Genomic DNA, 72,089 nt, shown 5'->3' with positions numbered 1-72,089 from the left:
AGTTTTGGCACCAGTCTCTGCCCAAGCGGAGACCTCACCTCCGAATACACCTCCCAAAGCTACCGAGTCTACAACTGCTCAGCTAAGTTCCATCTTAAGCTTTGAGAATTCTGAGAACAGCCAGGCAAGACAACTAGACATCAAAGACCTTCTTAATCTGATTCTTGACGAAATTCGCGAAATGAAGAGGGCCCAGAAAATTGAAACTGCCTCGCTGCACCAACGCTTGGGGAAAATCGAAGAGGCGATGCAGGGCTTCCCCATTAGACTTCAGGAAGCAGAAGCCAGAGTCTCTCTTCTCGAGGATCAGATCACCTCGGTGTCCAAAGAGATGAAAGCAGCCACGATCAACGAGAGACGTCTCGAAAACAAGCTTGAGGAGCTCGAAAACCACTCACGGAGGTCAAATTTGCGGATAGTTGGAGTTCCAGAGGGAATTGAACAGTCGCAGCCAATGCAATGGGTGGAATCTTTTATCAAACAAACTGTTCTCCCAGAATTTGAAGGAGACCTCACTATCGCAAGGGCCCACCGAGTTCCAGCACAACCTTTTCCGAACTCTCCAATTCCACGAACAATTCTGGTGAACTTTATGGACTTCCGAATAAAAGAGTGAATCTTAACAAGAGCAATTCAGCAGAGGCAGTTCTCCCTAAATGCTACAACCAAGTGTCGAATCTTTTCTGATATGAGTGCCTCTGCTGCTCGTAAAAGAAAAGAATTTGTTAAGCTATTACAACTCTTCAAAACATATGGTGCTCAAGCCTCTATCGCACAACAGTCCAAACTTAAAGTCCTTGTCAAGGGCAAGTTCTTTTTGTTCTCAGATTTGGACGAGGCCCAGGCATTACTAAAAGAACTTTCAAAGGGAGTTTAAAGCTATTTGTAAAACCTGTTATTATTTATGATCTACAGGCAGGGTTGGGATGGGCATGGGGACGTAGGACACTAAGGGTGTAAGGTGAAGACACCCCAGGGTTTTTGCAGGGTGGGAGAAATGTGGCTAGCGGGGTCCGTAGGGGTTATCCACATTGCAGGGTGGGGGGTTTTTCTTTTCTTCGGGGTGGGTGGGATAGTGGGCGTTTCATATTTATTTTGTGCAAAGAGGGAAAAACAGAGCAAGAGGTTTTTTTGAGTAAGGTCACAATTAGGGTTTTTATAGCAAGACAAGGTAGCGATTTGGTCTTAAGCAGTCGCATAGATGGTTAGGGAGTCCAATGAATGTAAGATTCTCTCGGCTAATGTTAATGGCATATTGAATAAAAAAAAATATGGCGCCTTAATCAGATGGCTAGCTTCACTGCGACCCCAAATCCTCTTTCTTCAAGAAACCCATTTAAAATCCAACTCCCCAAACTTTTTATACCTAGAACCTTTTCAAAAGTTTTCTTTGCGTCCTCAGGTTTTGCTGCGAGGGGTGTAGCAATTTATCTTTCTAATAAACTTCCCTGGGAGGTCATAGAAGTCCAAAGAGATCCAAAGGGGAGATGGATTTGGGTCGCAGTAAAGTTGTTTGGGAAGAGACTCAATCTGGTCAACTACTATGGCCCTATAGTTGATGATGAGGGACCACTGATTCAAGTCTATAATCTATTATCTGGTGCTCCGGGACAGATAATACTCGGAGGAGATTTTAATTTTCTATTAGATCCAAGTAAAGACACGACAAATAAACAGAGGGGTCAATTGAAACCGAACACTAAAAAAGCTTTGGAGACTATTATTGAAAGCTTCCAATTGATGGATAGCTGGAGGGATAGGAACTCAGAGAAAGAATATTTTACTTTCTATTCTCATCGCTTCCATACGGCATCTAGAATTGACTTTTTCCTTAATTCCAGATCTCTTCAGATCCTGGAAACAGGCATTGGATGCAACCCCTTCTCTGACCATGCCTATATCAATTTGGAAATTAAGATCTATGAAGCAAATAGGGAGAGACCCAGGTGGCAACTGGATCGCCTTCTTCTGCAGAATGAGGAATGGGTAAGAGGCTTTAGGATTTGGATAAAAGAATACTTTCGGATAAATTAGAACACTGCTTCTCCTTTTTCTGTCTGGGGCGGATTTAAATCGACAGCCCGGGGTATGATAATTGCATATACAACTGCCCAATCTAAAGACCGAAGGAACAAGATAACTCAATTACAGTCAGATCTCGAGTGGGAATAAGCCCTTCAACTACAGTCTCTTCCCAACGAATATCTCCAAGCCAAAACAGCATTAAAAGATTTTTTTGTTGTCGAAGAGGTTTGTAACTCCCAACTTTTCCAACAGAGGGTCTATGAGGAGAGCCAGTTGATCGGCAGACTCCTGGCAAATTCTACAAGAAAAAAACATGAATCAGCCTTAATAACAAAAATATTAGATCCCTCTACTGGTCTGGAAATAGTCGATAGCTCTAGAATTGCCCAACTTTTCCAGGATCATTATACCCGACTTTATTCCACTGAATATAAAATACGGGACAATTCAATCGAAGAGTATTTCTCAACTCTGGCTCTCCCCCAGATATCCTCGGAACGGGCTCTCGAGTTAGAAAGTCAAGTGGAGGGAGTCAAAATTTTGGCAGCCATTAAATCAACCCCAGGATCAAAAGCTTGTGGCCAAGATGGCTTTCCAATCGAGTTCTTCAAAGTGTTTGCAGAAGAATTACTTCTTCCCCTGAAAAACTTGTTTAGTTTTATAAAAGAAGGAGGCCAGGTTCCGTGTGAATTCAAAGAAGCGATTATAATTTCATTTGTTAAAAAAGATAAAAACCCTAATGACATGAATTCATACCGGCCTATAAGTCTTTTAAATTCCGATTATAAACTTTTTATGAAGGTTTGGGCGGTTCGTTTATTACCAGCCGCTCAGGAGGTCATTCATAGAGATCAAACGGGCTTTATTGCGGGTAGATCGATGGCTTCCAATACCCAATTTTTGATACAAGCATTAGAGTATATCAACACAAACCATATCCCCGCAAGTATCATAATGGTTGATGCGGAAAAGGCTTTCGAACTTGTAAATTGGAAGACTTTATTTTTTACTCTAGGCCAATTTGGGTTCCCCTCTAAGGTGGTAGGAATGCTAAACAATATTTATCAGGATGCTACAGCCAAACTCGTAATAAATGCTACCTGTGCAGGAATGATACGAATTAAGCGGGGAACGAGACAAGGCTGCCCACTTTCCCCTCTACTTTTTACTTTTTTTATAGAACCCCTTGTATTAAATATTCGTAATAATGCTGCTATTTATCCCCCAATTCCAGATATGTCTAAACTTAAGTTGTTTGCTGATGATATTATTTTATATTTGGCCCCCAATAGGTCTAATTTTGAGGAGGTCTTGGGTGAATTCTCTCAATTTGAAAAGATAGGGGGCTATAAAATCAATGCAAATAAAACTGAAGTTCTTGCATTGAATACGGATATTGATCCTTTCCCCGACTCTTTAAAATTACAGGCAGCCAGGACTAACCCTATAAGATATCTTGGGATCTATGTCTCCTCACAGTCTTCCCAACTTTATGATTTAAATTACCTAAGAATGAAGAAAAAAATAACGAAATTATTGGATCAATGGTCACTTCTTCCATTATCGATAGTTGGGCGTGTATCTTTGATTAAAATGTCAATACTTCCCCTTTTGATCTTTTTATTCTCTAATGTCCCTATTAAAATCAATCAGGTATTTTTTAGGGAAATAGATACGCTTTTTAGGCAATTTATATGGGAGAAGAAAGCCCCCCGAGTTAAATTGAATATCCTTCAACTACCCGTAGATAAGGGGGGACTCGCACTCCCACATATTAAATCCTATTATGAAGCCGCCCTCCTTGACCTTGTATCAAGACTGTTAGGATCCAGCTCTTGTAGAGATACTTTTTTTTTTGATAAAATGCTGACAGAGATCGGTTCATCCATTCCAGTGTTTTTAAAGACTGCTAAACTTCCAAAGAAAAGCCGATATAAAATTTTAAAGGACTTCCTATGTCGACTACAGGCAATTTTTAGGGACATGAATTTGACGGGCTTTCTATATCTTAAACTAAAAGAATGTGCCGGCCTTGGTCTCCAGCTACAAGCCGGTCATAATATCATATGGGAAAACTCCGGCTTAACCCAATTGAGACACTTTTTAATACAGAATAGACCAATCTCTTGGCAGGAAATATTGGCCAGGGTGGGGGCTCGTCGGAAACCGGTCTATTTTGAATATCTGCGCTTAGTCTCCTGGTTGAGAAGCTACGGAGGCTTAAATGAATCTCCCAACCAGCTGTCAACTGCACTTTATGGAGCTAAACTTCGAGGGATTGGTAATTGGTATAAGCTGATCCATAAACAATTGCATCCCCCTATAATTCAGAAACATCGGGAAAAAATACTTCGGGAGACTGATTGCAGTCTATCCGAAAAGGAGTGGGAGTGGATCAGCCTCTCTGGGGGCCGTGCACTTCGTGCTGCAAATTACAAGAGGATGGCTTTTCTTTCTAGGTGGCTGGCCTATTTGACACCCTCCATTTTGAGTAAAAGGTTTCTCGATGTAGAAGACAGGTGTTTTCGTTGCGCCAAACCTGGGGAAGGCGGATGGCACCATACCTTCTTCGTATGTCCAGGCTGAGGTCTTTTTGGGAAGCAATTTTTTCGGACATCGAGCGTGCAATTGGGAATCCCATTCCTATTGCAGCTGAGACTGTCTTATTCGGCAGTTGCAAGGGAGACCTACAATTGTCTAATTCAGAAAGAATTTTTATTTTTATTGCCTGTGCGGTAGCTCGCTCTCTAATACTACAAAATTGGAGATCAAATGCAGCCCCCTCCCATTTGAAATGGATAAATAAAATGAAAAGGGTTAAAAAATTTGAGGAGGCTTACGCTAGGAGGGTTGGAGCTGTAAGAAAATTTAAGCGAAATTGGAAGTTTTTGGAAAAATTGGAGACGACTTAATTTCATTCCCCCTCAAGAATGCATTTGCACTCTGTTTGGCAACTGTTTTATAACACTGGAAGTGGGGAATCGCTTAAAACCAGCTTTTTTTAATTTATTTATTTATTTATTTTTTTTACTATTATGATTATCATGATGTTGAATCCTTCTTTGACTACAATCTTTTGTAGTCTGCCTTGTCTTGCACTTGCACTTTAAATGGCTTAAAGTACTGTATTTTTGCTATTTGCACTTGGTGTATTGCACTTTTGTATATTGCCTTGTTTCGCATTTGCACCTTAAATGATTCAAAGTACTGTATTTCTGCTATTTGCACTTGGTATATTGCACTTTTATCCTGAAGTGATTAACGATTACATTGATCATTAGCTATCAAAATTCTGATTGCTGCTACACACTAAGCATATTGAATTTCCTATTAGTGTTTTCTTCATTGTACCTTTTTTCATCTTTTCGCCATACTATCTATGTAATGGATGCTCATTGTACTCTGTAATGTCTTTTTTTAACTACCTCTTGCTCTGCTCAATAAAAAAAAAAAAAAAAAAGAATGAGTGGTCCCCCATATTGACCTGTCCCTGTAATCTTGCATCTTCTCAGACTACTATCCAGATAATGCTCCTCTGTAAATTATATACTAATCACAGGAAGCACTACATTTTGCTTATGTTAAGGTCATTTATTTTTTACAATGCCGCCCAGCATATTTGTTTTTACAAACCTGGTCCACCATCGAGATTTGTTGCAGTATGTCAAGCTTTCGCTGGGCTGTGTATAGTGTCAAAAAGACTCTTAATTATCTGCGATGGTGTCTGAAGGGCTTGGGCTGTATAATGCTAAAAAGACTTTTCAACAACTGTTATAGTGTACAATGGGTGGGGTGGGGTCTGGTCACAAAAAGGCTATTTAATCTTGTATACTTGTTTTAGCATATCCACTGAGCATATTATTTGTTTTATGTATAAAGTTTTTAATGAATTCAACAGTACTTTATATGTGTTTTATGATTTTAAAAGAAATCGAATAAAGCTTTATTGACATTGAACTATCTGTCAAAGTGATGACTGGTATGTATTATGTACAGCCTGCAAAGTTCCATGTTTTTGACGGTAAAGTCTCCACTGGCTTTGCTGGTGGAAACCTCTGACCAACAGTCTGTCCGTCACTAAACCATCAGTCAATAAACATCAGATCACCTGCTCTTTTTAGGGCCAATATGATCTCGAGGGAAACTCCCGGATCCCAAGCAGGAAACAAAATAAATGACCCCAAAGAGCAAATACAAAGTTCCAAGCATGTCAGGGACCTTTCTTTTTGTTTTTCAAAAACCAACCCCTACTTTTGGAGTTTGCTATAGAAAAGAAATTGCTGAATGGATGTATTAACACGGCACCCACACAGCAACGCTCCAGTGCATTCAGTGGAGAGGACGGGCAGTGACTGGGCAAAGGCATGGCTGGTGAGTATCTCTAAGTATGGTCACAGTGGTCACAGCCTTGGTACTGTCAAGGCTGGACTACTGTAACAGCTTCTATCTGAATATCCAACAAAAAAACATGAACAAACTCCAGCTACTGCAAATGCAGCGGCAAGACTTCTGACGGGCACTTCCAAATTCTCCCCCATCTCTAATGAAATAAAGAAACTGCACTGGCTCCCTGTAAAGAGTCGAGTGCGTTTCAAATCGCTTTGTATGGTCTTCAAAACCCTTCACGGCACAGGCCCAGATTTTTTAAATCGGCCATTCCAGTGGTACACACCAACAAGAACACTACGTTCACTGGGGGCCAAGCTGACCACAGTTCCGTACACGAAAAAAGCTGCATGGGCGGCGAAGGCCTGGAATGACCTTCCTTTTTAACTTAGAAATGCCCCTGATCTCCTTAACTTTAGGAAGGGATCGAAGACCTGGCTTTTCACGGAATAATTCCTTTCCTTCCTGCTCTCAACCTTCAGGATAAATAATCCAGCGCCAGGAGACCCTTGGGTAATTGATGCGCTTTATAAAAGTTATTAACATAACATATGATGGGCAGTGTTACGTCTTGTTGGCAGAGTACACCCTGCTACTGCCCTGGCAGATTGGGGGATTCTCTGCATACTCGAAATGAAGCTCCAAGTTTTCAGTGTACACCAATTTCCAAACGGGTCTTCTATGTAACCAATTTCCAAACATAATAAAGTTAAAAACCCTTTTAAAAACACACAAAATTCAAAGCAAAAATGTATGGACTATGCATTAAGTAAATATTTGTATGCTTCTGCGATACTTCAACACCTCTCGTTTAAAGAGTATGGCTTTAAGTGTTTCATTTACAAGAAGAAGAATACAGGTCTATTTCATTTGTTTAGCAAATGTAGCAAGAGTTTTGATTGATACAGTGCTTTCAGCTCTAAAAAATGAACGGATTAACAGAGTGGTCATCCTGCAAGTCCATCATGGATCTGCGCCTTCTGGACCTAAATTGGACATCTATGCTCTAGATCAAAGGGCTGTGGTTAGTGTTACATTGCAGGCATCATCTACCCCTAGAGATCCTGTCACTTCTCTCAGAACCTTGATGCATTCAGACTTTAGATATGGAGCAAGTGCTAAATGTATAAGACACTCAGGGGCAGATTTACTAGATTCTCACAGGAGCGCAGTGCAGCAGCTGCAAATAGTGCGCTACGTGAGAAGGAGAGAGCAGAAAAGCACCATATTTACAGAAATATGGCACTCTACTCTCCCTAGCGCCAGCGCAGAAATATGCTGCATTGTAGTGCAATGGTGTCTCCGTGAGTCTAGCATGGGTTTTGTACAGGAGTTTTGCACTGTTAGGGACCCCAAAATATCATGCTTGGACTAACTTGAAACCTTTTCCCACTTTGTATGTGTGCTGTATAGTGCAGTACACACAAAAAGTCAGAAACGTATGGATAAATGAAAGCATTTCTCCTTCATTGAACCTATTAGAAAAGGGCACTATTTTCTCATGCAAAATCCCGCCTCTTGTCACCATAGACGGACAGGACAGAAGGGACAAGGAACACTACGGAGTCCCTATATTCTTCCAGAACCTTCCCACCCCCCAGGTTGCCGCCAGAACTTGGCGCCTTTTTGGTCACCTGACTAAAGAGTATAAAAGAAAGGGAGGGAACCCAATATCACTGTTACACTACTGGACCTGGGGACTCTCCGCTGGAGTGAAGGATGCTGAGCTAGGGGGATAGCTCCACTACTGAGGCTGACTGATCCTAGGAACTGCTGCCCCAAGTTAGCTGAGTGACCCTGCCTGCCTGCTGATCTTGCCCTGCGGGGGAGGAACCAGAGATAACACCTCCAGTGTGTCTCCACAATAACTTTTTCTCCTGTGACTGGCCCCCGCTTATTGAACTGTAAAGATTCCTAAGGACTACCACCATCTAGTCTTCTGTAACCTGACCTGTCTAGCGCTGTGTGGAAAAAGCGATGTGAGCCTGAAAGCACCGCTGCTGCCTGGGGACCCCTAAGGTACCCTAAAGCGCTGTGTGGAAGAAGCGCTGTGTGCCTGCGACCAGCGTGCTGCTGTAGTACACACAAAAAAGTCAGAAAAGTATGGATAAATGAAAGCATTTCTCCTTCATTGAACCTATTAGAAAAGGGGACTATTTTCTCATGCTAAACCCTGTCTACTTTTATAAGCAAATAGGGTTTGATTTCAGAAAACTTGGGTGGTTGCATGGGAATGCCAATGCACCACCCATGGTACGCCTCCCCGGCACTAAGTAATGCAAAGCAGCGCTATGCACTCCTTTCCATTACTTTCAAGTGTTTTCCAGCACTAAACAACTTTAGTACTGGTAAGTAAATTAGTAAAAAAAGATTTAGAGGGCTGATTGCGATGTCAGGCAGACTTGCATCCACCTGACACCATCTGATAAACGGACTGACCGACCTCCGGTCGGCGGTCATGACCACCTGATTGGGACATTTCCCTATTGGAGCATGTGTAACGGCCATAAACCAGCCATAGTACATGCTCCCATAGGAAAATGGGAGGTGGTGTTAATCCCTGCACTCGATGGCAGGCACCTCAATGTTCCTGACATGGGGTGCGGGGATTAACAGGGCCCCTCTGCTCTCAACCAGAGGCCGCGCACACAAGAGGGCCCTGCTAGGGGCCCCCAAACACGCTTTCCGACAGGGTTTCCATGTCGGAAAGGCTGGCATGGAAACCCTGCCGAAAACAGTGCATCGCAATCCCATGGGTGGAAAGGTCGCCCTTTGGGATTATGGCTCAGCCTCCGACTGGCCGACGGGCTCCTTGAGCCCGTCCGAAGCCAGCCTGAAGGACTAGTAGGTTTTAATTCCAACCGGCTGATTCATAATCAGCCGATCGGAATATAAACCAACGATGGCAGTCAGAAAGCCTTTCGACCGATGGTCTGGGGCTTTCCGACTGCCATCGCAATAAGCCCCTTAGCGTCGTTTTGCGCCACTTGTTTGATGGAAGCACAGCATTAAATCTTAGTAAACAGACCCCTCAATAGTCTTGTTTGCTGAAATATGAAGCGTTCATGGATAAATGGAAAGATACCTTCCACTGTCCTGGATGCACAGGAGTTCTGAGTTATAACCTTTTAAATGAGTTAGACTATCATAAGGAACTGCAGAAACATCTGTCATTGGTAATAACCACTCAATGAAGCATTGTATTATTACAGATGGAAGGCAGGCACTCTCCTTCAAAGGACACATGTAAAGACTAATCAACAAACATCTACAAACACATAAGGGTGTGTTTTCATTGGAGCTCCTTAACCCCTTCAGTGCCCATGACGAGCTGGACTCGTCATGGGCCGCGGTGGCGCTGTGCCCATGACGAGTCCAGCTCGTCATAGACCCCGCCCGCTAATGCAACGGCCGGCACTGGGCGGGGAAAGGGGCGGGCACTGAAGGGGTTAATCCCTGAGACTTTCAGCATTAAATAATATCTTGCAGTTGCTCATAAACCTCATTTGACTATCCAAGCATTACCTCTGGAAAATAAATCTAGCTGAAAGATATAGAACAATAAATTCACAGCGCAGAGGCATGCAGATCTCTATAAATATTTGCAACATAAGTGCAAAAATAAAATGACTCATACTTTAATCAGGATTTGCACTTCAACATTGTTTGTTTTGTTTTTGTGGGTTTAATTTCCAAAGACAAAGGGGCTTATTTACAAGCCCCTTACGCCGCCGGTGCGTCACTTTTTGCGATGCATAGCTGGTGCATTTTGCTGCCCCATAATTACAAGGACAAGAAAAGCCACACTGTGTGGCTTTTCCTGTTCTTATAAATACGGCCCCTTTAACACGCAGCACTTTGCGTGAAAAGGGGCTTTCCATGGGTGTGGCTGTGGGTGTTCCCACGCAACACCCATGGAACCTGACACATTTCCAGATTTACAAGAAATTGTAAACCTGGAAATGCATCAGGATGCTACGCCTCTCCAGGGGAGGCATGGGGGGTGTTAGACCTGTCAGCCCTAAGGTGGTCTTTCCCTACATTTTTTTCCCTTTCTGCCTCGTATCTGACCGCCATTTCTGTTGGACATAGGACTCTGGGCGCCTTACCGCTGCTAAACAGTGCTGAGGTGCAGGTGATCTCTCCTAAAAACATGGTTGCCACAGGCCCCTGCTACTGCGGTGAGCTCACCATTCTGTCTGCGCACTAGTACTTGGAATAAGGTTGGGACTGAATGTTACTGTAACCCTGACAGCCCCGCCTCTTGTCACCATAGACGGACAGGACAGAAGGGACAAGGAACTCTACGGAGTCCCTATATTTTTCCAGAACCTTCCCACCCCCAGGTTGCCGCCAGAACTTGCCGCCTTTTTGGTCACCTGACTAAAGAGTAGAAAAGAAAGGGAGGGAACCCAATATCACTGTTACACTACTGCACCTGGGGACTCCCCGCTGGAGTGAAGGCTGCTGAGCTAGGGGGATAGCTACACTACTGAGGCTGACTGATCCTAGGAACTGCTGCCCAAATTAGCTGAGTGACCCTGCCTGCCTGCTGATCATTGCCCTGCAGGGGAGGAACCAGGGATAACACCTCAAGTGTGTCTCCACAATAACTTTTTCTCCTGTGACTGGCCCCTGCTCTTTTTTTTTTTTTAACTTTATTTGTGATTTTAAGCATTACATAACAAGGTATTGTCACTTCGTCAGTAGGTGCACAAAAGTCAGTCACTATGAGAGGCATACAGTCTAGAGCACAACTCATTTAAATAGCATCACTGTAGCAATTACATAGTCTGGTCAACATCCTAGGCATAAGCAGAACAGCAGCACAGCAGGGACCCCAGATGTGTAGTGCGGCCAGTCCGTGCCTACACATAAACCACAACCCACTCTTTAAATCATGCAATACTCATGCGATCTCTACAGCACAGGTAAACCCGGTCATGCAATGAGGTACTGTATGGACATCAATCACTCCTCACCCGCATCTCCGGCCGCGCTCAGCGCAGTAGCGACCCCTGCGGAATCATGCGTCAGAAGGTACCCCACCAATGGTCCCCATATATCGTGGGGCCGTGATGCCCGCGGTAATAGCTCTGCATATGTAGTACTCTGTTCTTGACAAAACGTCATATCAGCCAGCCAATCTTTGAATTTCGGGGCCCGGCCTCTACCCCATTGGCAGGCTACCCTCCGCTTCGCCAGTAACAAGGCGATGGCAACATATTTTTTGTGTTTCGGAGGTATATGTGCCATATGCCCCAAGAGCGCTAGTACCGTGTCCCTCTCCAGTTGAACACCAACCATATCTCCTAGCGCCGCAAACACCTTTTCCCAGTAGTCACGCACCGAGGTACAGTCCCAAGCAAGATGCAAAAACCCCGCACCCGGCTGCCCACATCTCCCACAGCGATCATTATCAGCCAGGTGGAAACGCAGTTTCTTAACCGGTGTGTAGTATATCTGATGCAAAAACTTTAAGTGTATGACCCGGAACCTACTATTAGCCGATATCTGTGCCGTCTGACGACAGCAATATCGCCATTGCTCCTCAGTGACCTCGCTCCCCAACTCCCTCTCCCATCGGCTCCGGGCCGGACTGTCATCTCCCACACCACATTCCCGTATGGAGGCGTACAACCCGGACACCAAATGCCCTCCATCCGCCGAGCGCAACATCTAGTGTAGCGGCTCAAAGCACTCCGGTTCTCAGGGGAAATCAGGCAACAATGACCTCATGCCCTGTCGCAATCGCACATATAGAAATACATCAAGTGGTGTGTGTGCTGTTTCTCGCAAGAATTGCGCAGTTGTGCGAAAGGTTCCCTGGTGAAAGAGATCCCCCCAGGTTCTGACCCCAACGCGGTTGCAAAGATCTTGAAATCCCTTCTCTTGTAGCAACGTCAGACTTGGGTGATATGTGAGTGGCAATCTGGGGGAATATAGAAACGAGATTCCCAGGCGGGCCGCTATACAGTGCCAGGCCTCCACCGAGCTAGTGATCGTGGTGGGCACCATAACCGGCATGTCCTGTGGACCGTAGATGAGGCCAGTGAGGGGTATTGGGTCAGCAAGCCAGGCCTCCACTGCTACTTGCGGCATGTATCGTGGCGGGTGTATCCAATGATAGGCATAGTGTGCCTGAGCACAAAAGTAGTACATCTCGAGGTCTGGAACATCAAACCCCCCTTGGTCATACGGTCTGGTTAGTATAGACCACTTCAACCGCGGATGCTTGCCCCCCCACACCAAACGGATGAGCTCCGAACGTAGCATGGCAAAGAATACCCGGACCGGATAATAGGGAATATTCAGAAATAAGTACAAAAACTGCGGTAAGATCTTCATTTTAATGAGTGACACGCGACCCGCCATAGACAGGGGCAATGCAACCCACCGCGTTACATTGTTTTTGAGTCGCTCCACAGCAGTGTCATAATTTGCCCTGATAATCTCCTCCCTGCTGCGGGCCACCTGAATCCCAAGATATCGAAAGTCCTCATGACACCACTCTAATGGAAAGTCAAGCGGGAAGGGAGTCACAGCCGATGTGAGTGGGAAGACCATAGACTTTCCCCAGTTAATACCCACTCCAGAGAGCCTCCCAAATCGTATAAATTCCCGCAATATGGGGTTAATATTATTTTGCGGATCTCTTATATAGAGCGTCATGTCATCCGCGTAGAGCGATATCAGTATCTGCCTCAAGCAGCAGCGGAACGCTTTGTCATTGTGTACCTGTCGCAGTCGGGCAACTAGCGGCTCCACGGCGAGCGCAAACAACAGGGGCGACAGCGGGCATCCCTGTCGAGTACCCCTCGACGCAGTTATAGGGGAAGACACATGACCATTGATCAGTATTCGAGCCGTTGGTTGGTTATATAGCAGCTGAAGCCAGGAAATATATAGCTGGGGGAAGCCCATCCGCCTAAGGACGCCGAAGAGATAGTCCCACTCCACCGAATCAAATGCCTTAGTAGCATCAAGAAATACCGCAGCAAGTGGGAACTCCTGGTCAACCATCTGCACCAGGGAAAATAGAGTTCGAAGGTTGTGCGAAGTTGACCTCCCGGGTACAAACCCTGACTGAGCCGGTAGGACAAGCTTGTCCATCAGCAGCGTCAGTAGGTTGGCCAACACCTTAGCCAATATCTTGGCGTCACAATTTATTAATGAAAGTGGCCTGTATGAGTCACATGAATCAGGAGGTTTCCCGGGTTTCAACAGTGACGTGACAACCGCCTCTCTCATCGAGGGTGGTAATATACCCACTTCGAGGGATTCCTCATACACCTCCCTGAGGACGGGCGCCATAATATCAATGTAGCTTTTATAAAATTCGGCCGGCAATCCATCCGAGCCCGGCGCTTTTCCATTTTTTAACTGCATAATCGCCTCCCGCACTTCGTCAAGCTCAAACGGATGGCATAAAAATTCCCGCTGCGTATCCCCAAGCCAACCTAATGCTACCTCCCCCAGAAAGTCATCAATCTCGAGTGCCTCCTCCCTCTGGGATGTGTAAAGCGTACTGTAGTGTTCGACAAATGTTTCTAGTATGGCTATCGAGTCCCGATGGATCACTTGGTCAGGACCGCGTACCTCCAGTATGTAGGTGCTAAAACGAGGCGGGCGCGTCACCTCAGGAAGAGCTTTCCCAGGCCGTTCTCCCTCACCATATCTACGTGCCACCCAGTATTTCCCCCCGGAATTGCAGCTCGCGTTGTGCCTCAGCTTCATATCTGGTTAGGGTTTCTCGAAATGTACTATGCACTGCCCCTGTCTGTCCCTGTCCCATCTGTCTCTCCAGCCCCTTCAATTCCTTCTCCAGGCTCCAGAGCGTGCGTTGTATGTCTTTTAGCACCCCACAGCTCTTAGAGAGGCAGTATCCTCTAATCGTCACCTTAAAGGCTTCCCAGATCGTTTCCACACTCCCAACCGAGCCCTTATTCCTCACGAAAAAATCGCGAATTTCCTCCTCGAGTTCTCCCTGGAACACAGCATCCAACAGCGCCGTGGGCTGTAACCGCCAGCGAGGCCTAGTAGCAATAGAGCCCGGCAAAACAAGCGACAGTTTCACAGGACAATGATTCGAGTACGTTCTGGGAAAGTGTGTCACAGCCTGTATACCTGGCCCCAGCCCCCGAGACACTAGACAATAGTCAATTCTTGCCCAGCTGTCTGTGCGAGAAGTGAAATGGGAGCCCTCCCTCACCTGGGGATGCAAATATCGCCGACTGTCAAGCAAACTCCCCTCCTCAAGTATACCAGATAAGGTCTCCCTAGATTTGGTATAATGGTGCGACATGGGTTGAGATCTGTCCTCACCCGGCTGTAAGGCAACATTAAAGTCTCCCCCCATACTATGTGAGTGGATCCGATTGTCATTATTTTACCCCAGATGTCATTAAAGAATTCTGGGCTGTCAGTGTTTGGGCCATAACAGTTAGCTATTGTCAGAAAGTCTCCTCCCAGCCGTCCCCATGTGATCACGTAGCGACCTTGCGCATCTGAAATCGTTCCTACCGGTTCATAATGCACTTGCTTCTTAATAAGGATCGCCGTCCCCCGGGCATAGGAAGAGTATGAGGAGAACAGCCGATGCCCCGCCCATTTGCATGCAAAGGTGTTATTAGCCCTGGGGTCCAAATGCTTCTCCTGCAGCAATGCCACCTGAATCTGGTGCCTATCCAGGTATGCCAAGAGTTTCCTACGTTTCCTAGGGTCGCCAAGGCCCCTCACATTCCATGACAGTATTTTAATCGCACTGTTACCCTCCAGAGCCGCTGCCATCATTAAAACAAGCTAGCCTTGTACACTGCCATCCTGCACACCTCCACCAGCACTCTACGAACTGAATCTGCACACCCACTGCGTCCTGCAACTGCATCCAACAATACTTTTGAAACTCCCCAGCCCATCCCACCCCCGCCCACTGAGGCATCCCAATCATGCCAGCATTGGTGACCCCCCCTCCACCCCTACACCCAACAATTCCTCAACTTCGCTCGGTATTCCGAACACCTCCCATTCCCCATACAGGGCAGGCATTAACCAAAGCTGTAAACTGTTAATAATAAACATAGGGTACTTCCCTGAGAGGCCTTACGTCCAGGTGGCGCACTGTAACCTCCAGTCAGCTCGGGTCCTAGTCGCATCAGCCACCAGGCCCGGCCTCTAACCAGAGGGTAGCTGATGATGTCCAAATGTTCTATTCCCTACCGCCATGTCCAGCTCAAAAGACAATATATAAGTTCCCATTCCCTGCAGATCCAGGGCGCCATCATCATCCTATACATCCCCCCACCTCAACTCTGCAGTTAACTGCACGAATACAAATCCCTTCGGCAGCTCGCTTCTTCTGCCGTCCCCTCCGCGCCTATCAGCAGTCCTTCTCCTGCGCGGGGGGATCTCCCGACTCCAGCTGTGCCGACGGCAGTCTGGCAGTTCTTCGGACCTGCTTCAAAAACTCCTCCACCTGGTGCGGGCTGGTGAAAAACTTCTGTGCGCCCTGATGGGTCACCCGGAGTCGCGCTGGATACAACAGGGCATAGTCAATGCCAGCTTGCCGCAGTTTTTGCTTCACTAACAAGAAGCGGCGACGCTCCTCCTGCACGTGCATTGTGAAGTCCGGGTACATGGTGAAAGTCACACCGTTGTAGGACAACTGTTTCATTTCCCTGGCCACTCTCAGGGCCACGTCTCTGTCTCTATAATTGAGCAGGCGAGCGATAATTGGCCGGGGGGTGCCTCCAGGCGGCGGACGGGGGCCCAGGGAGTGATGAGCACGCTCTACCACGAATTGCGAGGACAGGGAGTCCTTTCCCACCACATCAAGGAGCAGCTTCTCTATGTAGTCTTCCATTCTACCCGTGCTGGTGCTTTCCGGAATCCCCAAAACGCGTACGTTATTGCGCCGATTGCGCGCCTCAATATCTTCATTCTTAGCAGCTATGACCTTGAGGAGCTTTTCAAGTTGCTCTGTTGCCGTTTGCACCTGCATTGCAGTGTCCTCCACCATGGATATCCGCTGTTCCACCTCGGTCAGTCGGGTCTCATGCCCTTCAATTTTCCGCGCTATCGTATCCATGCGGGTGGCCAAGGTGTCCATTTTATCGGTGATGGTGGCAAGGCCCTGCCGCATCTCGGTCAGCACGATCTGCAGGTCACTCCCCGAGGTCGCCCCTATCTCCTCCTGCATGTCCGTGTCCCCCACTCCTGGCTCCCGGTGCGGCTGCTTCGCCGTCTTACGAGCGTCAAAGGTGAGTTTTTGCTGCCGAGCCTCTGACTTGCCCATCGCGCGACCAGCGACTCCGCCACAAGTAAAGAGAAGTCCGGGGACGTCCCAAGTCAGCCTCACATCACAGTATCTCCGCTCGCCCTTCACCGGCCAAGCAGAAGCACGTCAATCCAAAGGCCAGCGCCCCCTTCACGTCCCCGCCCAGCCTCCAGCGACACCAAGCGCTCTCCACTCTCCCTCCTCTGCTCCTCAACAGCGAGCGGCTTCAGGACTTCGCATCAGGATTACATCCAATATCCACTGGCGCCGCCGCACCACTTCGTGCACCCTAGTGCCACCTATAGCGCCTAGCGGGCAGCAGCATATCCCTCCAAGCACAACTGGGTGCACACCTACTGGAGCTCTTGTCTTTCCTCACCTATCTCTCACCACCAGTGACCCACCGAGCCCGCAAGGTCAGTCCTCTATGCCTTCCAGGTGGCCAAAGCGCGCGAAGTCATACCACTATCAGGGGGCCTCAGGCAGAATGACCCTTCCAGCTCCACCTCGGTTGTTATGCACTTCTCCGCACTCCCGCTCCACCTCAGAGGAACGGCCGAGGGCTCGCCAAGCGGGATCACCAGCGATCACCACGTCTCCACCCGGTGCATTCAGCCAGGCCGCCGAGCACGCCGCCACCAGCGCTTTCCCCAGGCCAGTGTGCCGCTCACCTCTGCTACCGCCGTCGTTGTAGCTTCCCGTGGCGCTGTTCCAGTCGCTATCTCCGTCACAGCAAGGATCAAAGTCACCCAACGCAGGGAGCGTGTACCGCCGACTCAGCCGGCCACAGGCGTCTCTCGCTATTTCTACGGCGATCTTCCAGATTCAGCGCACGGCCCACGTGCCGCGTGGTGCACTGGCTGCTCGCGTGCAGGACTGCGCCGGCCACCAGTTCCAGGTCCAGCACCACCGCGCCTCGCTGCCAGAGCCAGGGATCGGTCGCCGCCGTCTCCAAGCCTCCTGCGGAACCAAACAAGCTCCGCAAGGGTCCCCGGTTCCCAGTCGATGTCTCAAGCGGTCACAAGCCGGGCACTAGGCACAGGGACAGGATAAATATACGGATAGTAGCATAAGCTTACGGGAGCTCCTCTAAAGGGCAGCCATTCCGCACAGGCGCCACCTAGCGCCCCGACTGGCCCCTGCTCTTTGAACTGTAAAGATTCCTAAGGACTACCACCATCTAGTCTTCTGTAACCAGACCTGTCAAGCGCTGTGTGGAAAAAACGCTGTGAGCCTGAAAGCACCGCTGCTGCCTGGGGACCCCTGAGGTACCGTAAAGCACTGTGTGGAAGGAGCGTTGTGTGCCTGAGACCAGCGCACGGCTGAAGGAGCTCTGTGTGCCCGTGACCAGCACGCTACTGAAGGAAGCGCTGTGTGACCTGACATTGCGCCCATGCGCGGTGGCCGTGAAGCACGGAGTGCCATGGACCTGAAATTGATGCCCAGCGCTGTGTCAGGGAAGCGCCACCGTGCCCAAGATCACAGACACGGCACCTGAGGTGAAAGAGGAGAAGTGCGGGTTGCCATGAACTCCGGGGCCCGCCCAGGCACACGAGAGAGGGGCGAGAGCCCTGAATCCTCGGGATCGATTTCCCAGCTGTGGGGAGGCCCACAGACTGCAGCGACGTCCTCCCCCCAGGTAATAGCCCCGCAAAGAGTGTGGAGTGGGCTGACTGGGGACGGGGCTGGTTCGAGGAGGAAGTGCATGGAAGGGGCCCGGCGCATACCTTCCTAAACGCCGCATTGTCTCATTCATCCCTGAGAGACTGAACTGGGGAGTTGGGGAGCGCTGTGGCCTCCGCGAAATCAGTGACTTAGTCCTCTTAACAGCGGGGATAGCCCCAGGGGCTCCTGGGGCCGGAATACCTCGGGAGGATAGCCAGACCCAAGTAATCATGGTATTGAAATGCCCCCTGCTGTAATGTCTCCCCTGAAAGTGTATTGAATCTCTGCATAACATTTGTTGCCTGTATTGAAATTGATGAGACAAGAACCTTTTACCTTGCCCACAGTGAGAACCTTGCCATTTTCAAGCCTGACACAAAGTTAGATAAAGATACTTGTTTTCCTACATAAAATTGGAGTGGTGTCCCCTTGATTGTGTGTGCTTTATTGTGTCAGTGTGGATGTGTGTTGCACAACTACTTTACACATTGCCTCGTGCATGCCTACCTGCCTCGCGCCAAGCTACCTTGTCGGAATCAGTGGTCCCTACTTGGACTAGGGTGCAGAATCTGGCCATCTGGAGACCCCGGTTCTAACATTGGTGTTCAGCGGTGGGATTAGGACTTGTGCTTGTGCAGCACCCTACAGTGACTCGGTGTGCGCCACAATCGCCACTGACGTAACGCAAGTTCAAAACTCTCCCTGACTGCCTGATTGCAAGTGTTCTTGTTCAAAGCCTGTTGCCTAAGTCCCGGTGGTTTTCCCTGAGAACGTCTGAGGTCCTACCTAGCAACATGGAATTTGAGCTGGCCAACCTGGAAACGTACACGGTAGCGTAGTTTAAGGAGTTCTGCCAGGGGGAAGAGGTGCTCTTCAAGAGAGGCGCCAAGAGAGAGGAGCTTCAAAAATCCTTGAGAGCATGGGCATTGGCCCACCCGGAAGGGAGAGGGGACGAGGGGCGGCTAGAGTGTGACGCTCCAGGAGAGCTGGACCTACTGCATATAGATTCTAGCAACAATGTATTGCCAGGGGCGGGAATGTGTTCAAGGGCAGGCAGTAGTGTCTCAGTGAGGAGCTTGTCTTCAGAGGAATTAGAGGACAGTAGGGAGGAGAGACAGCTTAAGCTAGAGAAGGAGCGTGAAGAGAGGAGGCTGGCTATGGAGGAAAGAAAGCTTACCCATGAGCTCAGCCTGAAGGAGCTGGAAATCAGAGCCTTACAAATAGGGGCTAACAGCAACTCAAATGGTGGCAGCATACCTCCTGAAGCTTCACAGGAGTCCAGGTTCTATATGCCTAAAGATGTTGTGGCCAGTTTTAATGTGGGGGATGATATTGACAAGTGGCTAGCAGCCTATGAGGTGTCTTTAACAGCCCATGGGGTCCCCGAGAGTTATTGGGAGGGTAGCCTGTACAGGCATATGCCTCCGGTGAGGAGGGACACACTCCTTACACTGGACAAGGCAGATCAGACCAACTATCCTATCATGAGGGAAGTGTTAGTCAAGAAGTTTGGTCTTACCCCTGAGAAGTATAGGCAGAAGTTTAGAAATAGCCACAAACTTCCCAAACAGAACTGGGTAGGTTTCCTGGATTACGCCCACAAAGCAGTGGAGGGTTGGGTGTGGGGCAGCAAGGTAACTGATTATGAAGTGTTGTATAATTTGTTCTTGAGAGAGCACCTTCAAGAAAAATGTTTTACAGAGCAGCGCCAACACCTGGTTGACCGCAAGTTGACTGATTCTAGGGAGCTTGCGGAGGAGGTGGACACCTGGGTCAGTACCAGGGTGTCCAATAAGGGATCAGGGGGGACCCCCAAAAGGGTGGACAGGGTTTCCCCCAGAAGAGAGAGGGGGGAGGAAAAAAAAGGAGTTCTCCAAAGGCCCCCAAAACAGATCGCAAGGGAAAGGGTTTGGATCCCAGCCCCAATCTGGCTACTAGAAGCCTACTTATCCTGACAGAAGTCAGTAGCCCAAAACGGTCCAGTGCTATGAGTGTGGGAAAGTGGACACTACAAGGGGGATCCCCAGTGTTGTAAAAGGACCCCAGCTCCTACTGGAGGTAAGAACCCCGGGGTGGAGAGTGTAGCGCTGGGGGAGGAGCTGTCCCTAGATAAGGGGGGTGAATGGGCAGGATTGACCCTAATATAGCTGGGAGACAGTGTGATGGTCCCACAGACCCAGGTGCCCTCAAATACCGCCAAGTATAGGCAGAGGGTCCTCGTCAACGAGCAGGGGGTGGAGGCTCTGAGGGACACAGCTGCCAGCATGACGATGGTAAGGAGACAGCTGGTGTCCCCGGAGCAAGTGATTCCTGATGTATTCCACCCGGTTGTGATGGCTGACAACAGTGTGGGTCACTACCCTGTGGCCCAAGTTCCCTTTGAGTGGGGAGGGATTTCAGGCCTTCTGAGAGTTGCAGTAAGCCCTGCCATGCCAGTCGACTGTCTGTTGGGAAATGATCTTGAGCGCACTGCCTGGAAGGACGTAGAGTTCAAAGCACACGCAGAAATGGTGGGATTACCAGAATGGACCTGTGCGGTTACACGGTCCATGACTGCCCGGAAAGGGAGTCAACCAGGGCTGGAGCCTGGAACAATGGCCCGGCCCGCTGCAAGCAAGGAAAACGCCTCGGAGAACCCACCCCGTGAGATGGAAGGGACATCCGCTGAGGTCGCACCGGAATCCACGGAGGGTGACGTTGTTCCTGTGGGGGACTTGCCAACCCCTGCAGAGTGGCAGGTGGAAGGAGGGCCTACCTGTGAGGAATTTTGTCAGGCACAGAAGGAGTGTCCCACTCTTGAGGGCATGCGGCGACAGGCCGAAGCCCAAGCAGCTGGAAATGTGTCTGGAAATTACCACATTTATTGGGAGGACGGCCTCCTTTACAGTGAGCCCAAGGCTCCGATGCATGGGTCATCGAGGGCCTTAGTGGTCCCCCAATGCTATCGGGTCTTTTTGCTGGAGTTAGCCCATGAGATTCCCTTGGCGGGACACTTTGGCCAAGACAATACCTTTGCTCGTCTTGTCCCACATTTATATTGGCCCAGGATGAGGATTTCCTCTGACACCTTTTGCAGGACTTGCGTGACCTGTCAAGCTAGCGGGAAGACAGGGACCAAATTGAAGGTCCACCTGGAACCACTACCGGTCGTTGGTACCCCCTTTGAATGGGTGGGCATCGACATTGTTGGACCTCTATACCCGCCGACTGCTGCTGGTCACCGGTTTATCCTGGTACTGGTGGACCATGCCACCCGGTACCCGGAGGCTATCCCTCTGAGGACCATCACTGCACCTGCGGTGGCGCGGGCCCTGATGGGTATTTTTACCCGGGTGGGTTTCCCCAAGGTGGAGGCATCTGACAACTTGGAGGCCAGCCAGGCGGTCATGAAAGAGTGGTATAACCGGAATACCCATCCTGTGGAGTTGGATACTGGACAGAAGGTGTGGGTCATGGAGCCCGGAGAGCTTAGCGCCCTCCAGGACAGAGAAACTGGCCCGTATGAGATACTGGAGAAGGCCCAGGCCACTTACGTGGTGGATCTTAAGACCCCAAGGCAACCCAACGGGTGTTGCATGTTAACCGACTCAAGCCACACCATGAGAGGTCAGAGCTTACCCTCCTGATGGTGACAGATGGGAGCGAGGAGGAGGAGAGCGAGCCTCTTCCGGACCTTCTGGCATCCCAAGAGAAAGACAGATCGGTGGAGGGAGTGGTTCTCTTCCCGTCCTTGACCCTTGAGCAACAGAGGGACTGCCGCCAGGTATTGGAGCAGTACTCTTCTTTGTTCTCCCTCACTCCTGGAATTACCCACCTATGTACCCATAATTTGGACACGGGGGACAACCCCCCTGTTAAAACCAAGTCTTACAGGCTGTTGGATAAGGTGAAGGCCAGCATCCAGAGTGAGGTCGCTAAGATGCTGGAGTTGGGGGTGATCGAGCCTTCAAGTAGCCTCTGGGCCAGTCCGGTGGTGTTGGTACCCAAAACGGCCCCACCAGACACCACACCTGAACTTCGGTTCTGTGTGGATTACCGAGGACTCAATTTTGTGACCAAGACTGACACTCATTCCATCCCTAGGGCGGATGAGCTCATTGATCGGCTGGGCGCTGCCCGGTATTTGAGTACCTTCGACCTCACGTCCAGGTACTGGCAGATCGCCCTAACGAAAGGAGCCAAAGAGAAGTCCTCTTTTTCCACCCCAGAGGGCCACTTCCAGTTTAAAGTGATGCCCTTCGGACTGAAAAACGCTCCTGCTACCTTTCAGCGACTGGCGAACCTGGTACTGTCTGGTCTAGAGGCCTATTCCGCTGCCTACCTGGGCAACATAGCCGTCTTCAGCAGCAGCTGGGAAGAACATCTGCGTCACCTTCGGGAGGTGCTTCAGGCCCTGCAGCAGGCGGGCCTGACCATCAAGGTCAGCAAATGCCAGATCGGACAGAGATCCGTAGTCTACCTGGGACACCTGGTGGGCGGGGGTAAGGTGCAACCCCTACAGGCCAAGATCGAATCCATCCTCGCCTGGGAGCCCCTCAAAATCCAGACAGAGGTCATGGCTTTCCTGGGCCTCACTGGTTACTACCGCCGATTTGTCAAGAGGTATGTCAGCATTGTGGCCCCCTTGATGGAGCTAACCTCCAAGAAACAACCGAGGAAAGTGATTTGGACCGAAGCTTGCCAGAAAGCTTTTGACTCCCTCAAGCAAGCTATGTGCACTGCTCTCGTGCTCAGGGCCCGGACTTCTCTAAGGAGTTTATTGTTCAAACTGACGCCTTTGAACATGGCATTGGGGCGGTACACTCGCAACTCAACGAGGAGGGCCTGGACCAACCCATGGCCTTCATATCCAGGAGGCTACTCCCCCGAGAACAACGGTGGAGTACTATCGAAAGAGAAGCTTTTGCGGTGGTCTGGGCCCTGAAGAAGCTGAGGCCATACCTCTTTGGCTCTCACTTCCTGATTCAGACCGACCACCGGCCCCTTTGTTGACTCATGAAAATGAGGGGCAAAAACCCTAAATTGTTGAGGTGGTCCATTTCCCTCCAGAGTATGGACTTCAGGGTGGAACACCGACCCGGAGTAGACCACGCCAACGCTGACAGTCTCTCTAGGTTTTTGCGCCTTAGTGACGAGAACTCTGTAGAGGTTGGGTAGCTCTCCCCACTTTCGGCTGGGGGGGACGCGTGTTAGACCTGTCAGCCTAGGGTGGTCTTCCCCTACATTTTTTTTCCCTTTCTGCCTCATATCTGACCGCCATTTTTGTTGGACATAGGACTCTGGGCACCTTACCGCTGCTAAACAGTGCTGAGGTGCAGGTGCTCTCTCCTAAAAACATGGTTGCCACAGGCCTCTGCCACTGCGGTGAGGCCACCGTCCTGTCTGCGCACTAGTATTTGGAATAAGGTTGGGACTGAATGTTACTGTAACCCTGACAGCCCCGCCTCTTGTCACCATAGACGGACAGGACAGAAGGGACAAGGAACACTACGGAGATCCCTATATTCTTCCAGAACCTTCCCACCCCCCAGGTTGCTGCCAGAACTTGCCGCCTTTTTGGTCACCTGACTAAAGAGTATAAAAGAAAGGGAGGGAACCCAATATCACTGTTACACTACTGGACCTGGGGACTCTCCGCTGGAGTGAAGCCTGCTGAGCTAGGGGGATAGCTACACTACTGAGGCTGACTGATCCTAGGAAATGCTGCCCCAAAATAGCTGACTCCACAATAACTTTTTCTCCTGTGACTGGCCCCCGCTTATTGAACTGTAAAGATTCCTAAGGACTACCACCATCTAGTCTTCTGTAACCTGACCTGTCAAGCGCTGTGTGGAAAAAGCGATGTGAGCATGAAAGCACCGCTGCTGCCTGGGGACCCCTGAGGTACCCTAAAGCGCTGTGTGGAAGGAGCGCTGTGTGCCTGCGACCAGCGTGCTGCTGAAGTACACACAAAAAGTCCGAAAAGTATGGATAAATGAAAGCATTTCTCCTTCATTGAACCTATTAGAAAAGGGGACTATTTTCTCATGCTAAACCCTGTCTACTTTTATAAGCAAATAGGGTTTGATTTCAGAAAACTTGGGTGGTTGCATGGGAATGCCAATGCACCACCCATAGTACGCCTCCCTGGCACTAAGTAATGCAAAGCAGTGCTATGGACTCCTTTCCATTACTTTCCAGTGTTTTCCAGCACTAAACAACTTTAGTACTGGTAAGTAAATTAGTAAAAAAAGATTTAGAGGGCCGATTGCGATGTCAGGCAGACTTGCATCCACCTGACACCATCTGATAAACGGGACTGACCGACCTCCGGTCGGCGGTCATGACCACCTGATTAGGACATTTCCCTATAGGAGCATGTGTAACAGCCGTAAACCAGCCATAGTACATGCTCCCATAGGAAAATGGAAGGTGGTGTTAATACCTGCACTAGGTGGCAGGCACCTCAATGTTCCTGACACGGGGTGCGGGGAATAACAGGGCCCCTCTGCCCCCAACCAGAGGCCGCGCACACAAGAGGGCCCTGCTAGGGGCCCCCAAACATGCTTTCCGACAGGGTTTCCATGTCGGAAAGGCTGGCATGGAAACCCTGCCGGAAACAGTGCATCGTAATCCCATGGGCGGAAAGGTCGCCCTTTGGGATTATGGCCCAGCCCCCGACTGGTCGACGGGCTCCTTGAGCTCGTCCGAAGCTAGCCTGTAGGACTAGCAGGTTTTAATTCCAACCGGCTGATTCATAATCAGCCGGTCGGAATTTAAACCGACGATGGCAGTCAGAAAGCCTTTCGACCGATGGTCTGGGGCTTGCCGACTGCTATCGCAATAAGCCCCTTAGCGTCGTTTTGCGCCACTTTTTTGATGGAAGCACAGCATTAAATCTTAGTAAACAGACCCCTCAATAGTCTTGTTTGCTGAAATATGAAGCGCTCATGGATAAACGGGAAGATACCTTCCACTGTCCTGGATGCACAGGAGTTCTGAGTTATAACCTTTTAAATGAGTTAGACTATCATAAGGAACTGCAGAAACATCTGTCATTGGTAATAACCACTGAATGAAGCATTGTGTTATTACAGATGGAAGGCAGGCACTCTCCTTCAAAGGACACATGTAAAGATTAATCAACAAACATCTGCAAACACATAAGGGTGTGTTTTCATTGGAGCTCCTTAATCCCTGAGAGTTTCAGCATTAAAAAATATCTCGCATTTGCTCATAAACCTCATTTGACTATCCAAGCATTACCTCTGGAAAATAAATCTAGCTGAAAGATATAGAACAATAAATTCACAGTGCAGAGGTATGCAGATCTCTATAAATATTTGCAACATAAGTGCAAAAATAAAATGACTCATACTTTAATCGGGATTTGCACTTCAACATTGTTTGTTATGTTTTTGTTGGTTTAAGTTCCAAAGACAAAGGGGCTTATTTACAAGCCCCTTACGCCGCCGGTGCGTCACTTTTTGCGATGCACTGCTGGTGCATTTTGCTGCCCCATAATTACAAGGACAGGAAAAGCCACCCTGTGTGGCTTTTACTGTTCTTATAAATACGTCCCCTTTAACATACAGCACTTTGCGTGAAAAGGGGCTTACCATGGGTGTGGCTGTGGGTGTTCCCACGCAACACCCATGGAACCTGACACATTTCCAGATTTACAAGAAATTGTAAACCTGGAAATGCGCCTGGATGCTACGCCTCCCCAGGTGAGGAATAGGGGGGAACTCTGTTTTGTCCTTTTTCTATGCGTGCTGCATTCTACAGCAAACATAGAACGAGGAAATCACCTTTAGTGATTGTTTATGTGCAGGAAGGTGTTCCTTCCTGCACATAAACAATCATAAAAAATGATGTTTTGCAAGTTCTATGTGTGCTAATGCAGCACACATAGGAGTCGAAAACGCCATTTCAGATTGTTTATGTGCAGGTAGTGACACCTTTCTACACATAAACAATCATCCCTGTGAGGCAGGAATACTTGCACTATGGTGCAAGGGTGCCTGAGGGCCTGAAATGGCAGATGGCAAAAAATTGTGCAACAGCACAGGGGAGAGAATAGGGATCTGTCATATCCTTGTAAATATGATGCATCCCTGTGCTTTGAAAGTGCTGCAGCGTGGCGCAGCCAAAGGGCTTGCGTGCTACCCTGCGGCACTTTCTTGTAAATGAGGTTCAAAATATTTATGCTTCAAAATTGGTTTACAACAGAGACATTGGTAGACAAGGAACAATAATCGGTGGTGTGTCTAAATTAGGACTGGGCCTAATTCAAATTGGTCAATTGTGGGCAGCGATACAACTGTCTCTGCGTAAGCTCTTCTACTGGACAGGTGCCCCACCAAGTCGATACGTTACAAATTACAAACGTTTGTCGTAGGGAGCAATTTGCTATTTTTTAGCCAGCCAACACATTTGAGCACAAATTAATCTCACATTCCAATCTGATTTATTTCCTATAAATGTCATTGCAAGTTTTTTCCAACAATATTGTCATTGCAAGTTTTTGAACAACATACGTGATTCTAATTGCGCCAGATCATTACATAATCACAAATAAAATGTGTTATAATGCACAAAAATATTCATATCAGCAGGTGTGTTCAGCAAACACGTGTTTAGCAGCTTCTACTTGCCGCTTCTTCAGGGCTGAAAACATGAACACAAAAAACTCTTTTAGATCCATTTCAATTTCCATTGGACAAACACCAGATCATACATTTCTAGAATAAAAAAACAAATTGCACCAAGTAACAACAAAGCTTGACCAACAGATGAGCCCATGATTCCTCACATTTGAGTCATCCGTTTTTGCATGTCTCCAACAGTGATTCAATGCATTCCTTTTTTGTATCCCTACATTTTTCAACATATCAACATATCTATGTTTGTTCATTTGAGGAGGCATTTAAAGATCTAAAAGTCATATTCCCTTCGGAATGAGTCACCATTCCAGATTTAAAAGTAGTCCATGTCAGCCTTTATTCCAGTTCTATACTAGTACCCCTTCTATGACCCCATTTATCTAACCCATAATAGTTTTCATGTACAATTCTAGTTGACGAAGCTGTGATTCTTTTCCTATGATAGACAAGGGTATGTGGTTTTGTCTGAAAAGAGAAGATACTAAGTAGGAAAGGAGGTAAGTGAGAGAAACCTAAGGTACACCACCTTTTTTTTTTCTTACTATCCCGCCACTAAAACTAATGTGTGATATTGCATTTACCCTCCAAAAAGGGGCTCTACAGATAAACACTGGTGGCCGGTAATTTCTTTCCTCAAAACACTTAGGGGCATATTATCAAGACAGGCGATAAAATTATCGCCGTTTAGCGGCAGAAAACTGCTGCTAAAACGACGATAATGGGCTTGATAATATGATCTATGGAATTCCAATTGAAGCTCATGTTAGATGTCCTTCACATCTAACATGGGCTTCAATTGGAATTCCATAGAGCATATTATCAAGCCCATTATCGCCAATTTAGCTGCAGTTTTCTGACGCTAAAGCGGCGATAATTTTATTGCCTGTCTTGATAATATGCCCCATGGGTAGCCCGCATTACAATATTGATACCCAAACTCTCTAGAGGTAGAAAAACAAGCTATCTCTCCATCCACTGACACCACAGTCCCCTCATCATTAATATAGAAATTCAACAGGTAAATATTGAGTATGCAGCATCCTTCTTAACTGCTCTGACTTCCTGCTTCACATGAGGATTCAATAGTTTGCAAAAATGTCAGATAAAAGATCAAAAATATCGCCATTGTCTCTCAAATTTACTGCTCTCTATAATCCAGAAACAATGAAACAGCTCAAACGATCCAATCTCATCTTTTCAGCACAAGTTACTATTTCTCATTATATTTGACAATGCAGAAGCGTACGGCCACATTCATCATTTGTACACCTTCCAGGAATTCACAAAAAGATGGCTGGCTGGTACGATGGGTTTTGCGAGTGTGTATTTCTGCACCACGAGTGCAGAGAAATCCAGACTCAAAGCCACTCAAAGATTTGGAAGAGGAAACTCCAAACTATGGTTCGCCTTGGAATTTTGGGAACATCCATAAACATGTTATATGTGGGCATTCCCAAAATTTGATCTGACTCCTTTCTACAAACGTTTATCCTAAGACAAGGTAATTCCACTCCTGGGGTAGGAATGAGAACAGATCACCCCCAGATTTGAGGGACGTGTTGAGGGAGGGCTTTCTCCACCAAGAAAACCATTTTTCCAGCAAAAAACAAAAAAATGATTTTTACATGACTTCATTCCCACATGCAGATTTCTCTGCTATGGAGAACTCCATTTTAACAGGTCACACGACATTCCCCAAAGTAGGACTAGAAATCTGCACCCGGAACTGTTTTCCAAGCCTGTTTAGGGAAATTTTTGAGAACTGGGAAAAATGGAGAAGTAAACTCAGAAAAAGGCTACATCTCCACCTGTATTTTTCCTTTGTTTGTGAATGAATACAGTTGCTAGCGTCTGCAAAATGCGTGGGCCTCCTTGTAAATATCGCGATGTGCACATCAGCGATAATTTACAAGGAATACTGCCCAGTGATGCCCACTTTGCATCAGATGCAAAGCGAGGCGTCGGGAAAACGTGTGCTAACATGCGCTAATGTATGTTAGCATCCCCTTGTAGTTAGGGCGATGTCATTTTCGCTGCTTTTTTGGCATTTAGGGGCATATTATCAACGGCCAGCAATAATTATCGCTGGCCGTTCATAGCGATAGAAAAATTATCGCCAGCTATCGCTGAATATTATCGCCATGATAACGCTATATTTACAACGCATAGCGCTATGGCGATAATATTTCAGCGATAGCGGTGTTTTCAAGGGAACATCGCTGGTTATCCAGCGATGTTCCATTGAAAACAGCGATAACATTGCTGATAGGACCCTGTGGTCCTATCAGCATAATCCATATCCCATTAAAAGTATGCCTTAGTCAGGAATTTAACAGGTGTTAAATTCCTGAGTTAAGGCTGAGGTAGCGCGATTTTTTTTATCGCTGCACCTCCTTGTTAATATCGCGAAGCTGCCTTCACGATATTAACATGTGTTGTTTTCACAGCCACGCCTCTTTTGCATCTCATTAGCGATGCGAGGCGAGGCTGTGAAAAAACGGGCTCTACATCAAGGAAACACGCGCTAGCATGTCCTCGATGATACTGCGATATAATTATCGCCGCTTTTCGCCCAAAAACGGACGCTAAAGCGGCGATAATTATATCGCCAGCCCTTGCTAATATGCCCCTTAAAGTCAGAAAAGCGGCAAAATGGCCATTGATAATATGCCCCACAATTCTTTATTTGCACGTAAAGCTACAACTCTTCTAACAAATTGGACACTGAAAAAAATCATAGAATTTTCACGCTCAAATAGCACATTAAAATTATGTTAAACACCTAAAACGGTACAAAAAAGGTCACAAAATGCAAGCCTTCAAGAGCTTAGCAATCCACTCAATAAACACTAGTCTCTTGCCCCCTGTTGCTAATGTACATCTGAGATGCGCTTCATTCTCAACGCAACAGACAACAACAGGCCTCTTAACTACTAGGGTCAATGTGTACACTGGTAGATTCACAACATATGCCAGAGCTTTTAAAAGCCATGCCTAACAGCGTCATTGTGAAGGACTGTAGTACAACAGCAAGCCCGGGGGAGAACAAAGCTTCAAATGAACATATGCGGCCTCTCCGCACATCCAACCTTGGCATTCTGCTGGGTGCCTGGGATGAAATGGGTACCACGCAGTACAAGCGCATCCCCTTTGTAAAGGCTTCCGAGGCAAGGAAACCCGCAGCAGCATCAGTGATATGCAAATGCGCATTTACATGTTGTGTTGCAAACGACGATGCTTCAAAAATGAAGGGCGAGCAGATTTTCTTGCGCGATGTGAACATCCTGCGAATGTTCTGCGAGGCCCCTGCCTGTTAGGACACGCCTGCCTGCCGGGCTGCTGCTGTTCGGTTCTGGGCTGTTTGCAGTGGCCCGGCTATTGGCTCACATCTGTTCTTGACATTTTATGAGAGAAGTAAGGATGTTGTTGAAAATTCCAAGGATGTGTCGGCTAATAGCGCCAGGTAAGGTCTTGTGACATCCGGTGTCTCTGAGACTTCGCCACCTCTTCTGATGTAACTAAGCCCGAGCGGTGCAGTTAGCCGCTAATGAGGCCTGAAGCTAGGTAATGCACAAAGGCTAAACTCGACAAGTCGGCTGTGTTAGCAGCTGAGAGCCAAGGGAATTATTGGGGTTGCCATGGAGTGCAGGCGGCTGAAACCCCCCGGGAAAGCTCTAATGTTAAATTCGAGCGAGGCTATACTGGCGTGGGCTGCGTGCAATGCTGCACTGTTTCCATCCTCGGCGTGACAGTGCTTGCAAGCGGTGGGACCCTCCTTCCAACATGCCCAGGTTATGCCTAGCAGCATCTGCGAGAGCATTGGAGAGGGCTTCAATATAATGAGCTCTCGATTCTGAGTGCCCTGATAATCAGCAACCCCTGGGCAAACATCTGTTTGCACATGGGTTGCAATTACAAGTGGGTCAGAGATTACTACACCTGGTCATTACTAGGGTTGTGGGAAATTCACATAGTTTCCTGTTGCGTAATTGCGTGAAATTTTGGAAGAATTATGAGCAATTATGCAAATCTTGAATTTATGGCTAAAGTTTTGAATGAAATGAATCTTCATGTTCATTTTGGACGAGTGGGTATATTTCTCTCTGAAAAGTAGCACAAGATACAAGTATCACAAACAACAGGAAGACGGGGGGGCAGGGGCACACAGATAGATAATGTAGGACAGGCAAGAGGTGAGTGTGGGCAGGGACAGTAAGCTGACCACACAAGGCACACCAGCATGGCAGCAAGCTGACCACGGAGAGTCAGAGGGTGTCCATAGGGGCACCGGCAGTCTGACAGGCCATTCAGGGCAGGCCAGCATGGGTAGCACAATGACCCCCAGAGGAAGGTCGGGAGGGGGCAGGGGCATGCAGACGGAGAATGGAGGACCAAGGGGGAGCGATGCAGGGGCAGCAAGCGGAACATGGAGGGTAGGTCGGCATGGGCAGAGGGAGCACAACAGATCATGGAAGGCAGTAGGGAGAGGGCAGGGGTACACACACGGAGAACAGAGGGCAGGGTTATGGGCTACTGGAACGGATAGCAAGCTGACCACTGGGGGCACGCCAGAGTGGGCAGAGGCAGTACTTTAAACCATGGAGGACAGAGGGGGCAAGGGAATGTGCACAGAAAACATAGAACAGGTGGGAGTGGGGCAGGAGCAGCAAGATAGCCATGGAGGGCAAACTGGCATAGGCAAGTGCAGCAAGCTGACAACTGAGGGCAGGCAGGAGTGAGCAGGGGCTTGCAGATGGAATACAGACAAAGGGTGTGACTGCTGCAGTAGCAGGAAGCTGCCTATTCATGGCAGGCCAGCAGGGACAGGTGTAGCAAGCTGATCATGCAGGGCATGAGTGAGGCTGCCGGGGCACGCAGACAGACAAAGGAGGGCAGGCATGAGGGGGCAGGGACAACAATCTAACCATGAGGGACAGGCTGCTATGGGCTAGCCTCCACTGAGCATGGGTGAAGGCTGTGCACAGTTGAGGTGTTGTCCGAATGCGAGAAAAATGGCAGAAATTCACTGGAAAAAAATTAAAGAGAGATATTGTTAGGTATGGTAATCTTATCTTCTCTTTCATATATATAGTCGAAGTATAAATCTTCAGTTTATGTAGAAATTGTCAATATCTCCACATGAGAACCTTTTAACCTTAGAACATGATCAGAAATCCACAGCGGAATAATGTATTGTAAGGATAGGATATCGTTTTGTTCACACATTTTGGCAGGAGTACTTTGATGTGAGCCGCAATCGATCCGTAACATACATCTACAACGCACATTAGTTGAGCTCTCTCTGCCTTGTTTAAAAGGCATACTGTTTACTGGTGGCTAAACTGTGTACCGTATAATTTACTATAGTGAACTGGACTTGTTCCCAGTACTACACAATTTCTATTTCAGACATGGACACAACTACATATTGTCAGTCAATGCTGTATAAGTTTGTGTGCCCTTTACTACCTACTTTGTTTTCTAAAATGATTTAGGGGTTTAAAGAGTGCTTTGAGGAGCAATAGCTTGGATGATGTAATCAGAGATGTCATTATTGATGTCAACAGAGATGTCATGGGTGATGTCATTAATGATGTAATTTAACCAGCCATATGTGAGGTCATAAACGGTGCATGAGGGGGACAAGTTATTGTTAGTTCACTGAACTATAGCTGGTGAACTTTAGTGTTTTGGTTTAGAAATGTTTATTTTTTAACCCATTCCAACACAATATATATATATTTACTGAAAAAAGCAAAGGTTGAAGTAATGTTATAGCTAGGCGAATATATCAGTGACAACATGAACTTTTTTTAACTTAAACAACCACAGAAGTTCACCAGTTATAGTTAGCAGAGCTTACTATAACCTACGCCCTACCATGCACTGCGTATGACCTCCTATGTAACATCACAAGTGACATGTTCTATAACATCACTGATGACATCATTGATGGCATCACTGATGACTTCATCCAATGAGTGTGCTAGCATGCTTTATAGTTTCCAGAGTGCAGGGTAACTACTATATTACTTTTCTACCTTTATTTTGTACAGCCTGTGTCCAGCTAACAGGTGCAACTGTTTATAAAATGCACATGCTTTTAATGCATCATAGGTGTGTAGAGGTATTGAAAACAATACAAATCGTATTGACGAGTAACTCTGTGTGCATATGATGGTTGGCGACTTGTGTTCAGTATGTTCCACACAAGTTTTTGGTTCTGCAGAAAAAGTTTCTAACTGGGTAAAGATTTCACATAGTAGTTACTAGGTATTGTAAGCCGTTTTGAGTTATTAGACAGAATCGTCTCAGCATGACAGTTTCTACCTAACATAGAATACTGTGTGCACCAGGTACTAACCTATGTACATGTGTTTCATTTGCTTCAGAAGATAGACTATTCTGAAAAGTTTTGACCATAGTATAAAAGCTACAGACAGTACGATCTTTACCACCTTCAGACCATTGTTATTTTAAGAGAATAGTATATTTTTTGGCAAGAGTTTCATAGACTCTACACTGTTTTAGTAGATGCTTTTAATGCTCTGTAATGTATTTCTCATGAGAGTTTCACTGTCTGCAAATCGTGTGGTACAGAGTAAACTTTCGCCATAGCGTGAATACTGTTGACAGTACCCAATTATTTACTCATATCAACCTCATTTCTCAATGTAGGTTTGATGACTGTGAGGGCTTTGATACAGGTAAAGGCTGTTCGTAGTAGGGCATTAATTTTGGAACAGACATTGGGTATCTTGAGGAATTTGGCTTTCTTTGAACAGTTGTAAGATATCCGTGAAGTGTACGGTATAGGGTCAATGTTGCACATAACACAAGCTTTCTACAACTAAAGGAATTGTATCTGTGATGGCAATAATGATGCTTCATATTGTTCTGAGCTATGTTGCAGTTACTTTCAAAGCTCTAATGACATACCTGTTTATAGAGCAATGTGTGCAAAAGACGTTTGGGTGATGTCATCAGTGATGTCATCAAAGATGTCATTTGAGATGTCATCAGTGATGTCATAAATTATGTCATAGAACATGTCATGAGTGATGTCATGTGTGAGGTCATAAGCAGGACATGGTGGGGGTGCAAGTTCTAGTTTCTCTGCTAAATATAACTAGGGATTTTCAGTTTTTTTAATTTAAACATTAATGTTGTCACTGACATATTCACCTAACTATAACGTTACTTTAACCTTTGTTTTTTCAGTGCATTTTTAAGTTTTTTTTTTTTAAACAAAAACATATCTACTTATCAGACCTAACTATAATGTTACAGGAACCTTTATTTTTTTCTGTGAATTTCTAAGTTTTTTTCAATGTAAAGTAATATTTTATTACAATACGTAAAGTCAACCCCACGCCGCACATGACCAAAGGCAACAAGACCTGGGAAACCCCACACCGACAGCCCACCCCATGCTTCACACAGTTTTTGGCCATGCACAGCAGCGTGTTGACCACAGGGCCTGGCCTGTTTCCAGGCCCTGTGGCCAAACCCCCAGCAGGCTACTAACAGCGCACAGGCTTTGGTGTGCGCAGCATAAGTTTGGCATTTGGGCCCAGGGGACCCCTTCCCCTTGGGCAAAACATATGTTTTAAGGGGGGGCACATGTAGCACCTTCCCTGACCCTTAATTATACCGGGCAACCCCATCCTCATGGCCAGTTCCAGTAAAAGGGGTCAAAATCTAAGGGGAGGGGAATGCATCCCACCTCCAGGAATCATTAGGCCCCGGGGTTCCCATCCCCTGGGGCCATACCAATACAAAAGTGGAGGGGGGCCACACAAGCTTCATTAGGCCATGGGGATCCCATCCCCAAGGGCCTTATGTATTTTAAAAGGGAGGGGGCCTTGCAGCCCCCTCTCTAAGCCTCATTAGGCCCGGGGACTCCATTGCATGGCTTCCCTCCCTGAAACTCATTTGGTCCAGGGGACCCCATCCCCCATGGCCTTAACTATTTTAAAATGGAGGAGAGCCATGTAGTTCCCCTCCTTGAGCTTCATTAGGCCCTTGGGACCTCATCCCTCAAGGCCACATGTTTTTTACCTCACTCTCTGAAACTCATTTGGCCCTGGGGGGCTAATCCCCCAGGGCCTTCCCAATTTTACAGGGGATAGGGGGCCACGTGACCCCCCCCCTCACGAGCCTCTTTAGGCCCTGGGGACTCCATCCCCCAGGGCCTTTTTTTGTTAAAGGGGAAGGGGCCATGTGGCAACCATCCCAGACCCACATGGCCCATTCCCCATCCCTGGGAACCCCATTCTCCTGGACCTTAACTATTTTTAAGGGGAGGTGGGCTATGTGCCCCCCGCCTCATTAGGCCATGGGGACCCCATCCCCAGGGCCCTCTCATTTCTAAGGGTGTGGGGGCCACGTTGCCCCCTCCCCATGCCTTTTTAGGCCATGGGGACCCCATCCCCAAGGGCCACTACTTAAGTTAAACGGGTGGGGGGCCTCAAACTCAACCATCCAGATATACAAATATTTTTTAACCCTAATTTATCCAAAACTATTTAACTAATTTACATCAAACCACAAAAAGAATGCTTCCTGGACCAACCTCTAGATTTCTGCCAAATTTGATGTAATACTGTTCAGCAATGTTTGCAGTAGGAAGGCCTAAAAAGTCTATGGGGATGGGGATTTTGCATTTGATCCCCTTTTTTCAGCCCTCGATGGATCAGCTCATAACGTTCCACACACAAACTAGTCAAATAAGACAAATGTTTTGGAATGTTTTGTGGAAAGTCTTCAAACGGCGTCAAAGTTATTAGGAAAACAAAAAAGGTATTTTCTATTGAAACACGATCGTAACTATAACTACCCAGTGGCGACCATCACTGGTTGATATATACACATGTATATAAATGTGTGTAACAAAATAGAGCAGTTGCACTACTAAATGCCACATTACAAGTTGTTTCATATTACACACAACTCATGTGTGTACTACACTCTAGTACCTTGTGTATTACATTCGTATATACCTATGCAAAATTATGCAGTCTAAGATGCCTTCCTTTTCCCTCGCAGGATGACACTTAGTACTATGTAACAAACTCAATCCTTAGAAGAGATGAGAAATGTGTTAAAAAATAGTTCAAAGTTTGTTTTTATCAATAATATAACTTTTCTGAATACTTCTCTGTATCCCCTACGTCCAGCAATACAAATCCTTAAAATTAACTGGTCTTGACAAGGGAAATCTGAGATCTGTGTAGCTAGATTATGCCTGCAGCAACAAAGCATAACTGTTGCCATGCAGAGACACTGGGAAACACAAGGACAGTTATACCTACTGATTGAACGTGGCTACCATCTCTCCAGAATATGTGAGGGGTCAATGCTTTCCGGGAATTTTCATGGCCAGCATGCTGCTGCGTAGCATGTTTGTATGCAGGCAGCATCAATACAGACTGTGCTGATACTCTGTTATTGTCACCAGCTTTTCCTCTGTAGAAAGCAAATTAGCACAAGTGGACCGCTGTCACGTGCTCAAGGACACACTTAGGTGTTAATTACGAGTTGCCCAAAACAGTACCCTCAATGGGATATCCCTGTGGGTAACTACAAGTTTCTCTTTTCTCCTAGCCTGGAATTAGCAGATCCACAAACTCTAGCCCTGATCATTCTGGGCCAAGAGAAATAGGACCTGTAGGCTAATGTGGAGCCGCGATGCTCCAGGTAGCTGCTGCATCTGGACAAAGGCATGGAATCCCTGTAGTAGGGGCTGGATACTCCTTTAATAGTGAAAGCACCTTAGACATCATCCACAGTGGGATATAAGCGAAATGACTAGTGCCCTGGAACTGCTCCTACCACTGATGGTCACCACATTGGGTGGGTGGTGGTGGCAGTAGCCACTATCACTCAGAATGGAAGTAAAGTTTGTGTGTTCTTCATTCATCAGAGCCCAACTCGGATGATGAACAGAAATGCAAAAAGATGGACACCTTTCAGTAGGCAAGCATGAGTTCATTAGGGGAAAACACAGGGTTATCCCGAAAAAAGGACAGAGAGGACACCAGAACTTTCCCGTGCCGTAAAGACTTTCAGCATATCACTGTCTTTGCATTTCTCTTTCTCCATATGGGCAGTCTTCATTGTGACCCTCTGTCTTTCTGTCTTCAGCCCTCAATGTATGCATTGTGTTCCTATCTAGCATATCTGCACTATATCTCTATGCATGCATTATGTACTGTGTTCCTGTCTCCATCAACTCTCCGTATCCCTGTCGCAATCCCTCTTCCACATGCATCCGTTGTTTATTATATTCTTCTCTGCCTCCTTGTCTTGGTTCCTCCATGTAGTTTCCACATATTGGGCCTAATTCACAAAGGTAAATGAATACTTTTGTGTAAGTTTACAATTGATTTCGATACACAAAGGGATTTACAAGTAGTATCTTTACGAGTGCAGAGTCTCCGCACATAAAAAGATAGCCATCTTTATGTGCAGAGACCCCGCACTCATAAAGATACTACTTGTAAATCCCTTTGTGAATACAAAAACAGTTGTAGATTCACACAAAAGTGTAGATTTACCTATGTGAATCAGGGCCCTTCTCTTTACCTCTCTCTTCCTGTTCCTAGCCACCTGTGTATACATTGTTGTTTTTCTCTATGTCCCTTCCTTTATCCATCTATGTACCTATTGTTCGTTGTATTACTCTCAACCTCTCTCTCTTTCTAGCTCTATGTGTATTGATTGTTCATTATGTTACTCAGTAGAACAGTCTCTATCACTCTTTCTCGATACCCATTCTCGTTGTCTTCCTGTCTGTCCCCCTTTATGTTTTCATTGTTCATTGTGCTCCTCTCTGTCCCATTGCCTGTATCCCTTTACACAATGATCCATCTTTCACTGGGTTCCTCTCCGCCTTAATATCCTCCTTCATCCATGAACTTGTTGTTCACTGTGTTCCTATTATTTTGTCTCATGACCCACCCATCATTCATCAAATTGCAGATTGTCTTTTACTCTTTAGCAATATATATCAAGATTAATCTAAATTCATCTATTACTGCGAGTTTTCAGTCTGCTCGCTTCTTTATTTTACACATTTACGCTTTCTTTTTACACCATCTATCCATTTTATCATGCACAATCCCTAAACTTCCAGGTCTGAAGATCTATGGGAGACATCTCATTTCCAAGACCATGCCAAGAGTTGATTGCTGAGGGCACTCTCCTACCTATTTGGGCATGCCATCTGATGGATTGTGTCCCGTGAGACGGGCCAGACCATGCGTCCCGTATCCCTTACCCTGCCCCTTCTGTCCAAATAAGGCTCAGTGTGTGGAGCTGTGAGATGACAGTTTGTAGTGTGCACACCCTTGGTTATTCAGATCTGCAGCAAAGTCATCAGTCTAAATATGGCCACTAGAATTCTGCGATTCTGCAGCGATGCCTTTTTAAGCATAATTATGGATTTGCCTCATTTACCACATAATCCATCATCTGCTGCATAATTTCCAGATTTTAGCAAAAAAAATGTTTCTAGCTTAAAATGATCAAAAGTTATAAAAAAAGGCAGCGACGTTTGTTGCTGTGCAGTGGTAGGCATTTCGCAAAGGTTGACTGTTCACCTTTCATTTGCATATTGCTGTATTTGAGCATTAGACTAATACTGATGAGGTGAAACGTTTGTCCAGACTGTAGAAAATCTACTCGAGCAGCTGCAAATCCATTCGAATGGCAGCCCTCTGACCACGACCGCTTGCAAATGTCGGCGACCACCCGGGTTCGAAAAGCACACAAGGGGATTCCAACCTCGCTCGCCAGCTTGCATGGAATTGCCAAAATTCCACCAATTCCACGGACGGAACAGAATATTTCACCCATCTCTAGCAAAAATGACAAAGTAATGAACTGATACTATCACAAAATGTGCTGAATTATGCTGCATAATTAGAATTTTCTTGCTGCATAATTTAGTAAATCCTGCCGCATAATGTGTTCCTCTCTTGCCGCATGACTCCAGTGTCCCTGAGAATAATCCATCACTCTGGCTAGTCTCATCTGAAAGATTAAGCCACCTTGCACCAAAATAAACTTCTAATAACTCCATCACCATTTTGGTAAAAAAAAATCTGTGTTTTGTGTGACATTGCATGTGAGTGTGAGTATGTGTGTGTATTTGAGCGTGTGTATGTGCGTGAACATGTGTGTGAGAGTATTTGTATGTGTGTTTGGGCGAATGGGTGTGTGCTTCTGTGTGTCTTTAGGCTCCATCACCACACTAGTTCAGAGTCACAATAAGACTTGCATATTAAAGGGGGTGAAGGAGGAAGGTCTGCAGTGAATTTGTTGGGCTGCCTCCTCCAGACTAGCATGTGCCATCTTCCTTAAAAAACAAATATGTCCCATGACCTACAGCAGGTGAGAGAAATGTACCTTTTCCCATGCAAAGCAGCCCTTGAATGCTTTTTCCTGCACGGGTGTTATTTGGACCATGCAGGGTAGTGTACGGCATTGCCTTAATACCTCTACCCTTGGGGCACTGCACTGTAATCCTGTGCACACATATCCATACCTCGCCTGTGTGTGCAGGGATTCAAGTGGGATAACAAAGGTGCGATTTCTTCTAAAAGGAGGGTGACCAAAGATGCTTAAAAACAAATTCTCTTCAATAGGTCGTGCCTATGTAATTAACGGTGTGCCTTAAAACATGTGAACATGTGCCATTTCCTGTTATTGCATCCAGACATATCACACAGCATCGAATGTATGCTTAAAACTAGGCAGATGAGCGAGTAACAATTTTTTATGTCAATGGTTAGAATGGAAAAAATGTGCTTTCTAAAAATTTGAGGTTGTAAAACATTACAGAAGCCTGTGGAAGAGGGTGGTCTTCAGAGTGTCTAAGTCACTCCTGTTCTCCCGGTCACACTCCTTTCATCAGCAATCTCTCGGTTACAGACTTATCCACTTTTATTCTCCTAGAATCGTTCTGCAATCCTGCATACCTCACACATCATCTCTTTCTTCACCATCATCGGGGCATATCATCAAGGCCCGGCGATAATTATCGCTAAGCGCACTTAGCGCTAGGATAATTATCGACGGGTAACATGGAATTTTATCGCTGAGATAGCGTGCTATTATCAACGCTTAGCTCAAAAGCGATAAAATTCCAAGCGCTAACTGCCAAACGGGAGATTATCGCTGGAAATCCAGCGATAATCTCACAAAGTTTGGCGATATCTTGATGATAGGGCAAGGCATACTTAGCCATGATATCCACCTTACATAGGATACCATGGCTAAGTCAGTCTTGAAGCAGGCGTAAGGAAAGTAGCGATAAAAGAGGTTATCGCTACTTTGCTTGTCGCTCCGCAGGTTAGCGTGCCCATTGATAATTGAAGAAATGTCGCTTAGCGACATTTCTCCAGTTATGTCAGGGCAGGAATGCCCACTTTGCATCTAATTAGAGATGCAAAGCTGGGCGTTCAGAATACAGGCGCTAATGCAAGGTTTCACGCGATAGCGTGACCTTGCTGATTAGGCGATAAGATTATCGCCGCTTTTTGTCTGAAAACGGATGCAAAAGCGGTGATAATTTTTTATCGCCTCGTTGATGATATGCACCTTAGTCTTTTCACTATGTCCTTGTGTTATCTTCACTTCACCATTACCTCTCATTCTCACACATACTCATTCCCTCCTCACCGCATTGTCACTTCCATTGACACTGTCAATATTTCACCTTCCACGTAGCTCCGTAACACACTTTCACATAAAATGTTACTTACAATTGGTACATACGTGGCCATCACTCTGTGTGTTCTGCAGAGAGCACAATGACTGGAAGAGCATATGATCTGTCCCACTGACAGGCACTGTCAAAACTCACAGCCTTCAGCTGCTCCTTCACAGAACTCAGTTGTGCTCTGTCATGAACACAACTTGAACTCCCCTACAGGCTACTCAGTTCATATCATGCACTTTTACAAAATGAGTCATAATCTGTATGAAAAACCTAAATAACTACAACATCCCCAAAAAACAAATAATCTTAACAAATGCAAGACATGGTTAATATTCAAAATGTAAACAGGGAATGAGTAGCTGAAATGGATTGATTACCTTAAGGGCTTATACACTCACAGTTGAGAAATTGATGTGAGTTTTTGTTTGTAAAGTTAAGGAAATAAATATAGGCCCCAATAGGGACTCATTTCACAGTCAGTTTTTAATTACATTCGGCTTTGAGACCTGGTAGTATCCACCACACTTAATGCTCTGTGTTGGAGGCCTGTGATGCAGTTGGTTGGCCAATTTATCTGCCTGCACTGCGTCTTCTCCTCCGGGAGACTGAGCCAGCTCCGGATATTCATATCAGAGGGGGTTTATATCTGATAGAGATTCCTTACTTTACAATTTCCCAGGCGGCAGGCTGGATCCGGTAGACTTTTGCTCCAACAATACCCTTGCGCACCGGTAGGTAGTGTCGGCCAGCTCCACGTGACGTCATTGCGTAATCCATGCCGGAAGTGACGTCCGCACCACCTCGACACGCTGACGTCAGTTCTTTTCTTTCCATGCTGGCTATCGCTGATCTGTGAAGAGAGCTACCCTCATTCACTTTTTGACAGGCTTTTTTTGAAGTTTTGTCAACGATTTTTGGTGTGTAGCTTTTTCCTTAATGTCGCAGATGACTTCTGGATTCAAACTGTGCAGCACCTGCCCTCGTGCAATGTCTGTGACGGAGCCACACTTAATTTGTCTTTGGTGCCTGGAGCATGAACACGACTCTAAGTCATGCTCCGACTGCCCTGCCATGGCTCCAAAAGCTTTGAGGGAGTGGTCATTAAAACTGTTGCAACCCAGCACTCATCTGCATGCCGTTCGTCCCAAAGGTCTCATTCTCGGTCCCGGTCGAGAGGAAGTTGTGGGCACCACTCAGGGAGTCCTAAGTACTTGTCCTTCCAATTGAAGTCATCAGTTTGGTCAGGTAAAAGGCATAAGAAACACATGAAGTTGATGTTTGCTTCAACTTCTTCCCATCTGTCAGCCGACGTGACAGAGGAGTCTTGATGCTTTAGGCCTCATTCTACGGTACTTGTGCCTGGGTCAGCTCGACGCTTCCTTGCATTTCCAGGAGTGACCCCCGCCCAGGTTAAAGAATTCTGTGACGCCATATGTCTCATATTTTGGCAACCTGAACCTCTGGGCACGCCTTACGGCCCTGGAGGCTCAGAGAGGGCTCCATCGGGTTCTGTGCAGATGCCCCCAATGGATCCAGTGGTGGATCCGGACCGGCGCTTATTGTTCCACTGCGGCCTTCGCTGGTGCCGGCCCCTTCGCTGAGACTCTCAATGCCGCCACCAACCCCATTCTCATCCCTCATGACCCAGAGCTAGATAGGCACCTATCGATGCCAATTCTGGCACCAATGGCACTCTTGGGTCCTAGGTCAATTCTTCTGCCTTATTTTGAAGAGCAAGGAATGGAGGAAGATTGGGAGGGGTCGCGGGGCCCTTTACAAGACCAGCCTGAGCATGAAATGGACATATATGAGGAATTGGGTGAGGCAAGGTTTTTTTAATTTATTTTTATTTATCATTTTCAAAAAGAACAAAGAGCAAGACAAAGGCATACAGTACATGGCATTCGGGTCGACATTGATACATTACAAGAAGGCTGTTAATTCTGATTGACACATGACAAGGCTACAGAGACAATCCTAAGGAGGGTACTTCGCTGGAAGAAAATACAAAGGGGGGCATCCCAGAAGCACCTGCACAAAGAGGAAACAGTATGAAAAGGGAGTATGTAGCCCCACAGAGGAATACAGCGCATATACATTCCCCCTCCCAAAAACAAGGATCTCATAAAATGGCGACAGACGCCAAGTAAGTTGTAAGGGGAGTCCAAATGTCCCGAGGTTTCGATGACATAGGCAGTTCTTCTGCATAATATGTGAACTGTTCACGACAGTAACTCAGGTCTTGCAGCCATAATTTAGTAGTAGGATCCTTTCTACTCCCCCAACACATAGAAACTCTCCGCTTGGCCATCAGTAATGCAATCGCCACAAACCTTCTGTGCGAAGCCTTGACACAAGTGACCAGGCCCAAAAGGCACAGCTGGGGAGTGCAGGTAAGAGGAAGGTCAACCATCAAGTGAACAATCTTTACAACAGAGTCCCAATATGAGTACACCCTAGGACAGTCCTATGCCAAGTGATAAAAATCTGCGTTAAGCGCACCACAGCGCCTGCAGGCATATGAGTCGCGCAGACCATACTTATACAGCTGGGCAGGTGTATAATACAGCCTGTGTAAATACTTTAAATGAACCATCCTCAAATTGCTGTTTGCTGTTAAGCGCCCCGTCATGCGGCAGCATTCACCCCAGTCATCCTCAGATATGGGATGTGGTAAAACTGCGTTCCACTTATCTAATGCAGTTAATCCCAATGGGACCACCTCCCTCTGTGATACCTGTTATAATCTAGTGACCAACTTCACCCGAGAAGTGGTGGTATATAAAAGTTGCAGTGCCTCGAGCGCAGGCGGCTCCGCTGGAAATTGTTGGTATAGCGCCCGCATAGCAGACCGCAATCTAGTATAAATAAAAAGATGCATAGCATTGACACCGCTGCCCTCTGCCACTGCCGCCGAGGCAATAAATTGGCCCCCTGGGAACACATCCTCCATTTTGAATATGTTCATTTCTTTAAGGGTCTTTAGGGCACCGGACTCAGTAGTAACCGAGAGATCTCTATGGTGTAAAAGTGGCATGTTGGGTGCATACAATGGTAACTTCTGTGCTCGCTTACCCAGGTCTCACCAGGCTTTAGCCATAGCCTGAACTGTGTCAAACTCCCCCTTATCAAAAACTGTATGCGTGTTCACTATCATGGCCTTGAGTGGTATTGGGTGAACGGCTCCCGCCTCTACTGCCACGTGAGGAATGTAGGCAGGATCCTGCTGCCAATAAAATGCGTAGTGGGCCTGCGCACACAAGTAGTATAGATGGAAATCAGGCGCTGTGAAACCACCCCGCTCATAAGGTAACGTAAGTGTCTCCCATTGCAAGGTGAGATTTCTTGCCTCCCCATGCTAGCGTAATCAGGAGGGAGCGGAGTGTAGTAAAAAAGTGACGCGTCAGTGGAACAGGAATATTTAAAAAGAGATACAGAAAACGCGGAAGTACTACCCTTTTATTAACGCTATACGGTCAGCAAAGGACAAGGGGAGCTTGGTCCAGCGAGCTATTTGCCCCTCAAGCCGTGTAATGGCAGTGCCATAGTTAGCCCGCACTACCACTTGTGGATCTCTATGGAGCCATATACCCAAATACTTCACTGTATCGGTACACCATACAAAGGGGAAGTCCAAGTCTAGATGAGATGTGCAGTCCGTAAGGGGAAGGATCATTTATTTGGACCAATTGATACCAAGACCAGAGAACCACTCAAAACGGATGTATTCTCTAATGAGGGGTGCTAAGTGCAGGGCAGGCTCACGCACGTACAGCACCATGTCGTTGGTATACATGGATACTGCCAGTGGGCGCTGGAGGAATCGCAGAGCAGCCCGAGCATAGCGTTGCCGCAAAATGCATGCCAGTGGTTCCAGGATGAGTGTAAATAGTAAGGGGGACAACGGACAACTCTGCTGTGTGCCGCGATGTATGTGGACTATATCAGACAAGCTACCATTGACCCTCACCCGCGCTGTAGGACATGTGTAAAGCAATTTTATCGAATTAGTAAAACTAAAGGGTAAGCCCATGTGATGCAAAATAGCAAACATATAAGACCAGGAGATAAGAGTCGAAAGCCTTGGCGGCGTCAAGGAACACTGCCACAGCCGGCAGAGTGGGTTCCAATACATGCATAACCGCAAAGAGCGTCCGCAGATTATGGGAGGTGGAGCGAGAGGGAACAAAGCCAGATTGATCCGGTAGCACCATGACCGGAAGGAGTAGCTGCAATCTGGTTGCCAGAACTTTAGCTAAAAGTTTTACATCAGTATTAATCAAGGAGAGCGGTCGATAGGAGTCACACCGGTCTGACGGTTTGTCAGGCTTGAGGAGTGTGACCACAAGTGCTTCACGCAGTGTCGGTGGTAGGCGCTGGGTCTCATATGCCTCTTCGTACATCTGGAGCAGGTAAGGAGCAAGGATATCGATATAGGTCTTATAAAATTCCGCCGGTAGTACATCGGTACCAGCCGACTTACCACTGGGCAATGCTGTGATGGCATCCCGTATTTCATCTAAAGTGATAGGATGCATTAAAAACTCTTACTGTCTCCTAGAGAGCCACACCAGCGCAATATCATCCAAATATTGTTGCAATTCCGCTTCATCTGCAGCTTGCCGATGAGCATACATGTCAGTGTAATATTTAGCAAAGGTCTGAAGTATATTGGGTGTGTCATAATGTACTACGCCGTCAGCATTTACCGCACTAACTATATACGTTTTGTCACGAGGTTCGATGATACGGGCAGCTAGCGCTCTACTGGGTCTACCACCCTCTCCATGGTATCTGGCCCTACTCCTACGGGACATATGCCGTATCTCCTGGTCAGCAACTTCATTGTATTCTATAATTTTCTCTTTTATGAGCGCGAGCACGGAGGGGTCAGCCGTGGCTTCATATTGGCGCTCCAGCCCTTTCAATTCGCGTTCTAGGGAAGACATGGTGCATCGGAGCAATTTCAGAACACCCACCTGTAGGCTGATACAGGACCCACGTATGGTCACTTTAAAAGCTTCCCAGAGTTTCCCCACCTTCTCCACCGAACCGGCATTATGGGAAAAATAGTCAGTGATAGCCTCCCGGACACCCTCACAGAACACTGGATCCAATAGAGAAGAAGACTGCAACCGCCATTGAAAAGGAGGGGGATTATAAGATGGTTGCGCCATACGAAGAAACACAGGGGAGTGGTCTGACAGTGTTCTTGGCAAGTGCATTATCTGTACTGTCCAATCATTAGCGTCCTGTGTGACTAACCAATAATCTATACGAGACCTGGCTTGCCGCCCATAAGAGTGACACGTGTCCTCCCTGTCACCTGGGTGCCTCAACCACCAAATGTCTGTGAGCCCCAGTGTTAGTATACCTTCATGCAGTGAAGCCGCAGCCCTCTTGGGAGTAGGGTCCGACATAGACATTCTGTCCATGGCGGGGTCCAAAGTTACATTAAAATCGCCACCACAGATAACAGTGGAAGAAGGCCATTTATAAAGTTTACCCCACAACATATCATAAAAGGCAGGATCATCGATATTCGGGCCATAGACATTAACTATCACCATTGACGTACCGTGTAAAGTCCCTTGTACTATTATATATCTTCCACCGTCATCCTCCTCTACCGAAAGCGGGACAAAGGGAGTCCCTTTTTTAATCAGAATCATTACACCCCGGGCGTAAGAGGAGTAGGATGCGGCCAACCTTACCCCAGCCCACCTGGTGGCAACAGTAGACACCGCCTGCTTAGTCAGGTGAGTTTCTTGTAAGAGGGCAATCTGGATGTGGTGACGATCCAGATAGGCTAGCACCTGCCGGACTTTTTTCGGATTGTGAAGCCCCCTAACATTAGCCAGGATATCGTCCTATCAGTGGATGCAGTCATTATCTACCCCCAGAGCACACATGCCTGTGATAACGCCTGTAGATTGCCCTTGCATGTGCCATACCACACCAATGCAATGTCGCCAATGCACAATCATTAATACATTGTTCCCCAACAGCCCCTCCCACCCACTCCAGCAGCGGAAACCTGCTGTGACCCCCCCCACGTTCAACAAGTAAGAAAAAAACACAACTACGTTGCATAGCTGCATGAGAAGGCAAGGAAGAGCTATACACAGAGAACATTGCAACCAAAGCTCCTAAAGGTGCTCTAACAGAAAGAACAACTTTGTGGGGAATTCCCATACGGTGGAGAGCTAGGAGCCTTTGGCCCCCCCATGGGAACAGGGTGGGCCGAGAAACTAAGTGACAGGCTGCTCAAACATAAACCAGTGCACAATAAAATGGCTTCAGAACTCTAACGCCAGTCACCACCCCCATATCAAGGCAGAAAGCCCAACTGTCCCACAACATAGGGCAACAGATAGGGCCAAATACCTCACAACTCAAATAGTGAGAAAAACCCAGTAGGACTCGCCATTGTATATTAGTCACACAACACACCAAAATAGGTATCACAGTATGAGGTACATGTGGAATTTAGCAATCAACGGAAAAGAGTGCAACATTTCTGAATGCAGAACACTACCAAGCTCATACAGTCAACCATCAGAGTCCAAATCTCCTCCCTTCTCGCACCTCGGCGAGCGCTGCTCCATCTGGCGAATGTACTGAAGGGCGTCCTTGGGCGTTGTGAAGATGCGAGCCTTCCCGCCATGTTGGATTCGCAAGCGGGCAGTGTAGAGAATAGCTCATTGGATGTGCAGGGACTGCAGTTTTTTCTTAACAGCATGGAATTCCCTGCGCGCCTGTTGCACCGCCACCGTGAAATCAGGAAACAGCTCCACCTTCATTCCCTGATAGGTCAGGCTACCTTTCTCCCTGGCCAAATGAAGCGCAGTGTCACGGTCACGATAGTTTAGCAGCCTTGCTATAATGGGTCGGGCGGAGCTCCAGGCACTGGACGGGCAGCTAATGAGCGCTGGGCTCTTTCTACAATGAGCCAACTTCAGGATCTGTCTCCGTGTCAGAGGCATTCGGGTATGGGACTTTGGGATCTTCTGTGCCTCAAAGTTCAATTTACCTTGCTGTTTGTCTGTTCGCCCCATAGTTAGGCGAGATGTCTAGTGGGTACTCCCAGTGAAGGTGGGAGAGACTAGATAACAGTCAAAAGTATCACTGGAGGCAAACACTATTCCAACCAGCACCAGCACTATTGAAGAGGTGTAGCGGGTAAAGCTGTGCGAATCACTCACAGCCTAGGCGCGTCACTATTTCAGCACATCAGACCAAACATTCCAGGTTTAGCATAGCCATGGGCATAGAGCTGGGTCCTATATAGCCACTAGCGCTCCGCCAACAGCCAGGCAACTGCAACACAGCAAGGATGTCACTAAGTCACACACACTGGGAGATCCTAGACCTGTGACGTTATAAATTACACAACCCCCGGTTAAGACCCAGTCGAAGCTCCAATTAGTAGGAGTGCAGGGCAGCTATGAAGCAGGCCAAATGGTGCTGGAGCAAGGAAATGGTGCCCAGAGCAGAGCCTGCCCACATGCACAAGTATGAGCGCAGCCCCACAACAGAGGATCCCGGGAGTGCAGGTCCAGCAAACCAACCTGGCGCCCAGAGGCCGGAGTAACTAATGCCCAGCTCCAAAACACCACGCAGGCCTACAATGTCAGGGCAAAGTATCCGCAAATCTTGTGCAGGCACCAAATCCTGGCTATGCCAGGGCCAAATGTCTATACGTCCAAAGCAGGCACCAAGTCCGCATGCACCAGGCCGCGGGGACGGGCAGACTCCCAAGCGGCAGCACGCAGCACGTCTGGCGGCTGCGAGGAGAAGGGATGCCTAAGCGCGGGGGGCCGCCACTCACCCGATATCGCGCAGCGGGCCCGGCAGAACAGGAGCAGGTGCCGTGGCCGATGGGGAGGCATCCAGCAGCCCAGACCACCTTGCGCTTACTCCGGCAGCAGGTCCGATCCTCTGCCCGTCTCCACAGCCAAACCACTCCCAGCGGTGATTGTGTCACCACACCGCATCCCAGCGGACGAGCGGCCGCAGAGCAGAGAGACCACCCCCGCGCCTCAGGCCTGCAGCGGCAAGGGCTTACCAGCGCTTCAGGAGATAGCGCTGATTCCAGCAGCCAGGCAGCACCTTCCCAGCTCACCAGCCTGTTTGCTGAGCCACAGCCTCAGATCTTCCCCGCACAGCTCCGGGACAGCGGTAACACAAGATGCAGGTCGCAGGGGATGTCAGATCTAAGCCGCCATTTTATGCCACCGACATCCCAGAGAGAAAACTTCGGCAGCAGGCCACAAATCTGCAGGTGAGAGACCTCCGAGTGTTCAGTAGGGGGTAGAGATTCTAGATCAGCGCAGCGAAGCCACAGATGGTGCCAGGTAGACAGGATAATAGGCGGATGATGATCTCGGCCGGCAGAGCGGCACTAAAGTGCGGCCATCTTACTCCGGGCTCTCTAGCGCCCCCCGGTGAGGCAAGTTGACTCTATTCCTCTCCAGATTCTGGCCTGCTTTCTCCCCCTACCGTGGCTACGGAGGAGGGAGCTTTATATGATATGGTGGTGAGAAGGACAGCTGAGGTCCTGGACCTTCCGGTCCCTTCGGTGGAAGACAGGACGAACATCTTGACAGAGGTTCTGCAGCTAGTTTTCTCCTCCTTGGAACCCCTCCTCCATTTCAACAAGGTCTTGACGGATGTCCTTCTGGGAACTTGGTCCAAGCCAAGCACAGGGGCTCCTGTGAATAGGACAATCGCCCAACACCATCACCCTGCACTGGCTGACCCAAACCTCCTCAACAACTATCCTACTCCCGAGAGCTTGATAGTCCAAGCCTGTACATCACAAGGCACGTTCCCTTACGCAACCCCGGACAGGGAATCCAAGAGGCTGGATAGGTTGGGGCAAGAACATTTTTTCTTCCGCCAGCCTTGCATTTTGGTCAGTGAATTGTATGTCTATTGGGACGGTATGCCCACTCTTTGTTGGAAATGGTTGCGCAAGTGCTACTTCAGGTCCCAGGGGAGGCCTGGGCCATTCTGTCCCAAGCAGTATCAGATGGGAGAGAAGCAGCAAAATTCACCATTCGTTGTGGGATTGACACCACTGACTCGCCGGGCAGAGCATTGTCATTGATGGTGGCTGGCTGCGAACTTCTGGCTTTACTTGGGATGCCCAGGCTTCCCTTTTTTAACATGCCCTTTGAGGGCACCTATTTCTTCGGAGACCAGGCAGACATGGCTCTGAAATGTTTTAAGGACTTATTGGCTACATCCAAGTTCTCTCAGTGACCAACCGTCCCCCACCTAATTTCCGTCCTTTTCATGGCCACGGACGGACTTTCAGCCGTGCCAGCCATATCCTAGCCACAAGACCACGCAAGTTCAGCAACCTCTGTGGGGCCATGGGCGCGGCTCCTTTCAGCCTCGTGGGTCGGGCAGCCAGAGGTCGAGTCTGTCTATTCCTCTACCTGCAGCCGCCAAGCCTTCCTAATCTGGCCTTTCAAGATCATGGGTAGCCAGTTGGTGGCAGGATCAGCTACCACCTCCATCACTGGCAAACTATCACATTGGACAGGTGGGTTCTTCAGATGGTCCAAAAGGGCTACTCCCTTCCCTTCCAGACTATCCATCCCTCCGTGCCTCCAGCTTAAGAACAGCTGACGGAGGAGCACCTGATCTTGCTTCAGGAAGAAGTTAGGACTCTCTTGGCCAGGGAAGCATTGAGAGGGTTCCACTGCCAGAAGTAGGCTGTGGTTGCCATTCCCGCTACTTTCTGGTTCTGAAAAAAGACAAGGGCCTTCGATCTGCGAGCCATCAACTACTTCCTCTAGCTGGGGGGGGGGGGGGGAGGACAAAGCATGGGGTATGGCACAACCAAGCTATGGAATACGCCTCCTAAACATATCAGGTCTGCAAGTTCTCTAGCCTCATTTAGAAAGAGTCTTAAGACATGGCTATTACAGAATTAATGCTAGATTCTTTTGGGCTTACGGTAGTTCCTTAGCGCCTAGACACCTCTGGGTATTTGTGCGCTCAATAAGTTATATTAACATAACATAACTTCCTCAAATAGGAAAAGTTCAACATTTTCACTCTGGTTCTGTCTGCCCTAGACCTCGGAGACTGAATGGTAGTGTTGGACTTGCAGGACGCCTATTTTTACATTCCCGTTCTGCTTGCCCATCGGCATTATCTGCGGTTCATGGTAGGCCATGAACACTTTCAGTTAACAGTGTTCCCCTTTGGCTTTACCAGCACCCCTCGTGTGTGCACCAAGGTGATGGCGGTGGTTGCAGCTCATCTGTGCAGATCAGGGATGCCAGTCTTACTCAATCTTGACGACTGGCTGTTGAAGGCGAGCTCACTCCAGACTGTCCTCTCCCACCTCCAAACTATGGTGAGCCTCCTGCTTTCACTGGGGTTTACTATCAACGTGTCGAAGTCACACCCGATTCCCGTCAAATGCTCCCCTTCATCTGAGCTGTTCTAGACACAGTGTAGTTTTGGGCCTCTCCCCCTTAGCGGCGAGTACAGGATATTCAGGCTATGATACCGATGTTTCAGACTCTATCCTGGATTTTGGCAAGACTGACTGGTCTCATGGCCTCTTGCATCCTGCTAGTGACAGATGCCAGATGGGACATGTGGAAATTGCAGTGCAACCTGAAGTTTCAGTGGGTAAAACATCAGGGGAATCTCTCCAACATGGTCCCTATCTCAGAGAGAACTGCACAGGAACTGCAGTGGTGGCTGACCAACTGCGATTGGGTCAGATGCAGACTCCTCTCCATTACCCAACCAGATCATATAGTAGTGACAGGTGCGTCACTTCTGGGATGTGGGGGCCATCTGGGAGAGGTGGAGATCAGAAGACTCTGGTCTCCTGCGGAATCCGGACTCCACATCAATTTGCTTGAGCTCCATGTGATTCGCTCTGCATTGAAAGCTTTTCTTCCTTCCATGAAGGGACAGCTGGTTCAGGTGTTCATGGACAACACCACCTCCATGTAGTACTGCCATAAACACAGCGGGTTGGAGTCGTGGACACTTTGTCAAGAGGCACAACATCTCTGGAAATGGCAGGAACAGCAGTGCATATCCCGGGTGGTTTAACACCTGGCATGCTCCCTGAGTGCCAGGGTGAATGAACTCAGCCATCTATGCCTAGCAGATCATGAATGGTGTCTCCATCCGAAGGTGGCACAAGGTCTGTTTCAGAAGTGGGGAGAGCCTTGGATAGATCTGTCCGCCGCCGCTAATAATGTGCAATGTCAGCAGTTTTGTCTGCTGTAGTTCCCGAAGCGGCACTCACTCGATGACGCTTTTCATCTCAACTGGAGCTCAGGCCTCCTGTACACCTTTCTGCCAATACCACTCCTGTCCAGAGTGCTCAAGAACATCAGGAGCGACCGGGTCCAATTCATTCCTGTGGCTTCCAAATGAACACAAACTGTTTGGTATCCCTAGCTTCTCCAACTGAGCATCGATCCTCCGATCAGGATGCCCCTTTGGGAAGATCTTCTGTCGCAGCAGCATGGGAGGGTCCTCCATCCGCACCTGTCAACTCTGCACCTTCTTGCTTGAAGAATGAGCAGCAGCAGTTGATAGCATTCGACCTTCCTCCTGAAGTCTGCACTGTTACTTTGGCAGCCAGGCACCCCTCTACCAAGACTGTGTACACCTGTTGGTGGCTAAAAGAATTAAAATATTGTACGGAAAGGCCTATTGATCCTCTTTCTGCTTCCCTCTCTCAAATCCTTTTCTTTATTTTGAACCTCGCCCAGCAGGGTTCCGCTCTGGGCACTCCTAAAAGGTATCTGTCTGCCCTGTCTGACTTCTTGGGGCTGCCAGACAAACCCTCCTTATTTAAATCCCCTATTGTAAATAGATTTCTTAAGGGGTTTGTACATATGTTCCCATCCGCCCCATTAACCATGCCTCAGCGAGACCTTAATTTGGTTCACACCTTCATCATGTGTGCTCCTATCAAACCTGTGCACAACTGCTCCCTCCAGCTGCTTACCATCAAAACTGGCTTTTTGGTGGCAATAACTTCTGCCAGGAGGGTGAGCGACATGCAGGCTCTGTCATCCAGGCCTCCTTACCAGACAATCTTCCCTGATAAATTGTTGCTTTGCACTAAGGCCTCATTCTTACCAAAAGTAGTAATACCATCCCACGTGGGGCAATCTATCACTTTGCCCACTTTGTATGCTCTATGCACCCCTCTAAAGAGGAGGAGTGACGGCACCGTCTGAACCCAAAAAGAGCATTGTCATTCCACCATGACTGCACTAAAGATTTCCGGGTGGGTGACCAACTCTTCGTGGGGTACGTTGGACCAAAGAAAGGTTGTGCGGTGCAGAAGAGGATTATCTTATAATGGGTCATCCTCTGCATCAACATTTGCTATGATCTGGCCAAGAAACAACCTCCTGATGGATTAAGTGCTCATTCCACCAGAGCTCTGCCTGCGACCACAGCGTTGCAATGGGGTGTTCCAGTCCTCGACATTTGTCAAGCAGCAATGAGGGCATCACTGCACACATTCACTAAGCACAACTAACTGGACAGTCAAGTCTGCAGAGATAGCCTTTTGCCCACTCTGCCCTGCAGGACTTACTGGTCTAAACTTGTCCGCAGGGATGGTAAGGCTTGGGTATCTATTCTAAGGTAAGGATGAGGCTAGATGTCTCTATCAGATGGACAAATTACTTACCTTTGATAGAGCCTTATCTGGTAGAGGCATGATCTAGCCGTAGATTCTTCACCGGCCCGCCCATCCTCTGCACACTGTGGACAGGTTTGTGGGGACAGGGCTGATCCCTTTCAGGGAACTAGTTGTTCTAACCACACCACTATCAGTGCACTTTATGGCTCGGTGCTCCTGGCGTGGAAAGTCATGAAAGTTAATTGATGTCAGCGCGCTGAGGTGGCACCGATATAGGTGACGCATACGTCACTTTCGGCGTGGACGATGTCATGAAGAGCCAACTGAAACCACCTACCGATGCACAAGGGTATTGCTCAAGCAAAAGGTAAGGAATCTACGGCTAGATCATTTCTCTACCAGATAAGGCATTACCAAAGGTAATAACGTGTTCATTATGCAGTTCTCTACCAGATAAGGCATTACCAAAGGTAATAACTTGTTCTTTATGCAGTTCAGTGCACATCCCTCTGTGATTGAAAGATGTACACAGAGCTGTGCCTGTCATTCTTTAGATGGGCTTTAAGCTCATCTCAAAGTGGGACATTTGTGCATGGGGGAACATTAATAAAAGTAGAGCAGTTTATGCACATACATTGCATGTGAAAAATTATTTTTGGGATTTCAACATTTCCAAAGTGCGGAGTCCAACTTATTCAGCTTCGTCTGAGTTCATAGTCTACAGTCATCTTGTTCAGATTGTGCTGAGACCTAGATTCTGCAGTGTGACGCTTGAGTTTCACCTTCAGAATAAAATTCTGCCCTAAGTACAGATTCTGAATTCAATCTGTTTAGAAAATCCCTCTAAAATAAATTCTACATGCAGAATACCAACACTGCCTTGGGCATCCATTTCGCATTCTGATAGCAGAGCTTCTGTCCAGAGCACACAATCTGCAGGCACCCTTTGCAGACTATATTTCTTCATGCATTCAGATAACATAGTCTCTAAAGTCAGTATATATTCTGTGTGCGGACTGTGTTCATTCTGCTTTAAACTGTACCCATCTTGCATTATGGGATGGTACTGCATTGTGCATGTGCAAATATTTCAGAAAAATGTTTTGCATTATTCTTTAGCCATGGAATTTTTATAATGCATATGAGTCATCTTATTTGAGAGGGTTAGTGTTTGCCCTCAACACAGCATGTCAATTGGACTCTCATTTTTCTCAGTAGTTAGAAGTAGGGGTTATGGTTCAATTCAGATAGTGGGCTTCCGGCACCTGGGCAGGCTAGCTCTGCATTTTTAGGTCTGTACTAAAGATACCTTTAGCTTTCATGCCATCCTCATGTTTCCAAAACATATACTAAATTGATAAAGAGAGATTTTCAATACACGCGCATTTGCCATTGGAATGTTCAGTTGTCACTCAAATACACCCCCCACACCATCACAGCACACAATATAGGTCAATGGACCAGCTCAATTAAGCTACTGAATGTCTTCACTTTGAGTGACTGCATTTTGCTTATGCACATTCTTTCACAAATATACATAAACTTAAAATATAGATTCCCAAGAATAGAAGCTTTTTATAACACTTGTACTTCCAAATGACTGCTAGCCCCTATATATACTAGTGTTTCTTCAACTATTTCGGCAACACTGAAGACATTTATTTTGAGTTGCACTGTTGACTCTTCACTGTCAACCAGTTTTGGTAAATGTATTTATCCTTTAAAAAACACAAGCACACAGCAATAGTATTGCATGAGTATATATTCAGATTTCTAGGTTGGAGGCCCACCCCCTCAGCTTTGCGATTAATATTGCAAGCAATTGTATCTAACTTGAGAAGAGCAGATTTGCGACTTTGTCAGTGTGCACCCATGCCTTTGTGTCTTTTTATGGTGCAAGTATGGTTTCAAATTTACACAGAATAAACAGAATAAATACAGAGGTTGCATAACTCAGTTCCCCGAAACCTATGGCTAAATAGTGCAAGAAGGAAATTTGTATTTTCTTTTTGGTCTGGTACTGCTATCACTGTGTGCAGTTATTAATAAAAGGTTGCAAATAACAGAATACATGGAAAAAGCTGAACTTGATGAAGTGTTGATCCAGGAAGAACTATGAGACTCAAAAAGCGCTGCCAACCTCTGAATTGTATGCCCCCTCTTACCATACGCCAGAATTAATCTTTTATGAGAGACTGTTTAGAGTAGCTCCAGTTCTCTCTCTCCCATACATTGTAATTGTAAGTGAGCATATCTGTCTTTCAATTAGTATAACTGCAGTCCTCCATCTGTTTGTGAGAACGTGTATCAGTATTATAATGCAACTGCAGCTTTCCTTTTCAACGTAATTCTTCTGTGACAATATCTTTTGACTATCTAGTGCAACTTTAACTAACAGGTAATTTTATTCTCATTTGAGGACATCTGCTGATTGAATAGTAAAACTACAGCTTGCCTGATGCCTGAACCTAGCTTGGTTGCCAGTAGCAATCTCATGGAACTTTGGTTAAAAGGAGGACCGGCCTTGTAGGTATTTGGGTTGGGCAAAGATTCATGTCTCCCAGCCTGCAAATGACAAAAGCAAATATCAAATTCCTGCTGCAGTGCAAAACAGAAAGATTGATTTGTATAAACAATCACTGAAGCTGGCAGAGTAGACAACTTCCGTTGGTGTTGGCACAAAGATGAACAGTAGCACAGCCAGGACCAGCCAGACCTCCAGAAGAAGACTTCACAGATGATCAGCAAAACCCTAGAAGCAGCCTGTTACAGGCACGGGAGCAGACCATGGAAGTCAAGGTACTTCTGGAGTACCTATTTCATTTGTCATTTTCAAGACCTAGAGCCTTTATTCCCCAGAGGTCCAGGTAGTCTAAGAATAGCAAGTGGTCAGTCATGGGTCTCCTCGTTTACAGACCTCTGGGCCAGCTAGAGTGTTTATTAATGAGTTGGCCGACACAGTGTCCCCTTATGCAATTCGCTACCACAATTTCGTAATCTATGGGGACTTGAACTTACATTTGGACAACAAAGAAAATCGAGAAATTGGTGAGATGACAATGGGACTACAGGCCTTGGGTCTATAACAGCTAGTCCATACCTTGACGCACAACAAGGGCCATATTTTAGATACAAAAAATTCAAATAGAACTCAAGTGGAAGCGTTGACACTTGTGCCTGTAGTCTGTTCTGACCATTCGATCCTTCCATTTAGGATTGTGAATCCTAGAAAGGTCTCCAGCAATTTGAGAAAGCGGCCAGAGTCCATAATAACTCGGAAATGGGCCTTACTTACTCACTACTCTTTCAGGGACGAATTGGCCTCAAGCCAGATAGCAGACAAACAAGTGTCTTCTTGGATCAAGGAGGCAGTGGACTCTTTAATACCTCTGAAACCCTCCAAGAGTGCCTGCCAAACTCCGTCAGCAGAATGGTTTTCTAAGGAATTGGCACTGCTTAAAACGGAATGCAAATGCCTTGAACGCTGTTGGAGGGTGAATTATCAGACTGAGAATAAGTTGAAATATTTAGAAGCGCTCAAGTTCTATCACAAACAAATCAGCAGAACGCGGAGGGAGTTTTACATTGAGGAAAATGAAACTGCAAATATAAACACCTCAAAGAACATCTTTAGTAATGTCAAACAATTCACTTACATACAGCGCGTCACAGCAGCATTGCCTCCATCTGCAGACTATTGTAATAAAGTCGCTGTTTTTTTCCTGGGAAAGATAGAGAAAATAAATGCTTCCTTCCCTGAGACCAGCATAAACTATATCTTTGCCCCACCAAAAAGTGGAACATTGGGTGAGGAAAGCTTTACTTTTCATCCTCCAGAGGAAAGTGACATATTACAACTCATGTCAGTAGTAAAATCAGGCCCCCCCTGGATACTATTCCTCCTAATATGGTATTGTGAGGGAAGGAAGCTGTTGCATCGGTGCTTACTAATCTGCTGAAGATGTCGTTCAGCTCAGGGCAGGTTCCCAGCAACTGGAAACACGCAATGGTGGTGCCATTACTAAAGAAACCATCTTTGGATCCGGCGCTCCCAGAAAATCTGAGACCTTTATCGCTACTTCCTTACTTTGCTAAAATTGCAGAGACATTTTTAAATATCCAATTGACTAAGTTTATGGAAGAAAAACAAGTTCTCCCATGAAACTCAGGGCATTTCACAGCACTGAATCGGCCTTACTCCTGGCTTCTGAGGCGCTAAAAATGGCAGCGGACGAGGCAAGGATGACAGCACTGATTTTGCTGGACTTGAGTGCGGCGTTTGATATGCTCTCCCACAGTCTTCTTTAGAAGCGACTGTGGGAAGCCGGTGTCAGAGGAACACATGAGAATGGATCGAGCACTTCCTACAGAATAGATCCTTCCAGGTCCTTTTTTAGCCTGAGATATGACCTCTGTCTCAAGGAGTTCCACAGGGCTCTGCCCTTAGTCCAACTTTATTTAATGTGTACATGTGTCCACTAGCAGATATTGTTCTGAAACATGGAGTGAAACTGGTGTCGTATGCTGATGACACTCAGTTGATTGTCACATTGGAACAAAAGGAGGCGGAAGCTGTGCCGAAATACAAGCCTGGCTGAGTGATCTTCCGAACTGGATGAAGTTCAGCTGTCTGCAATTAAATGCAGAAAAGACGGAGGTGATGGTGGTTGGAAAACAGCTCTCCATCTAGTCACACTTGTGGTGGCCGGAGGAACTAGGACCAACTCCGACTCCCAAGTCTAAGATAAAAAATTTGGGAGTATGGTTTGACAACACCTTATCGTTTGCAGAACAGATATCAGCTGTGGCAGGAGCATGCTTTGGCATTCTAAGAATGCTGCGTAAAATCTTGGACATTCTATCCTGAGATGCCAAAAAGACCATTGTGCAAGCCCTGGTTACAACTCGTCTGGATTACTGCAGCATCCTTTTTAGGGGTTATAAAAAGTAACTTGAATATTCTACAGAAGGTCCAAAATGTAGCTGCACTGTTGATATTGAATATTCCTAGGCGTTCATCGGTGGGAACAGCCTTGAGGGAATTACACTGACTACCAGTACAGGCCAGAATTACTTTCAAGGCTCTGTGTCTCTGCCACAGGATTTTCAATGAGAAAGGGCCAAGGTGCCTACGCCCGCTACTCACTGCTTACAGACCTTCTCGGAGTCTTAGGTCTATGGGCACTGCTAAGTTGGTAGTGCCTAAAGTTAAAAAGGCACGTTTGGGAGGTAGATCCTTGGGTTTCCTCGCGGCTAAGGCCTGGAGTAACCTACCTATGGAATTGAGGATGAATCCATCTGAAGTAATATTTCGTCAAAAACTTAAAACGTGTGTTTTTTTCAGTAATACCCGGGAGATTGCTGTTAAGCACTCAGGTTTGTGAATTTATCATGTATGCTAAGGCCAGAGGTTCCTTGGGGGGTAGGGTTTCTGTTGTCATGGTCTGAGATGTCTTTGGAGTAACCATTGCGTTTTATAAACTTTAATCTAATCTAATCTAATCTAAGTAGTTCAGTTCTTAACAAAAATCACCACCTGAAGCACAGTTCTGAGGCCCTTTACATATCGAGCATTATATATGTTCATCATGCACTAGAGAAACAAATAATGGAGCATGGTGAGAAGTCCCCTTGATTGCCACGGTGTTAGTGAAATCTTAAATGCCCCTTAGAGATTTCATTATAGGTAGTCATGGTTCAAGAGCGTTTGAACATCTCAGACACATTTACCATACAGTTTCCTTACCTCTGTCCTAGAAAGGCTATCGGGCTACATTGCTCTAAACCTGGCTCATGCGGAACAAACCTCAGTGGGAAAGGAGGTTTTCAAATGCGAAACCCCTGGTAGGATTCATTAATTCAACAATTAGCTATGTTCATCACAGTGAGACATGGTCTGACATAATTTTTAGGTCTGGCGTTGGCCAAGACCTTCTTATGTCAGTGCAATTATGTATAACATGTGTATTGGGGCTTTCAGACAGCCATGTTCATTTATTGGTTTGTTGTAGTGACGTTCACAATTTTGTTCTGTCCACATTTACTCAGAAAGTAGCTCCCGTCAGTTCCAGGGACTATTATGGCAACATGTTTTTTTGATTAAAAAATATTTTTGACTTTTGCCAATTCTTTTTTAAATCCTGACAAGGGTGTGTCAACTCATACTGATATTTTCTTAAAAACTTAGCAAAACAAAACAAGCTTTGACAAAGCACAAAGACTGTCAGCGAAAGGAAGATAGATTGGCTTGGTCAATGATTGTGTCTCCTTGTGAAAAGTAGATATTGCCCTCTGAGTATACTAGCTAATGCACTGACCCAAACATTTCTGTAAAATGATCTGCAACCAACCGAGCACCTACCACACAGTCACCTGCAGTGAAGGTCCCTCTTCTGACACAACATAGTGCTGGACGTACCCTGGCCCAGAAGCAGCTTCGGCTCTCAGGAGCTTCCATGGAGAAGTGCTGTCAAGCCCTGTCTGAAGATCAGAGCCTGCATTATGAATGTCAGCAAATGAGTCAATATGGCCTGGAATATAAAAAATGTGGACTGTCACAATCATCTCAATACTCAGAACTGCCTAACAACACCTGTACACGTTCTGTCCTAAATACAAGCATACAAGCACACTGTAGACATGATGACCTTGCAAGACTGCATGTGGACACTTTGCTCTATGCAGGAAAGTGTTACACAGTGAAGGCGCGGTCTTCAGTAACGAAAGATTGTACATTTTTTATGGGGTTTTGTTGCAATCATGGATTGTACGTTCACACTGCACACCTACTGCCCTAAACAAGAATTCTGTTTTCATACACTACACATTCTGCATCAGAGTGGATTGTACATTCAACTGCACACATTCTGTGCTAAGTTTTTACTGTACTTTCAACCCACTCATACACAGGGAAACATCTGGAAATAGGCGGCCAGAGCTACGCGTTCTGGAAGCCCGCAAGCGTAACCACGCATGCCCAAACAACACATTTGCCTATACCATGCATATGCGTGGTTAAGGTAAATGCGCTCTAGTGATTGGGAAGGGCGGGGACTCAAAACAGGAACATGAGCGTCAGAACAGGAACTGGACATGGACAGGTAAGTGTGGCTTGGGCTGGGTCTGGGAGTCACTTTCATGGGGGGGTTGGTGGCAAGTTTTTAGGCTTCAGGGAGGGGCAGGGGGTCAGGGTACTTTTAAGGAGAGCTCAGGGCACAAGGAGGGGGTTATGGTAGCTTTAAGGAACAGGTTTGGGTGAGTATTTAAGGAATGGGGTGTTTTTAGGGCTCAGGGCGGGGGGCAGGTAGGGGGTTTGTAATTTAGGGGTTAGGGAAGGGGCTGGCAGAGGGTTTGTAATTTAGGGCGAGGTGTGAGGGGCAGAGGGGGGTTTGTAATTTAGAGTTTAGGGCGAGGGGCAAGTGGGGGGGTTTGTAATTTTGACCTTAGGTTTGGGGGCAGGTGGTGGTTTGTAATTTAGGGTTTAGGGCAGGGGGAGGGGTAGTGGCGAACTTAGTCACGCATTCACCTTTAAACATTCATGCCTTTACCATGACATTGTGGTAAAGACATGCGTGGTAAAGGAATACGTGGTTAAGTCGCATTTGCGCTTTGGGCTGTGTGTTTGAGCCTTGCGTGCCTCGATCATGCAATGTCATACACACACACAGTTGTAAGTATGGATTTTACACTCTGCTATGCATTCTGCCCTAAAAGTGGTTGGAATTATAGATTGTGTGTAATGTGCCTGAAGCATGTATACTACAAAAAAATTAGGCAGATATTGATCAGAGTATTGACTATTTATTCAAACACTACACATTCTGCCCAAGGTATAGATTGTATGAGTTACGTATTATGATGGCCATCTAACGCTCCTTAACTCCACCATAAAACACATTTGTGTGATCCATGTAAGGGTTTTTTCAGAGAACACAAGACCTTATTGATTACCTTAAAGCCACTAAATTAACTACTAACCTTGGGTTCCAGAATAGGCTGCTACTGGACAGAAGGCACTTCCAGTCCAAATCAGCAGTGGTAAGTAGCCCTGGGCGAAAATTCCGTTTTGCTTGCGGAAACTGCGATAATTTGAGATTTTCGCCTTCCGCAGAGAGCGCAGAAATGTCAAAATTTCTGCAATACGCATCTTACTGGAATTTTTTTTCTTGCTCACGCTGTAAAAAAATACATTTTCACGTGCGTGCGATCGCCTTACCTGAATCCCCGCGTTCGCCGACAAGTTTTCCCGATCCGGTCCCGTTCTCCACGAGATGTTGGATTGTTGGTAGCCATTTGCGCTGTCTCGCGACAGTTCCCGCCCGCATTAACGTCATTTGTCGCGCGATCACGTCATTCGTCGCGTGATCACGTCTTTCTTCTCGCGATCATGCACCACGAGAGTATGAGATGCTTGAGATCTAGAACACGTCATTCTCCGCCGCGAGAGACAGCGTGAGGACGCGGGCACATCATATCGAACGCGAGAGGGCGGGACAAGTGAAAACAAGATGGCCGCGCCCGTGAGCAACCGCATGGGTAAGCTGGCGAGCCGCGGTCACGCAGAAAATACCGCAAACGGGTGGGAAAAAAACTTCCGCGTCTTCACGATATTTCCGCGTGTTTGTGGAGATTTTTAACATTTTCGCGATAGTTTGCGAAAGTGAATTTCGCAAATTCCACCCACCCCTAGTGGTAAGTACTATATAAATGCAATAACAATGCAATATACTCAGGGCCACTGGAATTATGAGATTATGGGGCATATTATCAAGGACCCATCGCCGAGTTATCGGCACTTTATCACAGCCAAAGTCACGATAAATTTATCACCCCATTCACAAGCTGGTGCTAACAGCCGATTTTACCAGTTTTTCAGAGATAGCACCCTCAAAAAACATCGCCACGGATGACCCTATGAGATGCAGAGTAGGCGTTCCCGAGCAAAAAGCCACGACAACACCACACCACAACATTCTCAACAACCAGCCAGATAAGTCATATTAGCAGCAGGAAATTAACACCTGCTCTGACATGGTGCATTTGATAATGCAGCACGGAGCCCCAACAGGGCCACAACACCCACCACCACGACCCCCACAGCCGCCCCCACCCCCGTTTCCCCCCAAAGCCCCCCCAGACCACCACAGAGGCAGCACAGACCAAGACAGCGGACCTCCAGAAAACGCACCAACCTCACAGACCCAATACCAGAGAATGTTATTGCCCACTACAGGCTCAAAAGGACAACCATCCTACACATCCTGACCACCATTGTCCACAGGCTGACAGTACCAACACAGCGGACAACCAACATCCCTCAACATACAAAGCTGCTGGCTGTGCTGCACATGTTGGCCACTGGGACCTTCCAACCAACAACCGCCAGTCGGAGGAGTCACACAGCCAGCCCAATCAATGTTCATCTGTGGTACTGTAAATTTCGGAACCATGTTGGAAGCATGGCCCTACCATGCCGACTTCAGTATCAGCGAACCGCAAATGTCGAATGCGGTATGTATGAGTGTTTTCGTCATGTTTCACTGATGAATTCACCGTGCATACGATACCACATATTGAACCCTTGGGTTCCATTTTAGAACAGTAGCCATTTTTTGGTTGCCCTCACATAGGCTGCGCACTAATGCCATGCCTAGGCCTAAAGGACACGTACACCTTCTTGTGACTTCTCTCTGACCTGTGCAAACTGACTCCGCTGCCCGAGGTCAATCCTGTCCGGCCAGTTCCTTTTCTCGCGGCCTAATGTGATTAGCATCAGGGCTCGACCCATCATAAAGTCCTTGTTCGCACACGATCTCTGACTAAGCTATTTCACACCTGACTCTGTTTCCTACTTTATGGCTTGTTTTACGAGCAGGAGGTGCCCGTTTTATTGGGGTCTGCTGTTATCTGATGAGGGTTCTGAGCCTTGCTGGGTAAAATGACTGTATGCTTAATGAACTGAAATGTGGGATTGTCATTATGGCTCTGCTGTTTCTTTGAAACTAAAATATGTGGATGACCACTTGTAAAATAGGGGCGGTGTTGCCCAGAAGCGTAATATTCTGTATATAAGAAAGAACGGGTTTTTGGTTGGGAGCAGTCTCCTGAGAACATACATCGTGTTGTACTTCTCGGATACCTGTGATTGGTCTGCAGCCAATAAAATACGATCTTTGATTTCATCTAGAAGACTCTGTGTTTCTGTAGGTCTGAAACAGGAAGAACCCGAAGTCTTAGGGTGTGTTCCCATGCACCGCTGGGTTCTAAAAACCCGGTACTTCAGTTGGCGCCCAACGTTGGGCGATTTTAGCAGTACTGGTCCAAGCCAGAGGTTCGTGGGGAGCTTCGAGTGGAAATTCTGGAGGAAGGCCGCCACTTCATCAACCCCTGCATGTCGACGTGGTCCGAAAGTCTTTTCTGCGAGGTTCTCCGCGTCCCGACGGCTACGAAGGACTGCTGCCCTGACTATCGCCCTGTTTTGGACCCTTGACGATGTGGTAGAGCGAAACAATTGAGAGAGTCTTCTGGTGAAGTCATCGATACCTCAGTTAAGTATAAGTAGAGCGTCTCCCAGTTTGTTTGGTTTCCTTCGGGATTTTGGTATCCTTCGGGTTCGCTTTGATTTGGGACTTGCAAGTGCCAAAGCCAGAGGACTCGTGTATTCACGAGACTATCGTATTCGATATAATCCTTTGAAGTTTGAAACTAGACTAGTGAGCGAAGATGCCTGGTTCTAGTATATTTGGAAATTTGTTTTGTTTCGGTTGTAAAAGGGATTCCCGATTAGAGGATTCGTGCCCAGTTCCTCCAATTGGAACTCCAACTTATGAGCTTTATGTGAAACATGGCGTGGGCCCCATTGCGTATAATGAAGTATGGATCCGATACACCAGGAAGGATGGTGTTTTAAAATGGCCCCAAAATGGTAGTTACGACACAGAAATCCTAGATAACCTAGAAGTTAAATTATTCAAGAAGAAAGCCCGGCCGGCGATGTTTGATTCTTTCCGCCTATGGCGAATGGAAGCCAAACAAAAAGAAATTATATTAGCAAAGAAAAATAAAAAAGAGAGAGGTATGTCGATAATGCAAGCAGCTTTGCAGTTTAAGGATAATGAAGAGGACCAAATGAATGAGCAGTTGCACAGGCAACGCAAACTAGTCATTGATAAATGTTACCCAGTTTTGCCGCCCCTTCAGCAAGATGCGTTAAAAGAAAAGGAGAAAGACCCCCTAATGTCGCATTTGCTAAGTTTGCCACCCCCGTATGCGCAAAATGCTACAGCACCCCCGCAACCCTTAAATGTACCGCCTCCAGCTAATGCACCGCAAGCTTTCCCGCAGTCGCCAGCTCTTCCTCAGCCGACTCCTATCCCTGCAGCGCAGCCTTCCCAAGGGACGCCGATTTTGCTACCTACCTCTTCTGCGCTCCCTGCGACTTTACCTAGCACATCAGCTGCCCCCCTTGGTGCCCTACCTGCTACTACTCCTGTATCTGTATCTACACCCGTTTTTCTTCCCTCTGTTTTTCCCCCGGTTCTTGCCTCAACTTCTCCTTCTGCACGACAACGAATAGCTAGTGCAGTAACTAGTCTTATATCACCCCTCTTTGGGTCATCTAGTACGACCCCTGGTTCACAACGTAAGCAGTTGCATAGTCAGCTGCCTGGTTCTGGAGAGAAAGAAGTATTGGACCGCATGGCACATGGGTGGATTGTTTATCCTTCAAGATATGATGTAGAGTCTGTTGTGAATGTTTTTCATCAGTGGGAAGCACCAAAACAGAGATACGTTTTTGAGAAAATGTGTGAATTCCTATGTGAGGAATTGGAAGATAATGGTTTAGACCCAAGCCCGCAGGAGTTTTGTCAAGTGCGATTTGAATTTGGAAAAGGTACAATTGTGGGTCCCGATGTTAGGAAAGCAGTTGCGACATTGCTATCTTTTAGGATTGAGGATCCTTCTCAGTCACTGTTTGGGCTCGACTCCTCTGGTTAAAAAGGTGCGACAGTACCCTATGAGAGAAGTCCCTCCGGTATGGAAGGAAGCTGTTGCGGCTGATGCCGCTAATGGTATTGCTGCTATGCCAGCTCATTTTCAGCGTGTTTGGGTACATGTTCCCTGGAAGCGATCTGAAGTTTTAGCGCTTAAGCAGACATTGCCTGACCCCCGTAAGAACCCCGCAGGATATTACAAGGAGTTATCGCAGACTGCAGAATCATGTGTCATGAATCTAGCTGACATAGATATGTTGTTCGGGAATGTTGTTCCACAGTCTTTTTGGGGATTGATTCATAATACAGATCATGTTGCAGAACTAGGTGACACATGGGCTAATATGATTAATGCAGACAATAGACAGGTTGGTGGTGCCAAGCCTGAGCCCGCGGTAGCAGAACTCCCTGGTAGAATAATTAACTATATGAAAACTTTAATGCCCGCAATACGTGTAAATTGGGATAAATTATCCGCATGCAAACAGAAGAAAGATGAAACAGTGTCCGATTTCTTCACCAGGTTTGAAGAAACATTTATCGACCACAGTGGTCAAGACATGAGTACAGAAGGTGGTCAACGGTTATTTGTTGATAAATTTGTGCATAATTTGCTTCCAGAGTTGTGTAAAAAATTAAAAGATTCGGAGAGTTCTTGGGCCGTTTCCTCTTCAGCGCAAATACTGGCTACTGCACAGTATTACGAAAATAGGGATCAAGATGAGAAGGATAGAACAGACAAGAAAACGAAAGAATTGAAAACAAAGGTTCTTTTACAGCAGGCTTATCCGCCACGTGGAGGTCAGAATAATTATAGGCAAACCCAGGGTATCTATCAGCAACCCCAACAGTTTCAGAATAATCAGCAAATGTATGGGTATCATCAACCACGTGTCCCTATCGGTCCCAATCAGTGTTCATATTGCAAGGAGGAAGGTCATTTTAAAAATAATTGTCTTAGATTGTTGCAGCGCACGAATAATGCTTATGGCGCAAAAGGTAGAGGTGTCCAGCAAGCTCCAAGAGGTAGAGGGCGTGGAAATGTTCCCCAGAACGCGCATCCTCTTCCGCCCCAGAATATGATAAATAGTTTTGATCAGCAAGCCAATGCAACTGGCAAGACAGTGCAGTACTATAATAATTACTATTATGTAGAAGATGATAATACGGAAGGTAATGATTACTAGGACAGCCATAGACAGAGAGAGGGAGTTGTTTCAGTGCCAGTGGATCAGAGCGGACCGTATGTTAAGGTGACTACAGCGGGTGTAACAGAACCCTTTCTGCTGGATACTGGTGCTGCAAAGAGTTCTATTATGCGCTCAAAGCTCCCTGGCGCGCCTTTGTCTGGCGAAATGAATGTTTCAGTAGGTTTTTCTGGCGCCCCGGTTAGGAACCCGATCTCAAGTCCTATGGCCCTTTCGGTTGGACCTTGTGAGCTGAAAGCACCCCTTATCCTAACGACGGGATGTGGTGAAAACCTGTTAGGATTGGATTTGTTAAAGAGATTACATGCGACATTATATTGTTCCCCCTCGGGAGTACAACTTACACTGGGTAGGGAAGTGATTTCTCCCATGTATTTGTCAAAGAATAGCCTGCCAGCTGAATTGTCGTCTCTTCCTGATGCCCTTTGGGCCACTGGCCCTAATGATGTGGGCCTTTTGGAAATACCGCCGTATGTTGTCACTTTGAAAGCCAATGTTAAATTGCCACGCATTCCCTAGTACAAGATCTCTCATGAAGGTGAAAAAGCGTTGTTAGCAATTATCTATGATTTAATTGAGAAGGATGTAATTGAAGAGACAAGAGGCAACGTTTGCAATAGTCCGGTTCTGCCTGTTTTAAAACGTACTGACCCTTCTCAGCCACCTGTTTACAGGTTTGTGATCGATCTTAGAGAAGTCAATAAGGTAGTCGTGCCACAGTTTCCAGTCGTCCCTGATATAACTGCCTTGTTAACTATGATCCCAGCTTCCGCTGCTTGGTTCTCAGTGATCGATTTAAAGAATGCTTTCTTTAGTGTCCCGATTGGAGAGGAGAGCAGGGATATTTTTGGCTTTTGTTTAGGAGGTCGAAGCTTCCGTTTTAAACGCGCTCCGCAGAGCTACTGTGAAAGTCCATCCATATACAGTCAGGCTTTAAAAGCGCAGCTTGATGCACTTGTTTTACCTAGTGGTGCTACCCTTATTCAGTATGTTGACGACTTATTAATCGCCGCAGATACTGAGGAGATTTGTAAAGGAGCTACGTCGTCATTGTTGCGTCATTTGTCTGCCTTTCATCACAAAGTGTCTCTCTCTAAACTGCAATATTGTCGACAAGAAGTGACCTATTTAGGTCATCTCTTATCGAAGGAGGGAAGGAAGCTGACCCCAGAAAGAATCCAGGCCATTGCACAATTAAGCGTGCCAAGGACACAGAGAGAAGTGCGTGCTTTCTTGGGCATTACTTCATACTGTAGGCACTGGATCCCGAGTTTTTCTTTGCTGGCAAAACCGTTGATAGCATTAACATGTAAAGATACACCGAATCTTGTCCCATGGTCTGAAGAGTGTCAGAAAAGTTTTTGGGAATTACGCAAGGCATTATGTTCAGCTCCTGTGTTGGGTACCCCCGACTATAGTAAGCCTTTTACATTGTATGTTCATGAAAAAGAAGGGTGCGCATTGTCAGTGTTAACACAGCCTTTTGGAGACAGACCGCGTCCATGCGCGTATTTTTCGTCGACTCTGGATCTGGTAGCGAGGGCATTGACAAGTTGTTTAAGAGCCACAGCGGCAGCAGCTGTGTCTATTCGACAGTCTGCTGGATTAGTGATGAATAACACATTGATCGTAATGGTTCCCCACGCAGTGGACACATTGTTAAACAGGACCAAGACACAGCACTTAACTAGTGCTCGATTGTCAGGGTATGAATTGACACTGTTAGCAAACCATGTGCATATAAAAAGGTGCAACACGCTGAATCCAGCTACATTATTGCCAATTTCAGCAGACACAGATGAGGTTGAACAGCATGATTGTCTGTTCAGAACAGAAGAAGAAACAAAAGGGAGAGTGGATCTTAAAGATACTCCCCTGGTTGAATGTGATGGTACCTTATGGGTGGATGGTTCGTGCTTCAAGCTTCCGAATGGTGATACGACTGCTGCATATGCTGTCACGACTTTGCACACGATTGTTGAAACTGCATGTATACCACATAATTCAGCCCAAGCAGCAGAATTAATTGCACTTACAAGAGCATGCGTGTTGTCGAAAGGAATGAAAGTGAACATATATACTGACAGTCAGTACGCCTTTGGCGTGGCCCACAGTTTTGGGCGTTTGTGGAAAGAACGTGGGTTCCTGACCTCGCATGGAACTAAGATTCAGAATGGTCAGTTAGTGAATGATCTCCTTGAGTCACTGACCTTGCCGTTACAAGTCGCGATTGTGAAATGCAGCGCACACAAGAAGGTTACCGATGATGTTGGGCGTGGTAATGCATTTGCTGACGAAATCGCGAAAGAAACAGCAAAACATGTGACAACTCGAATGTATGTTGCAGGCCCTGCAAGATGGGTTGGTGATGTTGGAATGTGTGAAGACACGATGGAGAGTGTGAAGTCCCTTCAAGCTGAAGCCACAGAGAAAGAATTGAGTATGTGGAAAGAAAGTAAGGGTAAATTGGATGAAAATGGTTGTTGGGTTGATTTGTCAGAACACCGGCGATGGTTGTTACCTGATGCATATGTGCTTCCAGTGGTTACGATGGCACATGGAATGGCACATATCAGTGTGAAAGGGATTTGTAAGTTGTTGGCTCCAGTATGGCAGAATGCTGGAATTCCCAAGTGTGCGGAGAATGTGGTCAAAAATTGCATGGTATGTTTGAAATACAATCCTGGTAGGGGAACCCCAACTCCAGCTGGTCATTTTGCGCCCCCATCATATCCATTTGAGGTTCTGCAACTAGATTTCATCCACATGGAAAGGTGCAACAATTTGAAATATGTACTGGTTGTTGTTTGCGCTTTTTCAAGATGGATAGAAGCATATCCCCTAAAAGACAATACGGCCTTATCCACAGCTAAAGCCCTTGTCAAAGAATTTTTCCCTAGGTTCGGAATGCCAAGGATGGTATGGAGTGATAACGGGAGTGAATTTGTAGGTCGAGTGATGAAGGATGTGTGTGAGGGACTAGGCATTAAGCAGAAGTTCCACGCTGCAAATCACACCCAATCAGCTGGATTAGTAGAGTGCTACAATGGCACTTTGAAACTTAAGTTGGCCAAAATTCAGGCGAGCTCCGGTCTTAAATGGCCTGACGCTCTGCCCTTAGCCCTCCTATCAACAAGAATGACTGTGCATTCGCGAGTGGGACTTAGTCCCTACGAAATTGTATTTGGCCGCCCGGCCAATGTATGGGGTGTGCCAAGACCAACAAAATTTAGTGAAATCGAACATCCAGTACTGCTTGATTATCTGTATGAATTGACGGCTAAATTGCGTGTCTTACACCAACAGGTTCACGATACTCTGCCCCAGGCCTCTGAAGCTCCAGGACACCCTATTAATCCTGGATCGTGGGTGCTGATTCAAAATTTTCAACGTACGAAAAACGATGAGCCCCGTTGGATCGGCCCCCACCTCGTCCTTCTATCAACAAGATCAGCGGTTCGAGTGAAAGGGAAAAAGAATTGGATACACGGCATACTTTGCAAGAGGATCCCTTTGCCCCTACCGTATGATCGGTGGGTCCAGGAGGGGATCGCTGACTCTGAGGCTGGGACTGTGCCTCGTTTTGTGCCTTTTAGCGATGCACGTGTAAAGGGAACAATTTCAGAGCAAGAAAGTGACGACATTCTGCAAGGAGCTATATCACCATCAATTCGATTGGACACCACAGAGCCTGAACTCTTGTTTCAAGACCAGACAGTACCTTGGAAAAACAGGTATAATTTGAGGCCAAGGACTCTGGACAAATAAAAATTATTTTCCTTTGATATTTTTGGATAGCGCAGCTCTCTCATCTGAGAAACTTTTCTATTTTTTATTTTTTGAACCACCATCCGGGTTTAGCTGTAGGGTCGCGGCGCCAAGACTTTGGGGTACAAGCCGGAGACGTTAGGTCAACGGTTCTGGTTGGTCTAGGGCGTTCCCTGAACTGACAGGTGTACTCCTTAGCAGAAGATACTCATCCGCCGCAAACAGCACGATTAGAGGATGGAGTTTCTCGAGATGAAGAGACCCGCTGAGGAAATAAGTTTTAAGAGCAGAATATGTAAAATAATGAATAGCAAATGTTTTGTAGTATTATGTCTGTTTGTACTATCTAGCATAATGATGTTTTCTGTAGGTTGTGTATTATTGTCTTTCCAAGTGCCATTTGTACCCACTGTACAGCCCACACCTCCTCCTACTATTTTTCCACACTCTTTTCACCCTCTGCCTGAACACGAACAAGCTAGACGTTCTGAATTTGTAAACAATTCATTTGTTCAACTCCTGCACCAGCACCAACTAGTTATGAACACAACGAATTGCTGGGTGTGTGGTTTGATGCCGCATACCATTGATAAGAGTATCCCATATCTAGTGCTGCCGTTTAGCTATAATGGTTCATCATGGGCATTCCAGACTATGTTTCTTTTTGCGCTTGAAACCTACTCCCCGCGACCACCGCGTTCCACTAGACTTAACTCGAACAATAAAGCCTTGATGAGAGGAGTTGCAGATATGAGTAGAGATATCGATGCATATACATCTATTCCCAAGGATGAGTTGCGAGCTTATGTAGGTTGGAACGCGACGGGGTATAGCATTAGTTTGGGCGAGAAACAGCGCAAAAATTCATCCCCAATTTGGGTTGTACCACACATGGGTCGCATTTGTTTACAAGGCAATGGACAAAATCCAAGAGCTCAACTAGGAAAGAGTGACTGTATTGAAACGTACACTTTTCCATCACAGTTTTCCCCTGCGTTATTGGCTGCCAAGGGTACATACTTTGTTTGTAATGATCGAGCATATACATGGTTGCCCCCTGATTTCTCGGGCACGTGTTATGTTGCGAATTTACTACCGCCGACATTTACTGCTGCCTCTGATTATCACAAGACCAGAGTTGTGAGAGGCGTTGTTAGTAAGGAGGATACTGCCGGTCAGGAAGCAGGAGACTTTTTCTTGGGTTTCCTGCCGTTTTGGGGACCAATGGTCAATAGTAGGAACCTGAGACAACTGACTCATGTAGTTGAATCCACTGTTAATGTAACGGCCGGTGCCCTTGGTAATTTGACGGCTGAGCTCCAAGCGGATCGCCTTATGACGTTGCAAAACCGTATGGTTCTAGATGTCATACTTGCAGATCGTGGTGGGGTATGTACTGTTATCCAATCAAGCTGTTGTATTTTCATACCAGATAACGCTCCGACAATCTATCAGGCCATCTCCAAACTGCATAACATTTCCGAACCTATCCACGTGGATAAAGGAGATTGGTCGGTAATGGGGTGGTTCTGGGAACTGATATCAGCTTGGGGATGGAAGATTCTAATAGTCATTGGAACGATCTTAGCCATTCTTTTCCTGTTCTGTCTATGTATACAGTGTGCTCCTGTAATGTGTAGCCTCTGTGTTACATCATGTGTAAGGAAACCTGTATCAAGGGACGAGCTAAGCAATAGGATGATGCTACAGCAACATCTCCATGACTTTGTAGATATGGACCTGGACTC

The sequence above is a fragment of the Triturus cristatus genome, chromosome 1_2 (genome assembly GCF_964204655.1).
Source record: "Triturus cristatus chromosome 1_2, aTriCri1.1, whole genome shotgun sequence".
In the NCBI taxonomy this organism is placed as follows: Eukaryota; Metazoa; Chordata; class Amphibia; order Caudata; family Salamandridae; genus Triturus; species Triturus cristatus.
This window is presented reverse-complemented; position numbering follows the sequence as displayed.